The 72,089-nt window shown below is 36.2% G+C and overlaps 2 protein-coding genes across 2 annotated transcripts; both read left to right on the top strand.

Moving 5' to 3' along the window:
• Positions 1-2,703: 2,703 nt before the first annotated feature.
• On the top strand, positions 2,704-3,786 carry LOC142322589 (uncharacterized). Its single transcript, XM_075361664.1, has one exon. The coding sequence runs from the start codon at positions 2,704-2,706 to the stop codon at positions 3,784-3,786; it is 1,083 nt and encodes a 360-aa protein (XP_075217779.1).
• Positions 3,787-38,223: 34,437 nt separating this feature from the next.
• Positions 38,224-39,156, top strand: LOC142322590 (uncharacterized). The gene has a single exon (XM_075361666.1). The coding sequence runs from the start codon at positions 38,224-38,226 to the stop codon at positions 39,154-39,156; it is 933 nt and encodes a 310-aa protein (XP_075217781.1).
• Positions 39,157-72,089: the final 32,933 nt, after the last annotated feature.

Raw genomic sequence — 72,089 nt, forward strand, 5'->3', positions numbered from 1 at the left:
AAGATTTAGTTAGACTTGAAGTGCGTTGTAAAAAAACTCGTGCGTGTTGCCAGTACACAACTGGAGTGTACATTTGTACTGAAGTGAAACATACGGGGGTAAAAAGAAAGGGAAAAATAAAATCTGAAGGTTTAAAATGAGAATTAGAAGAAATTTTATAAACCTTTTATATTGAGGTTCGATTACCTGATGTGAAAGTGTTTCGACAAATAACACTGATAAGTAAGAAAAAAGGGTTTTAATGTTTATCTAAGTGTGATACCATTTCTTGAATTGCTTTCTTGCGTATATTACAGATCTGTAAATAGATTTATTTCTATCACCTTAGTTTTAAATAAATTACGCTTCAAAAAAAATTAAGGGAAAATATAGTTAAAATCTATAATTTAGAATTTTGATGACTATACCTGTGTTAGAATGATTTTCCTAATGCTTTTATTTTATAGTGTTACCACATACATGCATAATTTAATATCGGCGGACGGCAACGATAGCAGCTCAGATGTCAGCGGCAACACACTATACGTACGCGCTGGTACAAAGTCACTCGCGCTGCACAGTTCTCCCACCGTAGCGGCGCTGCGGCTCCACCACTCTCAGGCTCCAATAAAAGAACGTGCAACTTTTAATTCAACGTCGACCACCACCTGGAGAAAACCAAGAAGAAGAAAAAGGAAGAAGACAGAAGAAGTTCTGGCCGCCTCAACGTGAGTCCTCCCGGCAAATGCCAACATCTCCGCCGGAGTAGCAGGCCTGGCCGGCCCGCCGGAGATTCCGCTGGACGCGGACGCTACCTTCCCGGTCCAGCTCGCCGGGCTTCAATCACACCCTGATACCAAATCCAAGGTATGAGACGACGTGGCTCGCTGCCCGTTGAAGACACAGCCTCGAAAGAGGCTGGACTCTCGCGAAGGAACACTGGAAAGAAGGAAAACACCACAGAAGAAACCGAAGGTATGGACATCAGTGTAGCTAGTCAAGATAAGATAAAATGGAGAACCGTTGAGGGGAGAGCGGCTAAAAGAGCAAGAGCCGCTCATCAGAGGAGGAGGAGGCCCCTCTTACCTTAAAAGAAGTCACTTATAAGTTAGGGAATGCATTGGTTCAACTGAGAGATAAGGCGAGTGTAACAGCAATTAAAGCACACGAAAGAGAATTGACAGACATTTATAAGGAACTACTGAGACTCAACGAAGAGTCACCGGAGGTGACAAACCAGAGCGCACAGACCGAGGGCCACTATAAAAGTGAAATGTCCGACATACTTGACGTCGACTTATCAGATGAACAACTCATCGACTGATTACCAACTAGGTGGTCCACATGGGTGATGAACCGGCTGACTCAGGTAAGTGTTCTAAAACCTGGTGACGATAGTTGCCACTACGTGGACTTAATTGGTTTGAGGCCCAACAGTAAATACGCAGAGGCGAGACCGGGTGCAACGATTTTGCAAGATTCCAAATTTCTGTTCTGGATGACAACAAAATAACCACGGGAGGAACAAAATATACAGTCATTTACGATTCTGGTAGTGGAGACAAGGCTATGGCGACCCATGTAATAAAGGCAATCAGAAGGGTGGTTGGAAAATCAGAGTCCTCCGTTTTCGTAATACCCACCGGCCCGGTGGAATATTAATTAAGAAAATTGTAATATATTTAATGAGGAAGGGCAAAACCCTCCCTAGAATGGTGCTTCCTAACCTGGGTGATCAGGGGAGAGCAAGGTCTAGATCAGCATCGGCGAGCCGAGGAACGCCACCGGTTGTTGAGAGCAAAACGGTAGTCGTTAAAGCGCAAGGAAAGTCATACGCAGACCTCCAAAAGACCATGAAAGAAAAATTCAAAGCAGAAGAAGCCGGGGAGATACTGTCTATAAGGAAAGGCAGAGATCAACAATTAGAGGTTAGAATAAGCGGGTCACAAAAAGCAGGAGAGTTCTCTTCATTACTTAAGAACAGGGTAGAGGAACTCCAGTTAGACATCAGAACAAAAGGGGATCGTAAAACGGTGGTACATGTGAAAGACATGCTCTGTGATACCATGCAACAAGAGGTCAAAGAGGCAGTGGAAAAGGTACTTGGCGTAGAAGAGAGTTTTCAGGTAACATCTCTAAGAGAAGCATATGGGAATACCAAACATGCCACTGTCATTACCACCCATAGGGGAGCGACAAACTCATTGCATCTAGACTGAGAGTCGGATAGGTGAGCTGTAGAGCGTATATTAGAACGGAAATTGAGAAATGCTACCGCTGGTGGGGGACCGGGCATGGTAGGAGAGACTGCAGAGGATCGGATCGTTCAAGCAACAAAATGTCTGGACTGCAGAAGCACAGCACATAGAACTGGCTGTTTAGATTGCAATAGGAATCATGAGTAAGATACTCTTAATAAATAACAATATAAGTTTACTATTATGCGACCTGTCTACAGAGATTGCCACACGGGGCAACTACAACTTCCTGGTAGCCACTGAACCTAATGTAAATTTAGTGGCTAGAGGTCAATGGGTACCAGATAGAAACGGGGATGTGGCTATCAGGGGGATTGTAGGTAATATAGACTATAGCCTATACTACAGAGATGAGGGTATTGTGGTTATAGAGCTGCGTGACATAGTAATAATTGGGGTATATATCAGCCCAAACTGCGCTCTGGAGTTTTTTCAACACAGAATATTTATTCTACAACAAGTCGTGATGCGGTCCCGTAAGAGAGTAATAGTGGTAGGAGATTTCAATTGCAGAACCGCCCTGGCTGGGGCTGCTTCTTCTAACGTCAGAGGAAGAATCCTAGAAGATCTATTGGAGGTTACAGGTGCGATTTGTGTGAATGATGGAGCAGCCATATATAGCGCTAGGGGGCACGAATCGATTATCGACCTGGTAATAATAGATAGTAGAATACGTATCGACACAATTGATTTCTCAGTGCTTAATGAAGAGACTGGAAGTGACCACAAGGCTGTTTCGATTACCATTAGAGACCGTCCTTCAAGAGTAATGCAGATAAACATCAACCATAGGCTGACAGATTATCAGATTCACTGTGTGACTAGGGAAGTGGCAAATAAGATCATGAGTTGTGCGGGGATAGATCCGGAGATATTTCAAAATATAATTAAAGACGAAATAGCCAATATACCAAAGAATACCAACAGACATCATCCGGTTTATTGGTGGTCTAGTGATATCGAGGATCAAAGGAGAATAATGCAGAGAAAAAAGAGAATAGCCCAGCGACTACGAGCCCAAACGGGCATGGAAGAAGAAGGTTGCCTAGCCGTAGAAGAATACAGAAATGCCAGGAAGAAACTTAACTTCCTTATAAAACAATCCAAGAAAAGAAAATGGCAGGAGCTGTGTGATGATCTAGATGCTGACCCCAGGGGTAAGGCATTCAGGATCATAACCAAACGTTTGGGTAGACATGTGCCGACATTAAGTAACGAAATGTCAGCACAACAAGTAAGAGCCTTGTTCTCTAGAGAGGAGTCTGCTAATAGAGAAGTGATCAGATGTGAAGGTGGCAGATTCACACAACAGGAAGTCCTGGAGGCAATTAAAAAACTGAATCATAAAAAAAGCCCAGGACCGGACCGAATACCGGCTGCCGTTGTTAAAGGACTGGGAAAGATTATTCCCTGGGAAATGGTAGACATAGCCAGCTATGGTCTGCAAAACTGCACTTTTCCTGATTGCTGGAAAGCATCCAGACAGTATTCCTCCCCAAAGCAGGAACCAACAACGGACAAGAAGGTTACAGACCAATCAGTCTCATAAATAACATGGGCAAAGTCGCGGAAAGATTAATAGCAGCCAGGTTGAGAGAAGAACTCGAAGAGAGGGACTGCCTACACCCAGAGCAATATGACTTCAGGAAAGGACATTCAACGATAAATGCGATAAATAGAGTCATGAACTGGGCATTAACAAGTAGAAGAGGATCGAGGAGGACCAGGAAATTCCCCTTCATGGTAATATTAGACGTTAAAAACGCATTCGGATCCGTTCCATGGCCATCAATAATTGAAGCATTACAAGGAATGAACATTATCGATTACCTGATTAATCAAATCAATCAATACCTTCATCAAAGATATATTGAAGTGAAAACGCTAGAGGGGAAGTCTATATTCCAAATTTTTGGAGGTGTCCCTCAAGGGTCCGTACTTGGACCCATTCTATGGAACATCTTTTACGATGGGGTTTTCAGACTGAACTATCCGGAGGGGGTATACGTGGTAGGATATGCTGATGATTTAGCGGTTTTAGTTGAAGATAAGGAGGTCGTGAACATAGAGGAAAAAGCCAATCGGGCTTTAAGTCTAATAGATGAGTGGCTAGAAAGGAACTTGCTGCAGATATCCCCTACGAAATCTAGCTGTATAATTCTCTCTGGAAGAAGACGGATAAGGAATATCAACTTAGACATTAGAGGAGAACGAATTATAGAGGTCAATAATGCAAAATATCTTGGAGTTATACTGGACAAAAGCCTAAAATTCGGGAACCTAAAATATCGATATTGCATATCGATATGATACGTAAGAGGGTAACCCCCACTATCAAGGCTCTGAGGAGTCTCTTTCATAACCACGGCGCACCAAGGATGGAGATTAGGAGGCTGATAACTGCAGCCACTACGTCTACGATACTATATGCGGCCCCGGTATGGGGAGACGCTATGAACATCCAGAGGAGCAAAATGAAACTAAGAAGCGTTCATCGGCTTGCTTTGCTACGGGTTGCTGCAGGGTACAGGACTGTTTCATATGATGCACTGTGTATACTGACTGAGGTCCCCCCTATTGACCTACAAGTCAAAGGGCGTACATTAAGATTTACGGGACTGTCAAGAGATGAGGTTGCAGTTTTAATAGATCAGGAATGGCAGAATGCATGAGCTTGCTCAAACGTGGGGGATTGGACCAGAAGACTAATCCCTAACATAAGAGATTGGAAAGGTAAAAGAAGGGGCAACGTAGACTTCTATGTTACACAATTATTGACGGGTCATGGCTCCTTTGGTCAGTACTTATAGAAAATTGGAAAAAGGGTTACACCGCAGTGTGATTACTGCCAAGAGATAGACAACGCTGAACCTACTATCTTTGTTTGTGCCGGATTGGCATGCAACAGAAGTGAGATCTCTGCAAACAAGCTAACACCGGATATTTTAATCAACTGGCTGGTGTTCAGTGATGTAAACTGGAACTGGTTTAGAAGGTTCGCGGGTGAAGTTCTCCGATCTAAGGAAGAAGAACCTAGAAGACGGGGAATGTAGTAGGAATGGGAGGACAGTCCCTCCGTGGAGGGCCCGTATGCCAAGGTATGCGGGTTCCTGAGAAGGGAGGGAACTCCTTGGGAGAAGTTGGGTAAAAGAAAGACCGAGTCCCGGCCGGTGGTGTCGGCCCTGCGGGTGTCCTGGCACTCGGTGGGGTCGGTGCCGCCGGTTTGAGGCGTGGCATAAATACCGAGACCCGGTTCCCTGCTAAGGGGGTGGGCGGCGGCGTAGCCAGACCTTATCTCTGAGGCGGAGAATTTGAGGCAGGCAAACAAAGAAGTAAAGATCCGAGACCGGAGAGGCTAACCTGTCGTGCCGGGCGTACTACCTGTGGGCGGGGGACGCCTCCTTAGAGTAAATGGAGACTCTCCCCAACTGAGTTATACTTAATTGGATATCCTGTTGGGGGGAGAAGGGGATAAAAAAAAATAAAAATAAAAAGGAGCCGGCTCAGCGTGGGATCGTTCGAGGAGAACCAGCTTGGCCACGACGGCGAAAGACGACGGACGCCAACCCGACTCTGCAGGGCTCTATGGGTCACCACTGCCCCGCTGTAGTGGGGATCCAACTGCCGCTGAGGGGAAACCCGGTCTAACTTCAATGCACGAGCCGCAACTCCCCGACTACAGCCAAGTCGATTTCCCCGGAGACCAGCTTCCTTCTTTTTTTCCTGTTTAGCCTCCGGTAACTACCGTTTAGATAATTCTTCAGAGAATGAATGAGGATGATATGTATGAGTGTAAATGAAGTGTTAGTCTTGTACATTCTCAGTTCGACCATTCCTGAGATGTGTGGTTAATTGAAGCCCAACCACCAAAGAACACCGGTATCCACGATCTGGTATTCAAATCCGTGTAAAAATAACTGGCTTTACTAGGACTTGAACGCTGTAACTCTCGACTTCCAAATCAGCTGATATGGGAAGACGCGTTAACCACTATACCAACCCGGTGGGTTTTGGAGACCAGCTTCCGGACCCAACAAAGCTAACGCAAAAAACGGCCCTTTTCAAGACTACCACAAGGTTATAAATTACAACGAGCCGTCGAAACCAATTGACGACAAAAACCGCCCTTCTCAAGGCTACCACAAGGTTATAAAGAGCCACATGCCGCCACCAATAGGCGACAATAAATAGCCTCAGGTACATCCCAAATTAATGTCCAACAGTATTCGGCTAGAATGTTAGTGTTCCAGTTCCCTTTATAGCGGGTTTTCCATCACCAAAATGTTTTGGTGGAAATGTTCACCGTCACTTACTTCTCCGAGGTTGTTCCCGAGAAAAAAACAGATATGAGTGGAGGAAATGAATTTTCAAAGACATATTACATCCCATAGCTCTGTATGAAGTAAGAAGTTGACTAACAATACTGTGATAATTGTCGGATTTTTGTTTGCCGTAAAAATGTTTGCAGAGGTCTTTAAATGAAGCCCAAGCTGCACTTTCTACATTATTTAACATCGAGTTAAATGCATCATCTTTCACCAACTCTCTTATTTGAGGATCAACAAATATTCCATCTTTAACTTTTCTTTCACTTACATTTGGAAGCTTCTACCTGATCTAAAATAATCCGGGATTATCCTTTTTCATTTCTTTTACAAAGTTTTACTAGTTCTAGCTTGATATGGGGAGGGGGTAAAAATATTTTTTGGGTGCAATTAAGGGCTCATGAATAACATTTTTCCCATTTGTAGTAAGGTTGTCTCGTTTCTTCCACTCTTTGGTAACACAATGTTTATCCCTATCTCGGCTGTCCCATTCGCAAAGAAAACACATATATTTAGTATAGCCTAACTGCATGCCTAACAAAATAGCTAAAAATTTCAAATCACCACATTTGTTCCAGCTTTGCTTTTGATAATTTATGTTTACAACAAGGTCTTTCATCATATCCTATGTCTTTTTCTAATTAATACCATAATCGATTGGTATCGAAGGATAATTTTTACTGTTGTGCAGTAGTTCCACTTTTAAACTACATTAGACGAATCTATGAAAAGGCGCCAGTCCTCAGAATTATGAACGTGTCCTAAGTGCAATATAAGCTTATCAATATTTGTGCAATAAATCAAATTATTTTCATCAATAATTTACTGAGAAAGTTCTTTTTGTCGGCTTGGAAATCACGAAATTTTTGTATTTTTTTTAAGGAAATGCCGATTTTGCAGTTTTGATCCAAACAGTTCAGCTTGATTTTTGATCAATTTAAATCTCTAACCATGTCATTTAATTCACCTTTTGATATAGGATGTGGCTCATTGGAAGATAATTCAAAATCAAAATCATTGCTGATTTCTTCAGTACTGCCTGATTCTTCATTGCTGCTTTCGAAACATACATTCACAGGTGGCTTAGTACTGGAATAATTTCACTGTGAGGTACAGGCCTGTTTGCAGATTGCAATGAAGGATATTTTACAGCATACACCAAATGGCAAAGCCTTCCGTGTACCTTTCAGCTATCCTCTTAAATATGCAAAAAATTAGTGCATACTATATGAGGTGCGTACGTATTATCCTGATCAGCAACTTTACACTGAAAATACAAACGATATGCTTTTTTAATTAAAGGTGTAATGTTTTCTCTATTTACGGTTATTAACTCACCGCATACATAACAAAAGGCAATAACATCATTTACACAATTTCGAGGCATTATGACACTGCACTGTTAACAAACGTAACACAGCAATAAAACCGAACAAAATTAATTTATTCCTAATTCCAGTGCTTAATACAAACAACACAGCTGAGTTTTCAGCTACATGTTTTGATCTGTATAGACATGATTAATCTTGTCCATGAAGGCTCACTCTTCAAAATTAAATATGATATGTGACTATTATGTGATTTAATTTTTTGTCTAGTATTGTTTATTAATAGCTTACAAATTATGTTAACAAAGTTAAACAATAAAAAATGAACTTTCAAAATACAATACAGGAGATTAAAATGCTAACTATACGTTGAAAAATGAAAAAAATCGTTTAATTAAAATTTAAAAATTTTTCAAAAATGATGTGCGATAGAAAGATTCTGAGTTCATATTCGTTTTCAGCATCCAAAAGCAGATTAAAATCATGTATCACATATTAGGAAACAAAAATTATTGTTGTCCGTGTAATCGTCTGCAATAAACATTTTCATCTACATAAGAAAAGCACAATATTTTTTTGTACACTGCTTAATATAGATATTTTATACATTTTATTATGTATAAGGAGACATAATTAATATTAAAATAATATTAATAATGTCTCCTGAGAAAGTCGGTAAACTGCATTCCTTTCAACCTGATGGCTACATTAGAACTAGAACATTTCGGAAATAGAATAATGTAAAGGACAAAATACCAACTGCCAAAGCTACGTAAAATATACCGGTTTCCGTAGATTACTGAATTTAGGAACACCTGGTGCATTTTCAGTGCAGGTTGTCAGTATTTTTTAGTGGCTAATGACCCCAGTATTAGATATCACGTTAATTATAAAAATTGATAAATGTTAATAAAATCTTAGTATTATAAAAAATGTATCGATTACGATAAAAATATTTTTGTTTTATTTTCTTAAAACCGAAGTAGTAAATTTTGCTAGTTTTATATAAACTTAAATAGGAAGAAAATTGTATAATGATAATGTTTTTTTAATGTTGTCGGGTTAGTTATGCACCCATGTTTTTATTTTCTTCTTCTTCTTCTTCTTATTATTATTATTAATAATGTAATTTCTCTCACTAACTTATTTTTACACACACTCGTCCACATATACGACCTCTTCACACTTGTCCTTCACTCTCTCACACTCTCTCCCTCTCTCTTTCTCTAATCTCATTCCCGCTCTCTCTCTCTCTCCCTATGCCCAACTTAACGGGCTAGGAATTTTATATTGTTTAAGTAAATAATCGTGTCCTTTATTATTATTATCAAGCTTAAGTGATGGGGGTAAACCCTCCTATAAGAGTATAGCAATTTTCGGAGGTTATTAATTGTCTTTTGAGTGGAAATTAAAATGAGAGCGGTGATGCCCGTATAACTTTATACTACACCGCATATAATACTGCATTATATCATGATGTACATGAGTGTTTATGAAACAAATATTGTATGGGCTTTAATTTTTGTCCGTGTAAACTTATTTATTTATTTTTAATATAAAAGGTCAGCAGAAAAAAGAAAATGTTAAAATTTCTATTGAATGGGTACTCACTCAAAGTTAAAAATATAAATTGATAATTTTAATTCTTCATAAAATGCATGGTTTACATTGTCAATAATTAATAATAACAATAATATATTTTATTTCTATTTATTTAGATGGCTTTCTAATTACCCCTTACAACAATCCAAATCCCTGAAAAAAGGCCTAACTAACAGGGAAGCTGAACGATCTATTCTAATGATACCAGCCGCAGAACGGAAACGCAGAGGTTTGATGCACAACTCGACCTCCCCATCAGTCACAACCGGAATGTCGATAATAACGTCATCAAGAATACCAAAATCAATCTTTCAAACGTCCTATTCACAAGGTTTATAGACGATTGAAAATGCCTACCGAATTTTTCACATAATTCCGAACTGTCAACAGTAGTCCGATTACCAATTTTAAGCGGGCAAACTGCACCGGAATCTTTTAGTGTTGACTTCACGTAACGAAATAAGTTCTCTGGCTTCCTTCTGAGGTCATTCTCAGCCAACCCTTTTAAACTATCAGCCCTTTTAAAACTATCAGCTCTGAAGAGAGTTTTAGCCTTACTACGCATTTCAGATAATTTTTGATAGTAGATCATAATACCGGTTTTTTTAAATATTTTTTACGAAAATAAAAAATGCTTTTGTGTAAGACACTTGTTCAGGCTAAATGAAAACCAACTCGGAAAAGTTTTAGACCTTGGTCTACATAATGGTATATGCTTATGTATAGACGAGGAGAGAATGTCGTTAAAAATGGACAGTAGGGTCAACATTAGGTGAATGATAAGTATCCTTCCAGTCAATCCCATCTACAGACTGATATAAACCAAGATAGAATTTAAGAATTCAGAAGTACGATTACAGAACACTACTTTACTCACAAGAATATTAATAGAAAGCATACCATGTGGCATGTCAGGAAGAACGAGATGGTCAGCCTCTAAGTTAAAATCAACAGCACCATTAGAAAAAACAAGATTTAGAATGGATGAGCCACCGACAGGTAAATGAGAATTATACTAATGTAAATTTAGGTCAAAAATAAAATTAAATAATATGTTGGTCCTTTTCTTGGAATAAAAGTGAGCGCTATTACTAAATGTTCTGTTTTTCTACATAATATTTGGGACATTGAAGTCTCCAACAATGACCACATAATAAGCACTAATGTCAAATATACTAGCCAGGCTATCAAAATAATCAAACATAATCTCAGGCCGAGTATCAAGACAATAATAGTGATTACCAAGCACAAAATTTACCCCGCAACTCAACCGAATTTCAATTCAAATGCATTTGTCCAAACTTTCCAAAATAGGACATCTGCAGGAAGCGATAGAAGAGCCAACGGCAAGTACTGACCAACCACCATATGTTTTGCCCAAATTAAGGTATTCACGATCAGCCCAGTAAACATAAAAAAGTCTTGAAATTATTCAGAATTCAGAGAGGTGTGATTAAAAGGTAATTCAGTAACAATGATAATGTCATAAGGACTTGCAGCAGCAGACAAAAAAAAAAAAAACAGGAGCTTTAGTACATAGACCCCTAACACTCTGATATATTATGCTTAAATTATTTTCTTCCACATTACAAGGCTGACGAGAATTCAGCTCCATGAAGTTATTACAACCAAACATTAGCTTCTGTTCAGATTTCAACTGTCCATAAAAAGGCAGTACGAAAACACCAGAAGGCCAAATTTTAGAAGACGTTACTTTATAAAAGTGCACCACAGCAATCACAAGATGAAATGAACTATAACCATCTTATTTCGTTTACAAGTTGGTGCAGACAACGTCAATACGTACTGCATCCCTAACTAAGTCGACAATAATATCGGCAGAAGTTGAGGTTTGAAACCGAGTAACAAATCCAGCCTTAATTTTAGGCCTGGCAAGATTGGTTTTAGTGGTACCAGTACCTATAATAATCTTTTTCTTATTTTTAACTGAACCATTCACGCTCTTTTTAACTTTACTTTCAGGCCTTACGAGATTCACATTCTCAACTGAAATCGTATCGGAATTTTCAGCCATAACGGGAGGGACAATTTCAACCTCAACGGAATGAACAATTGTGTCATTCTTTATATTACCCTTCTTCACTGTCCGGTGCAATTCTGATTTGCCTGTCGGAATTTTGGTGACCCGGCTATACAAACTATTCGCTTCCGAAGACAAAAAACTGTCCATATTAATTTTATCAAATCCATCAAGTGTTTTTTTTTTCAGATTTAAAAAAAACAATTTTCCTATTCATGTCTGAGAAATGATAGATCAACAAACCTACCTTGTTGTTTAGGTGTTTAATCACATCAAATTATTTGATCATGAAAACTTCACAATGACGTTCAGAGACACATTCAGTATTCACCTCAACACATTGGACACCAAAAATTGAAAACAAAGAAGAGGAAATAGAAGGATCAGAAGCTGCAGATAAAGTGTAACCACCACCAATAGGTATGCTGTCATTAATACTAATTCGACCACCAATAAATTTGTTGTCATTCTAGGAATCCTACAGCGACTAACGCAAAAATATTTACTAACACCATTCAGCATGTAGATGTCAAAGTCATTAATGCCTACATGAACACAATCCGGATGAAATATCAGAGCACAGGCCCATTTGCAAGGTAGTCGTTTCAGTAAATATTTTATTATTAATAATCATATATATATTTTAGTAGTTGACGGGGTGCGCCTACTGATTTTTGTGATATATGACCAGTGGGCGGGGGGACATGCAAGCGAGTGGTGTATGGTACCATGCTTATTGCGCTCACGCTTTTAATTTGGCTATAGGAGCTAGTTAGAACACTGGTCACTAAACTGTTTTGAGGCTCAGTAGCCGTTTGTAGCACAAACATTCGGATTTATGCTTTAAGGCGACCGAATGGGGTGTGACGGGAGATATGCCAAGTAAACCAATCATTATCATTATTATTCTCATACGTTTCTCGCATGGCAAGAGACGTGGTGCCGCGAGACCAGGTGCCGATGGACCGCAAGGCTTTTCCTTTTGGTCAGACCGTGGACGTAGCGGCGGCATAGAGAGGAGGAGTATTACATTATCCATTTTTTAACGGGTTACGGATACTTCCGCTCTTACTTTCATGTCATAGGCAAAGCGCCGTCGCCCTACTGCCTCTATTGCCCCGGTGTACGGGACGACACCGAGAACACATTTTTCAAATGTGGTTGGTGGGCAGCAGATCGAGGGACACTAGAGGCGGATCTCGGTGCATTGAGCCCCCACAACGTGTTGCGATGATGCTCCGTAAGTTCAGCGACGGAGAGTTTAGCCCGATTCTCAGAGCAGTGCTCTGAGAATGTTGAGCAGCATTCTCAGAACCAAGAAGGGTTATCTGGATAGTCCTGAAGATTAGGTAGCAGGCTCCTCAGGTTGGTATAAGAGGACTCGGCCGGAAGTAATGTGTTAAACGGTTCCGGTCCGAGTCCTGGTAGAAAGGTTGGTGGTTTTAATCGGTATTCTCGAGATAGTGATTGGATAATACCATCAGTGGAAGCCTCCGATACACCATGAATAAATGCATTTCCACCTCCCTTCGCAAAAAAAAATATTACTGATTTTGTTGAACAGAGAATTTCAAAGACTTGCTGACTGAAATGAAGATGAAGGTTAGATGAAGCCCGCACTATCTTATTCAAGTTCCAGTGTGGAGTGTTAATTTGTTATTTAAGTTCAGTGTGGAGTTCAGGTTGAGTTTGGAGTGGGGTTGAACCCGAGCGGCTAGCCTTGCTACAGAAGGGATCAACTTTAATGCAACATCTTGAACAATTCAACGTGGCTAATGGTGCACGCTTAGCAACAGCCTCAGTTAGAAACAGCCAATTTGGTAGAAGCGAAGAGAAAATGTAGTAAAGAGACTAACAGAATTAGAATAGATGCTGACTGAATCAGTAAACATTTGAGGAAAACTTTATTTAACAACAATGAGCCCAGACCAATACATCTAGAGATAGTCAACAAGCCTCGAGATAGTGTCTAGATCACGAGATAGAATGGAAACTTCCAGAAAGTCAGCCCAGTGCTATTTGCTCGAGAGGTCACAAATTGTTCTGATAGTTCTGTTAAAGATATTCACAAGACTTCCAATGGTTTATACATCGAAACCTAAATGATAGTCAAAGCATAACGGTTGAAGCTTTAAAGAAAATCGGTGAGGTCCCTGTGTCTGTTCAAACACATAACTCATTGAAATAAGATGCTGTTTGCCGTGATCTTCTAAATGCACCGAAGAAATGTCAAAGGAGATATCAAGTCAAAGAGTGATTCAATGCCACTGGTTAAAAATGAGAAGAAATGATGAGGTTCTTCCTTCACCGTCGTATTTGTTGATCTTCAATAGACTTCATCTACCTAAAAAGGTACATGCTGACATACATAGTCTAGATGTACGCGAAATCATTCTGCAACCTATGCGATGTTTTAAGCGCCAACGTTTCAGACACATTGCGGTCAGATGTGAAAGGCAAGAAATCTGCGAGTGTGGAAAGGAAACTCATGGCGGCGATCCATGTAAAGGTCTTTCAGTTTGCAATAACTGCAAAGAGCATCACAACTGCCGTTCAAGAAACTGCCCGGAGTTCAAATTGGAAACAGCCCTTCAGGAAGTTAAAACGCTGGAAAAAAGTAAAAGACCCTAAAGCGTAGAAAATTGTTAGCAGTAGAAGACCTCGACAGACAACGACTTATGCATAAGCAGCTGCTGCCCTTTCGTCATCTAAAAATAATGTGGAGCAATTGCTTTCTAAGCTTGCACCATGTCTTTTTAATATGATAGAGAAAATCACTGCCTCTATGATTGAATATAGTAAGCGGAAGAAACCAATACAACCAATGAAGACTCATCAGATGGACAACGTTGATATTAGGATCGAATATTCTCAACGAAAAAAGATATAAAACCTGTGATGACGTAACCACCAATCGATGTTGTACGTAAGGATATGGAGACATCTGAAAAGCCAGAAATATTACTTTTTCGACCAGTCATAAGAAGAAAGTTGTGGCAAAGATGCAGAAAAAGCATGAGATTAGTGTGATGCAGGGGTAAGTAACAATAGAAAAAGACAGACACCATATATAGACACTATACAACCCGCACTTTTGGAACTTCCCAAAGCTCATAGGACATCTATGGAGAAGTCGTGTACTTCAGCGGCCCAAAATTACCATTAGAAATTGAATCGAGTTTGGTTTTAGTAACAGCCATGGTGACCGCTCCAATTAAGTTCTCATCACCTTACGTCAGACGCAGAGCATTCTGATATCCGATAGGGAGGAAGATGCCATGGCCGAAGTCTCAGACACATTGTCATCAACAGTAGAGGTCGTAAGGAGCATAAAAAAAAGATGTTAGGAAAGATGGTCGAAATGAAAGCTTAGGGGATAAACGAACGAGATATGTTTAAGAATGAAGTCATGATATTTCAGTATTTGTTTGAGGTTGTAATAAAGAATGAATTACCAGTCATTAGTTTCATTGGAAGCGAGAAAGAATTAAGTCTTATTTTAATTTTTTTTTTTTTTGAAGCGGAAAGGGGTTAATAACCAAAATAGTCGTTGCCCCAAAATCCTCAAAAAAAAGAAAATAATAATCATAATGGCCCGGACAAATCCAACCCCACGCCCGTGCAATAACCGTCCGGGGCGGGCAACGACATAGTACTTTGGTACTTCTACTTATGTCGGCCAACAAAGCAATGGTCTTGCTAAGGAGCTCCCTTGTGGAGAACGGGATTGGCGGTTTCGAGCTGTCTAAGCTAGTTGAGGTTGTGCTTCTTGCTTTCACAGTTTGCAGCGGGGGTAGAAGGATGGGAGTGCGGACCGGGAATGCGCATCCCCTTTCTTGCTTGTGGGGCCGGGACTAGGGTGGACTGCTGTGAGGTTGATCAGCCGAAGTCTTGCGCCGCCCGGTGTGTCAGTCACTTTGACCTTTGGCAGGGATTGTCCCATGCGTAAGGATACCGGAGTCCTTACTTCTACATGCGAGCCCTGGGACGCCGTTATCGTGGGTTAGGCAGTACCTGACCTCCCCGGCCCGAGTTAAATTTATAGGAGGAGGCTGACTGGTGAAGCCCAGATAGGATCAATGATCCAGGGTACGCCCAACCGTCTCTCCACCCGCAACTTGTGATAAATGACTGACGTAAATATAAATTTATGAACTGCTTAACATCCACAACTTCTGTGGCAGAGTGTGCACGTAAAAGCACTCAACCAGGAGAGCCTTTGTATTCACAGGCGAAGAGAGGAAACAGTGTCACGTTTAGTGATAAGGAAGACGTTATAGATTTGAAAAGGAAGAAGGAAACTTGTAAATTTTGATCGAAGAATAGTGGTTCAGTACCAAAATATTTAGTTATAACGGAGAAAGTTGTGGATTTTTCGTAAACTTTCTTGATAGGTCGTGGCATAACGGAAGCTGGAGGACCGGTAAAAGAGACGCAAAAACTGCAGTGGAACGTTTTTTGGAAACTTTTAACGACGTTCAATCATTGCGTTTATTAAAAGACAAGAAAATCGGAGTCATGGACATTGAGGTAGCTTCCCATAGTACTTTGAATACCTCATAGGACGTTATCGTATGCAGAGATTTGTTAAACAGCACAGAAGAGGAGATTGTAGATGAACTTTAGGAACAAGGTGTTGTTGCATTCCGTCGTTTAAACACGCGACGCAAGGGAGAAGTTCTATCCTCTGCGTCACACGTGTTAACTTTCAGCAAACCGAAGTGTCCGGAGAAGATAAAACTGGGTTTCACAGGTTGGTTGTGCGTCCTTTTATCCAAACACGTTTGCGTTGCTTTGGTTTTCTGCAAGGTATAGAAATTATGCTATTTATAAACAGGAAGAACTGTCCAAGAGATCGAGAATTACAGAACGTCAGCTACTTTGACGCAAGCATTGTACTTTGCAGAACGCCAAAGATCGCGTCATATGCAGAAGTTGCGGCCGCTCCTGCAGCTTTTTTTAAATCACAAGATATTCAATTAGAATTGGCACCAGCTTTTGCTAAGATGGTCAAACATATCATCCAGGATAAAATAAAAAGTCTACAAGAGGAAATAGTCCAAAGCACACGCAGAAGAAAACAGAAGTTTCTGTGGAAAATAAATCTGTAAAGCCTAAGTTTGAGCTTACAACTAGAACACATGTTAAGCCAAAAGAACCAGTAATTGAAAGACTGAGCCAATTACATCTAAAGTAAAAATGCAGGAACAAAAATCCTTATTGAGGGATCCGCAAAACTAGATATAATATTGGAAATGTAACATTTAAAACAACCAGCAATGGAGCCTCCGAAAGTACGGAGGTCTTTAGGCGAGAGGGTGAAAACTTCGGCCGCCCCTCATATTCTAGCGGTGAATGCATCCTACCTCGACTGCGGTGTACTTATGATCGCGCCAGCGGAGCCGGTGTCATCCGATGCCGGCAACAGGAGATCCTCCTAGACTTACGACGAGGATCTGAAGACTCCATTTCCGAGGCCTCAGATACCTTGGAATTCGACATGGAGACCTTCCGGAAGATAGAAAAGAGAAATAACAAAGGATGACCGAAAGGGAAACCAAGGCGATATAATCTAAGAAGATACAAGCAACATTGATGTTTGTATGAAGAATTTCTCTTAATAAAGGTTGTGTTTTTTATATCTTTTGAAAATCTTTTATTATAAGTGATCTGTGTGATGTTAAGTGGCAAAGGCCCTTTACACCCTTGTCATTATGTGACAAGGGTTATTTTTAATATTTTGTATGGTGATTTGAATAGACTCAGAATCTTTCACACCCGAATAACAAATTCATATTTGCTAGCCGGGTAAGAAAGACCGATTTACAGTGTATGTGAAAAACCGCTTAATGTTAAGCATCTACTGGAAGTTTGTATAATGTATGAAAATCTCTGAATGATATACTGATTAAGAAGTAATATCGCTGCTGATTTAGAAAATAGCTAAAAAGAAAAATAATTGCTTACCTAACAGCCAGCAGATTACTAACGCGTTTGTAGTAAGCCTTCGGCGATAGTCGGTATGTGTTTTATTTTTCTGAGAATACCCTGTGTTAAGGCCTTTACACCTCAACACAGGGGTCTTAAAATTGCACGGTTATTTTTGAGAGTGCATTTCTGTTAATGTGTGTTGTATGTTCACGTTTAAACTTTTTTAATTTATATAAATATCAGGACCCTTCACACTCTGTGCGTGATATATGTGTGTTTTATTTAATATTTCATGTTTGCGTTTATTTTGCGTTTTATTAAAACGTAAGGGTCTTATACATCCTTACATCTGACTATCATATAGGACATTTTATCTTTTTTAAAAAATTTTTCGAGGTATTTTTCGACCTTAGACGTCGATGTCCATATAACTCAATTATTAAAAAAAATGATAAATACTTTATGTTATTTGTTATATTTATTTTTATTTTTACATAAAATCTTTTAGTTTGAATAGAAAATTTTCCGTAAAACTTTTAGTAGTATTATATTTTTATTTTCGTTTGAAACAAAAGTTTCGTGAAAATTTTATGACCTTTTTTTGAAAATTTTATCGAATTTGATTAGAAATATAATACTACAATAGATATTCAGCTCTGCAAATGTCGTTCTCAATAAGTTCATCACAGGGACTGGCTGTTTAATAAACATCATTACTATAAGAAAGACTATCTGTAACTAGTGTTCTGAGGGGTTTTACATGTATTACAGCGATAAAAGAGATTAGGATATATATGAAAAGTAACTTATTAATGCATCCTTCCAGTAGGAATCGATGCGTTGTACGCATAATGTTGCTGATATTTAATCGCAGTGGATGGACTGCAGAAAAAGTATTTTTAACGGATAAATGTTAAAGAAGATGAAATTTAATCGTACAGATTTCCTAAAACAGTGGTCCTGTTGTCGTTTTACTCAAAAGCTGTATTTTACTTATACACGCTGTACCGGTACTGGAACGAATGTCGAGTAATTCAGTTATTTAAACAATCTGTCAGGCAAGAATAAATGCTTGCCGTTTTATATTTTTACACAGCTTATTACATACATATATGTGAGTGCGTGGTCTTCTCAAGGAAAAAGCTACTCAAAAAATATTTATTTTACGGTGAAATCTTTTTTTTGAAAATTAAGAATAAGCAAAATTATTAATATTCCTTACACACATTAGTAAAACATGATACAACCAACATATTGCTAAATCACATAATGATCGTATACATAATATTTTGAAGAAACACATAATTAATAATATATATTTTAAGTAACTAGGTGGCAAGTTTTGATTTATTTAGATTATTATTTAAAAACGGTCGTTACAGAGTTGTGTTGTCAAATTAGTGCTCACGATTTTTTCTTTGCATGAATTTCTTTGCTTACAGCGGGATAAAAAATAACATTACAATACATTTAAATAAGATTATTTGTTTGTGTACAAAATAATTATTTTTTATAGTTTGTAAACAACTAAGTTTCATCTAATTAAAAATGTATGTAATGCATAAATTTACAATTTTTTAGTATACAAAAGAAGATTGCTAAAAGTAATACATTATTTGAGTTTATAAATCTAAACTTACGGAGAAAATTAACATAAACTTAATAGCCAGCTACTTGTAGAGTCTGAATTACAGTCACTGTAGCTACATATGTTATATATAACAAAAATATAGAGTTGAGTCAGTGTATACACATACAGTATTTTATTCCTCTCAAGCTTATGGAGAATCCATGCCAAAATATCAGTTAGCTTGCATGAACGGGCAAATGGCAGCTACAATAAGTAATATTGCTCCATTTAAATTTTTTTAATGCATTTTCCGCGTTTATTACTCTGCTTTTAAAGTACATTATGTAGCAATACATTTAATAATACATTTTATTACAGGTTTTATATTATTCTAAATCTAAATAAAGCCATTTTAACTTAATTTTAGAATTAATTTATGAACTAAATATTTCATAAGGAATTTTGTTTTCTTTTCCGCGATGAGTATTTGTTTTTCTCAAACGATTAATTAATTGAAAACTTCCCGGAAATCTGAAGACTTTTTATTGAGATTATGATGATGTATTTCAATAGATTTGCCAATTTTGCTAGAAAGTTTCTTTTTATACAACTACCCAAAAAGGAGTGTAATGCATTAAGGGTGAATGTATGTATGTTTGTTCCACCGTAGCAGCTCAACGGCCGAACCGAATTAGATGTATGACATAGCGTTGCAATCCTTACGTTATTGGGAGTGTCATAGGTTATATTAATACGTATATATTTTATATATATGTATATATATATATTTTTTTTTCAATTATATATATATATTGGAAACAATTTTTATAATTTTTTTTCTCAGCCAATCCGTACAAATATATATATATATATATCTACAGTAGTGGAGATAACATTAATGAATTGAATTTATGTTGTGTTTTTAATTTTGTAATTGTTTTTATTATTATATATGGCATTTAATGCCTTTTAAATGAAAGATTCATGTAAAATAAAATTATAAAATATAAACTAATTAAAAATAAGATTGTATAAAGGAAACAATATACTTAATAAAATTATTAGAATAAATAAATACGTGATTTTTAATCATAGCAGTTATTGAATGGATATTCAATGGGATATGATATATGCTTCTACTGTTTTGTAGTAATTTTTTTATTAATGAATGACTGTGTATGTGTAAGAATATGTGAGTGCCCGCACATGTACGTGTAAAAATTTACAAGTGTGCTGTGTTATAAAAATCGGCACTCCGAGTTTGCCTCCTAAGCCGAGTCAGAAATAAGGGAAAAAAGAATACAACGATTTTTATAACTCCTTAGCTTTCAGAGTGCTTCCAGATACGTTGCGGCTGTAAAAATTTGATTTTCATTGTTAGAGCTGTGTCGTTGGATGGTTTTAGTGCCCCTGATATGAGCCAGCCGCATCTTACACCATTACTTATCTCGTGGAAGCTTTCTTGTAACACCTAAAAATAAAAAAAATACCCTACCTACCCCCCTCTATCATAAAAAAAGTTAATAATATTAAATAATTTTATATTTGTATATAAACAAATTAAAACTTTTTTAGGAACAACATAAAGTATTCGCAAAGTTAGTTTACATGTTTCGATGCTGGAATTTAACACCGGTTATAAATAACATGAAATTATGTTGATTGACCAAAATATTTAATAGTCGTACTTAATAATATTATCTAAAAAATATACACTCGATCGTTAACAGGTAGTAGAGAAAAAATTCTAATATTTAATTAAAGAATACTCATTCCTTAAAAAAATTTCAAGTTTAGAATCTATAAACTGTTAAAAATTGAGACAGCTGAACTAAATTAATAAGAATTGATAACACACAGTCAGCAGAAAAACAGTAATGATCTCTGAAGTAATATAATTATAATATAAAATGTATAATGTATTCGTACATTTATATAAATCTCAATATCTAATAATGTTTATTCTATTCATCTTGCATTTTAAAAAGTTCAATTCATTACGATGTGGTCAAATTTATAATCTACGCAACTTGGTACAAAATAGCACACTTTATCTGCAATAACTATTAAATATAGAACTCTAGATTTTTTTTTTTTAAACAAAATTCAACCGTTGGTACATGTATATTTCTATTATAAAAAGAAAAATAGAGACTTTTTACAAAAAAACGTCTTATGAAATTTTTCCAGTTTATTATAAAAAATCCAAAAAGCTTAATATATTGAGTAGACATTAAAACAAAAATGTGTATAAATTTGACAAGAAACAGCGGATTGAAATTTCTTTCAATGTACATAAAAGGTAAGCCTATTTACTTTTAAAGTTATAACCAAAAAATCTAGGATTAAAGCAACTTGCAGACTTAAACATTGAAATTTGTGCATAAAAATATGCTACGAGATAAAAAATTGTCATAAAAAAGAGGAGATTTTTGGAGGGATTAGAAATAAGGAATTTACAGTATAAATAAAATGTTGGATGGTTCAATCAATATTTGAAATTAATGCACTAATTAGAAATGAAACAAAATCTGGATATATATATATATATATATATATATATATATATATATATGACTTTTACCATCCTTTGGTTGTTTATATAATCCTAAATTACTTGAGAGTCATATAAAATGGTAGTTGCTCATCTCTTCTTAGGGAATATTTTGACTATTAACAGCCTAATTAGATATTTATTTAAAATGTTATCCGATTTCGTTCAATAAAATTTATGACATTTAATTTTTAATATGATTATTGTCGAACTAGCTTATTCTCAGAAAGCAAAATATCCTTGTTTGTACATTCCTGATTCCCAATTCTTTGATTTATATTTTGGTTTTCATAAGATCGTATTGCAGAAAGATTTTTGTTTCTTAGTAGTTTCTTAATACATTTTCTGGTTGAAATGTAATAAAAAGATTGAATTTTCTTATTTATTATGAAATACAAATTTTACAAAATTTAACTTAAAAAAAAAATTGAATGTTAAATCTAAATTCGTTAAAACCAATAAACTTATTAATTAAATACGCGCGCGCGCGCATTCATGTTTGCATATAGAGTTGTTTAAAATGAGTCTTGAATCTTATAATTTTTTTTTTCTTTTTTAATTATTAATCATATTAGAGAACCTCATACTATTGATGAATTATTGAATTTTATATTTAACTGCACATACATGTAAAGGCGATGTCAACATATATAAATAAAAAATAAAGAGAATGTACAAGAAATGACAAAAAAATACACAAAAACAAAGTTTATAAATTTTTAAACGAATGATTCAGTTATTAAGATGAAATTTTTGGAACGGTATATTGTATTCGTAGTAAAGCCTAGTGCAGAGTAAAAGCTGCATGCCGTAGAATTAGAATCGAGAGATGTAGCGATGCGATGGAAGAGCGAATATAGCCGGTATAGGGGCGGGTTCTATACTTCGATATTGTCTCCAGCAGACCCAACGCGCGATTTGGGACCCATTGTTTCCTACCCTGCACATTACTGTTTTATCGTTTCATATACCGGTGTACTATGTTACTGACACCGGCCAAGGCAACACCCTAGTCCTGAAACAGTCGTCATCCATGCCATACGCCTAGTTCACTTTATTTCTTCTCTTTTTTATAAACTTTTCCCTTACTTTCATCCAAAGTCTTAAACTTCATGTGGATTATTCCTTATTTTATGGCAGATTTTTGTTGCCTATATAAAAATAATGAATAATAATAATAACAAAAATAAAAATTCCATTTCCCATCCTACAATAGTGGAATGATTTATATTTAATCTCATATACAGCTTCTTTTGTGTGTTTAAGTGTGTGTGCGCATGTGTGTGTGTGTGTGTTTTAAAGAGCATTAACCTTCCTTTATATTTCCTTTTATATAAATGAACCGGATATTCCAATAACATTAATCAATCACTTAAATGGATCGTAATAATGCAGCCATCATTATAGGCTAGTTCTAATCTTATAGCTTATAAGCAACTCGAAAAAGTACAAAAAGAAATTAATAATAAATTACAAAAGATAAAATAAAATCTTAATAGTACGATATTCTTTGTCCAAAAATTGCGGTTCCGAATTGTGAAAATTATTTAATATATTTTTAACTTAAAAAACAAATCACGGGTTTAAAAACGTAAAAAAATGTAATAAAAACACCATGTCGTACGTTCCATCTACTTAACGACTGTTGTATAATAACAATATTTATTATTTAGAAAAAGATCTACAGACAAATTTTTATTTAATATTTTTTTATGTATAATGGCTACTTAGATTTCGTGTTATGTTTTAGCATGGTAATCTATAATATTTTTTTTTTTTTTACGGATTTGGATGCTAGATCGTGGATACCCATGTTCTTTGGTGGTTGGGTTTCAATTAACCACACACATATCAGGAAATGGTCGAGCTGAGACTGTAGAAGACTACACTTCATTTACACTCATACATATCATCCTATGAAGTAATACCTGACGGTACTTCCTGAACCTAACAGAAAAAGAAAAAAAAACATTTATAATATTTACGAATTTATAATCTCAGAAGCCGTAAAGTTGAATAAAGTAAAACGATGGAAACTTTCTAAAGGGAAAAGAATAAAAAAATTAAACCTAAAAGATACTAATTTTACCTTTTATAGTTTATCACAGTTAAACATTCTAAAATTACTCGCTTGCAGCTGGCGCGGTGAAGAGACGAGAAGAGGCTTTCATGGAACAGCTTGTGATTAATCAGCGAATTAGTTAGGTTGCACTAGATATTATTTGAAAGAGCAAATTGACGGAGATAAAATATTTTCCCAATTCGCTTATACCCACCGTTCTTTGATGCGCGGCAGGAGGAAGAGAAGTGACAATACCTATTTACCCACCGTCAAGAGTTTTTCTCACAACAGATCTTCAAATTGGTTCTCTTTACGTTGTTCCAATCAGTAACTATCACATTTAACTGCATATAATTTTCCTTAGCATAAGTTTCATTGACGCAAAGAGAGCTCACTTCTCTCTTCTCGCTTTAGTAGGCGAAAAACTTTAACGTAAAACTACTTTCTGACTAATAAATGACACCGTCCATCGTAGATATTTTTACATCTAAACATATTTTGCAGAAAGGAAAAAAATAGCGGATGATTATAAATTAAATTAAATTATATCTAATTAAAATACCTGCCTTTTATTTTTATATGACATAAACCCAATTAGGAGAGTAAACTAAAGAAATAAGTGTTAAAATAAGTATATATTAGAACATAAATAAAACGTTTATCCATGTAAACTGAATACAAAAGAGGTAAATCATCTTAGCTACAACTGCTGTCCTTAAAAAAAAATAATTCACAAAACTTTGCTTACTGCGATCAGATTAATTACATTTGTATCTTCAGAAGTAAAGCTATTCCCTATTCCGGACGATTTATACTTACATTATTTTTCTCTGTTTATTTTGGTATAAATTTAATTTTAACTGTCTTGTAATAATTTACTTCAAACCCAAGTGAAATTTGGATTCGTATGAGAATTTCCTTGTAGATAAATTATCGAATCAAAATGGTATATGATTTCCACAAACGCGAAAGTTTTCGCGTTTGTGGAATTTAATGTGTATTGTGGAATGTAATTTAATTTTTCGATATGTTGTTAGAATCGGCCAACAGAGAGATCGTCTTGCTCAGGAGCTCCCTATCGAGTACGGGACTGACGGTCCCGAGCTGTCCAAGCTGGTTGCGATTGTGCTTCTCGGTTTCGCTGGTTCGTGATGGGCGGGTGGGGGGTGGGAGGCATGACCGTGATCTGTTTGCCGACACTGGGCGGAATGCTGACGGAGAGTGCCCATCCCTCTACTCGGTTGTGGAAATTTTCCGGTGCAAATTTTAACTGACGTTAAAAAGAAAATATATCCCATCTCCAAAAGCTGGCTGTTTTATAAGGCAGATTGGACGAGCTTCAGAGCTAGGACGATACTCCCTGAAACAAATTGAGTTATCGAAGCCGATGTCGACGCTATAACTAATGCCATACTTGACGTGGCATCAAGATATATTCTCAAAAAATCTGGGTAACTCAAGAAACGACCCGTTTCGTGGAGGAACGATGAAATAAGTGAAACTATTAAAAGAAAGAAAAAAGCGTATAACACCTTTAAGAAATGACAAGGACTAAAAAATCTAATTGCCATAAAAAATACAGGGCGTATGCAGAAAGACTAATGATAGACTCTAAAATCGACCCTGGCAGTAATACGTGTCATCCAATAACAGAAATTCGTCTGGGTTAAATGTTTGGAAGAAGGTGAAAGCGATTTGGGGGCGTGAAAGCATTGCTCCCATATATGCCTTCAGTATGAAGATGACGTTAAAGATACTCCAAACGAAATTGCCGAGCAGCTAGCGAATCATTTCGATGAAGACAGCAACACGGTTAATTACGACAAATATTTTAGAATACATAAAACAGAACTTAAGAGTATATTAAATTACACGATTGAAATAAATCATTCATATATTGTACCTTTTAAAATAGAAGAACTTGTGAAAGCGTTGGAAAAAGGCGGCAACCCAGCTGTTGTTCCCGATGAAATTCATTACATGATCAGGCGGCTGAATACCACTGCAAAACGTAGATTGTTAGAACTATATAATCAGATATGGAGAGATGGAATGTACCCGCAGCAGTGTAAAAAAGCACGTATTGTTCCAGTGCCAAAGAAAGATACAAATTTGACGGATCCCAATAGTTACCATCTTATTTCTTTGACGTGAACTTTGGGAAAAATATTTGAAAAAAAAAGATAAATAATTGACTCGTATGGATTTTTGAAAAAGAGAATCTTTTATCCTCACATAAAGCAGGTTTCCGTCAATACCAATCAATACTGATAAAATTATTAATTTAGAGAATATCATTTAAACAGTTTCATCACAAGGAAACATTGTATCGGAGTCGTCTTTGACCTGCAGAAGGGATTCGATATGATCTGATGACATGGAATAATGCTTCAAATACAAGAATTGGGCATTCGAGGCAATCTGCCAGATTTATTCAGCAACTATATGAACTACCATACTTTCGAAGTACGCGTCAACAACGAATATTCATCAGAAAAAAGAATTGGAAAATGGCGTATCACAAGGCTCGCCGTTGAGCTGTACCTTGTTCATGATCGCCATTAATACTGATATATATAACTGATTTATTAATTCCAACAGAAATCAGCAAAAGTTTTTATGTCGATGATCTGGCAATTATATAAGCCAGAAAGACGACATCTATGGTGAAGTACAAATTGCAACGAGTGATTAACGCTCTTAAAGAAGTTGCGAGGAATAATGGATTAAAATTTTCATCAGAAAAAAACGTTTTGTGTACACTTCTGTAGGAAAATAGTTCCCCACCAAAGTCATGACCATCGACGATAAGCCAATAGCATATATGGATAATGTGAGATATTTAGGTCTGTTACTGGATAAATCCCTTACATGGGGATTACATATACAGGACTTGAGTGATAAATGCAAAAAAAGCCCTAAACATTATCAATTGGGGGTCAGGTAAAGAAATAATATTGAGGCTGTGTAACGCATTGGTTCAATCGAAGCTCGTCCACGGATATATTGTATATTCATCCGCCAGAAAGTCGTATTTAAGAATGGTAGACATAATACATAACAGAGGAATAAGATATACGACAGGCATATAACGTACAACATCGGTGACTAGTCTAATGTCGGAAGCCGGAGTAATGCCACTACAATATAGAAGAGAGATCTTATTGCTAAGATATGCAATAAATATATGGGCCTTTCCTACCCAAATAAAAAAAAAATTGTTAACGATTATCCTTTGGTTGCATTATATGAACATCGTGCTACCTATTCCAGACCAGTCGGAATAGGGTATCACGAATTGACAAGAAAATATGAAATTGCTTTACCAGACCAATTAGCAGTTTCTACAAGAGAAATACCGCCTTGGGTTTAACCAGCGGAAAACACAAGACTGGATGTCTCTCGGGAAGAAATAAAAAAGAAGCCGGCAGTAATCATCCCGCATGAATTTTTATCAATCCTCAGTAGTTACGAAGAATATATTAACATTTATACTGATGGTTCTAAAACCGAAATTGCTGCTAGATGCTCCATATATGTAAATGGAGAAGCTCAATTTTGAAAACTGCCAGATATGGCAAGTATACGGCAAACACTTCACTACGCGGAAAACTACTGCGAAGAGAGAGTGCTAACATGTTCCGACCCTCTAAGTGCACTTACTGCAATTCGGAAAACGAACACTTAACCCATCGGAGTCCGATGGGTTAAGTCCTACGGCTAATTTTATAGGATGGTAGTGAACTGACACGGCATCCTGGGTTGAATAATGTGCTGCCTAACGGCTATTCCCGTTGCTTTGGAAGTGCTTAAATAAAACAAGGGAGACAAAAAAGGAAATGTTGGTATTGTGAAGCCATTTTTTTAATTAAAACTTTTGTGTTTTATTTATCTTTTAATTTTAACATCGGGGACCTTTACTCCCTTTAATAGTTTACAATGATTGTGTTTAAATGTTCTGTCTTGTATATTTTGAAGTTTTTAAATAAAATATAATGGCCTTTTATACCCTTAAATATGACGAACGTGACGGTGATTTAAACCCTATTTTAAACAATGTGACGAGGGCTAATGACCGTAGAAGTCGATACCCATATAAAAAAATAATATAAATAACAAATATAAAGATAAATTTATCCCCACGTCCGTCTAACAAAATCTACGCACACGTCCGGGGTGGGAAACGACATGGTACTTCGACATCTGCACTTATTTCGGCCAACAGGGAAATGGTCTTGCTCAAGAGCTCCTTATGGAGTAAGTGACTGGCGGTTCCGAGATGTCCGCACTGATTAGGGTTGTGCTTCTCGCTTTTGCTGTTTACAGCGGGGGTGGGATGCATGACCGTGATCTGTATGCCGACGCTGAGCGGAGTGCGGATGTGGAGTGCCCATCCCTCTTTCACTGTTGTGAAGCCAGGTAGAGGGTGAGCTTGCTCTGCCGAAGTCTAGCGCCGTTCAGCGTCACTTAGTCACTTCGGCCGTTGGCATGGATTGTTCCATGGGTAAAGGTATCGATGCTACGTGCGAGCACTGGGATGTCGGTATCGTGGGTTTTGCAGTACCTGACTTCCCGGCCCGGGTTAAATTTGTAGGTGGCGGCTTACTGGCGAAACTCAGAAAGTTTCGGAATGATCCGGAACACGCCCAACCGTCTCTCCACCCGCACTCTGTGACATCAAAACTGGCGAATTATAGGATTATGGACTACTTATGGCCGCGTCTTATGCAGAGGTTGCTGCTGTTCCTACCGTCTCTTTCACAGCAATGGACATGGTAACGAAATTGGCGCCAACTTTAGCAAGATTAATGAAACAAATCATCTATAAAAAATTCAACTACAATTAGGAACAGTAGCCCAAAGTCGTCGAAGAAAGCAGACGTAACATTACAAAAGTGTCTTACTCCACCAAAGAATAAGCCTTCAACCAGCTCAAAGGTGAAGGTAATTGAAACAAAAATGCAGAAGGAACTTGCAGCTAAAGTTCAGACTGAAAAAATTTCAACTTCGGGAGCTGCGAAACCAGAAATTTTCATTTTAGAAAATGAAGATTTAGGTAAAACTACAATGGAGCCTCCAAAACCACGGAGGCTTTAACTGAGAGCTGAGTTACTCGCCCGCCCCACACGATCTTGCAATGAGTACATCCACTCTCGACAGTGATGTACTTCTTACTGCGCAAATACAGCTGATGTTATCTACTGCCGGCAGCAGGAGATCCTCCATAATTTCTACTGGAGGTCTGAACGATCGATCTCAGATGTTTCAGATACCGCAGAATTAGACATCGCGGCCTTCAAAACAGTGGAGGAAAGGAAGAAAAAAGGATGACCTAAAGGGAAAACAAGACGATAGAATTGAAGACGAGAAAGATGGTATGTCTTAATCAAGAATTATAATTAAATTTATTAAATTAGAGATAAATTTTTTGAGGTTTTAAATATAAATGTTTTGTATGATGTTATAGGCAAGGGTCCTTATACCCCTGTCATATCTTGTTTAATAGACTTTTTAACGTGCGTTTTAATTTTTATCACAGGCTAGTTTTTGTTTTGAGAATTTTGAACAAATTTCATAAGAAATGGCTAGAAAGATTTTAAAATAAAAAGGATCTTTACACGCTTGTTAAGAGTTGTTTTCGCAGTTTCAATAACCACTGACAATTCTTTTTTAGATGCTCTTTTGACAAGACTACTCCTTGACTATGTCACCTGTGTTCTGTTTTTTTCAATTTTTGGAGGAAAAGCTATCCTTTTTCAATTTTTTTTATGTGGAAGAGGCTAATGGCCACAGCAGTTGATGCTCCTAAAATGTCAAAAAAAAAATAAAAATAATAATTATTATTATTATTTATTATTATTATCGCCATCAGTAAATTATTAATTGTAATACGAGAAGAAAAAAATCATTTTTTTCAACAATTAAAAATAAATTGTTTTAAACAAACACAATGCGAAATATGAAACAGGAAAAGTTTATTAAACTGATGGAAAGGAGGGTTAAAAATTCTTTTATACTTGTACATCTGCAATAAGATGAGTAACTGAATGTTGGTTCTTGGATAGGGATAGATGGGGGTATTCAGTGACTGGAAAGGGGGTTGAAGGGACAGACTGAAAAGTAAGCCTACAGCATTGCCGTTCTGACGTTTCATTGTACGATTGGCGTCGAAGACACCTCGGGCGCTTTTCATTTCGTTCCAATACCGTTCAACTAAAGGATGAAGGGAGGTGATGGGAGAAGAGGGAATCTGTAGTCCGCATTTACTCCCGATTGGAAGTTTTGCACTCATCCAAAATGGGCATTGATTTTCGCTCTTTCACTCCAACCAACGCAGGCTGATTACAAAGTAGAAACGCAATTACAACGGGTGTTCTTCTCGCTACAAAAGATATATTTAGAATAAGCTTCCACAAAACATTTTCAAATAAAACATTTTGTCGTGTATTCTACTAATAAGATATTAAATCTAGCACTGTTTTATTTATCTAATATTTAATTAAATTGTACGAAGTTAAAAATTACACTTACGTTTAATTAAACTTATTTTAAGACTCGCAGAAATAATACTCCTCTATTGAAATAAAACTGACGGACAAACGTCGCATCCGTCGGCAGTTTGAATGCGATTATTTTTAAAACTGTCGATCTGAGTTCAAATAATTTTATAAAGCAAAATTCAGCGCAGTTTACAAAAAATAGTTTTGTTTATCTTCCTCGTCTCAAACAATTTTTTACATACATTATGTCTTATACAGGCTACCTGTTCTAGGTATTATATGTGCAAAATAAAAATTATGCTAATAAAATTTTAAATAAAACTTTGAAATATAATTTAAAATTTAGATTAAGTACTTTAGAGCAAAGACGAGTTTTATTTACACATAATCTTCTCGCTCAGTACTGCATTTAAAGAATTTACACGGGTAAATATAAATACTATAACATTTTTCAAGGATTTAGGCTTAAATAGTTTTTTGAATTATTTTAATATTAAAATTGATTTGTCTTCCTTAACTTTTGGAGAAACAGATCGGTCGTTCACCAGACGGAAGTGTATTTCATATTGACTCCTTTTTTTTATTTCATATTCTAGCAATGTAATATAAAAAATAGAAGATTAGAAACATTTTTCTTATTCGATTTTTATATATAGTCTTTGAAATTTAATTACTTTGTTTTACAATAATTATTTGGTATTCATAATTATCATTCGGTATTCTTTTCTTATAATCTAAATTTTATATTCATTCAAACCTGTACTTGAAAGACTTAATTTACTAATATTTTTCTAAGCTAGAATTATGCAGCCGGTACATACTGAAACAAAGACTTACTGTTTATGATTTGTCCATTATAAATCTGATGATATTTTTTTTGTATTGTTATGGCAAAAGATTTCCAGACAAGATTGCAATGCTTAAATAATTGCTTATTATCCATTTATTGTTTCCAAATCTTCCGCCGAAAGATCAAGACCGATATTAGTCCAGTTCTTTGGAAAAATAATTTACAAGTAAGAAAATTATGACCATTAAGGTTAGAGAACCTACTGGAAGTAAAATAAATGTCAGAATTAGATCTATAAAGAATTTACCAGAAAAGAAACATGTAACCTGTTTATGCATTTGATTTAAAAAAATAAGTAGAATGATAAAATAGCGACTAGTTAAAGAGCGAATAATTTTTTTATCTTTTAAAAACAATGTTTTTATTAAAAGAAATGCTTATTAAAAGTAGCATATAACTAAATGTTTGACGACTAAAAGTTGCAACAAAAACTACTTATTTTGTACTCGTCCAAATTCAGTACTCTCTTTTCTGGTAATTCAATAATTTTATGTTTATATCTTTGCTCGTATAAGTTATGTGATATTATTTGTTGGCAGTTCAATTTTTTCTGTAATTTTATAATGCTCATATAAACCTTTGTTAAATTTTTAGGAACTTTAACTAATAAAACTACTTTATGTTCTATCGTAGACCGGTTGCTTATGAACAGAAGAGTTTTCACACCTATTAAAACCCCATATCAAACAAGTAAGACCGCAATACATTTTATAAAATCACCTGCAATCATTACTAAAATGTTTTTTCGGAAAAACCGGTTAGATCGAGCCACAATATTATAAAAAACACATAAACACACTTCAACTCTACATATCGTCAGAATAAGTGAGGTGTGTAATAACAACAAACTCTACAAAAAAATTGAAGATTTACAGTCGGAATGGGAAAAAATAAAATTCAACATATTGTACCTTTATCGATACTAATTGAAATCCGTTACTTTTACAAGATCTGCCACAATCATTTATTGTACCTGAGCCATTTCAATTTTTTTTTGTATGAAAAAAGTATTAAATTTATGAATTCATTTTTATTCACGTGATCTCAGACTGTTACATTTTCAGATTAAATACTAATCGTAGGTTAAAGAATTATTAGCTTTACCGATCGGAACTAGCGAAAACTTACGCAACGTGATCGCAGTTCTACGCAAGCTTGCCGCGGTTTTTTAGATCAGACCGCGGTACCTCAGGTATGCGTCCACCATTCTGAGGAGGTATTGAAGCATGTAAATAGAATGCTCCAGGACCCGAAGCATATCGCTCCACAGTCCAGAGTTGTTCACGTTTTTCACGTCCAACGTAACGAGAAGAACAGCACCAAAAATGACTGTAGTCCTCTGCTCGTCGCACTGCCTCATCAACCTCTTGGATGCATCTAGGGTCGACCAACCCTACCGAAAACCGTACTGGTTGGGTGACAGGCCAGTTTGATTCTTCGCTTCAACCAGCCTTTTTTTTAAGAACTTCTCCAGTACCTTCCCAGCTGGGTCAAAAATACACAATGGGCGGTAGGAGGACGCCAATTCTGGGTCTCCTTTGCCCTTGGGGATTAACAAAAGCGGCACGGTCTTCATCTGGCGCTGAAGGCCCCAGCTTTCAGACATTCATTGTACATGTCTAGAAGAAGACAGGGTCTGCAGCGTCTCACCAGCTTGAGAATCTCGCCCGTTATGCCGTCGGGACCAGGTCTTTTCTGGCCTCAGTGGCCGTAGGACTCCCTCTAGCTCTTCCATCAAGAAGAGCGGGAAGTAGCGTTTCCGGTGCTTCAGCCCCCTCTGAGGTATGTAGGCGTCGCATACAGAAGTGATCAGCCGCAAGGTCACAGCAATCAGTGACCTTGCAACGTGACCTTCAAACGCTGCCAAAGGTAAGCTATTCTGAAGCGAAGAAAATTGCCAGCAATAGAACACCACGACCGACCGACAACGACTTATGCAAATGCGGCTGCTGCCCCTTCGTCATCTAAAGTTAACGTGGAGCAGTAGCTTACAACGCTTGCACTAAGTCTCGCTAGTATGATAGAAAGAATCATTGACACTAAGATTGAAACCAGTCAGCGAACGGAACCATTAAAACCTGTGAAGACTCATTCTCAGATGGACATCGTTGACCAAGGGTAGGATCTTCTCAACAAAAAGTACCAACAAATCCCGCAATGATAAAACCACCAATTGATTTTCTACATAAGAATAAAAGAATAAAGAGACATCTAAAAAGCCAAGCACATCACTCCTTCGACCAGTGATAAGGCAAAGGAGGGTGTGGCAAGAGTCCAGAAACTGATTGAAATAAGTACAATGGTGGTGCAAGTAATAGTAGAGAAAGCACCAGATATAGACGCTATAGAGCCCGCACCTATGGAATCTTCAAAAGCCCAGAGAACACCTTAGGAGAAGAGGAATAATTAAGCCGCCCAAGTAAGCCTTTGGAGATACAGTCGAGTACTCAGCCGCCAAAAATATATCATTGGAGATCGCATCAAGTGTAGATTCACTAAAAACTATGTTAACCGCTCCTATGTCATTACCTGCTGTCAGCCGCAGAACATCACTGGTATCTGAAAGGGAGGAAGATGCCATGTCCGAGGTTTCAGTCCCTATGTCTTCAGAAGTTGAGGCCGTAAGGAGAATGGAAAAAAGATGCAAGAAAGGATGGTCGAAAGTAAAGCCTAGGAAGTAAAGAAATGTAATATGTTTAAGAATCAAAGTGATTAATAGATATTTTTCAGTGTTTGTCTGCAATCAAGAAGAAATTGTAATTTTCTTCTTGATTTATTTTTCAAAATCAGTGTTTAACAATAACTTTACTATTATTTTCCTTTATTTTTTTAATATTTTTTTTTTTGTAGTGGAAGGGACTAATGACCAAAGTAGTCAAAAATTAAAAAAAAAAAAAAATATAAACCCATTAATTCGTGGTCTGTGCCAGTTCTCACTTATTAATTTGGGGTTGTTAATTGGTCCCAGACAGATCTCGAAAGCCTGAATATCTTGGTACGCACAACACTAACAAAATACAGAATGCATCACCCTAAATCCGCAGTGAAGGTTTGCATATCTCTCGAAAAGAATGTGGTAGAGGCCTCCTAGACCTGAAGTCACTTTGTAACAGACAGGTTGCACCAGTGAAGAGATATTTTCTCTCCAGGTCTGAAACATCATCATTGCTCGAAGCATTAGTTACATCTGGTGAAGACTACTCCTCTCTAAGACTGAATGATGATCATTTCTATCCCAATATCATTACAACCAGTGATAGGATCCAAATATGGAAATCTAAGACACCCCACGGTAGATTTCCCCATTCACTCGAAAACGCAAAAAAGAACGCGTCTACGCGTTGGCTAAGGGTTGGGTCTCTATTTGGAGAAACTGAGAGGTTTATCCTTGGCATACAGACCAGTTCATTGGAACAAACAATTACTAAAAGTATATAGAAAATCAGGACATCAGTGATTAGTGCAGAATAAGCCACGGATCATCAGAAACAATTGATCATTTTATAACTGGATTCTCCAATTTGGCTAACACAAATTATCTGCATCGCCACATTCTTACAGTAAACATTGTTCATCAGTCATTAGCATTAAAATCAGGACTTGTAGATGATAGGGAGCATTGTCCTTATTATGGATATAAGGACAGACCTACATTGGAAAATGAGCATTATACACTGTATTATGATCTCCTCATACATACCGACAAATTTGTTGCTGCAAATAAGCTCGACATTGTTCTACACAACAGTAGAGAAAAAACTGCTCTTATTGATGTCGCTGACCCATCTCATCACAATATTAATAAGGCTGAAAGAAAAAATATCCACGTACAACCCTGTGGCAATAAAATATAAAGAAATTTACAGACGGAACTCAATAGAAGTCATTCCCGTTGTGATAACAGCAAATAACTTAATTAACAAAAATTTTAAGAAAATATACAAAATGTTGGCCTAGATATTAAAATCATAATTCCAAAAGTCCAGAAATCAGTAATTCTGGAGACGTACAAGATTGTACGAACACAGTATTGTGGTGCATGTCAAATGCACCACAATACTGAATGAGGTATGCCCAAATGGTTCCCCATACTGAAATTCCGGATGTGAAATATCTTCGAGACATTTTAATAATAACAATAATAATAAAAAAAAAATAATAATAATATGGATAACAAAAAATATAATCGTACTTCGATACTTTAACTTAGGTCGGCCAACGGGAAATAGTTTTTGCTCAAAAGCTCCCTGTGGAGTACGGGATTGGCGGTCACTAGCTATCCGAGCTTGCTGAGGTTGTACTTCTCGGTTTCGCTCTTTGCAGCAGAGGCAGGGAGCGTGACCGTGATCTGTTTTGCCAACGTTGGCGGAGTGTGGATGGGGAGTGCTCATCCCTATTCTAGGTTGTCGAGCCGGTTGAGGGTGTGCTGCTTTGAGCTTACTCTGTCGAAGTCTTGCGTCATCTAGGGTGTGTCGGTCACTTCGGTTCTTGGCACGGATTGTCCTGTGGGTAAGGGTATCGGAGCTCTTACTGCGAGCCCTGGGATGTCGGTATCGTGGTCAGACAGTACCTGACTCCCCGGCCTGAGTTAAAATTGTAGAAGGCAGCTGACTGGGGGAACTCAGGCAGGATTAACGATCCAGGCACGCCTAAACGTCCCTCTGCCCGCACCTTACGATATATTGACTGGCAAAAACGTCTCTTATAGAACAATGTACTTTCACATAATCTGTAGCAGAGAGTTCACACAAAACCCCTCATCTCGGAAAACCTTTAGCTTCAGACCAGAAGCAAAGGAAGAGTTTCGATGTTAGTGATAAAGAAAAGTCAGATCGAACTAAGTTTCAACCGAAGAGTCAGTCAGTTATAACGAAACATTTGGTTGTACGAAGAAATGAAGATTTCAAAAAAGTCAGTCCTTTCGTGATTTCGCGTGGAATCACGGAAGCCGCAGAAGGACTAATCGAGGAGGTTAGAAAGAGAGCTGTTGGTCTGTTCGTCGAAACTGTCAATGCTTTACAATATTCGCGGCATCTTAAACCTAAGCAGATCGGCGTAATGAAAATTTTATTTTAACTGAAAAAAAACACGCCTGGCAAAAACACGTCTCCTCGATAACAGGACAGACAACTTCGGCAAAGGTATGGATCAAAGTTAAATCGGTATCCGGTGGATCAACCTCCCACTAGGTTACCTGTACTAAAGATCGAGAAAAACTCCTTGACTCGCTTTATGACATAGCCGAGAAATTTGCGAGTCACTATGAAGCTGTCAGTGCAACGGAAAATTGTGATGATGATTTTAAGAAACATAAAGCTGTAACGGAAAATGATATATTGTTTGATACCCAGACTAATTTGTATTGTGTGAAGAATTCACTGAGAAAGAATTCAATCATGCTCTGAGTAAAACAGCGATCACTGACGCTGGTCCAGACAACATTCGATATGAAATGATCAAAATGCTTGATGTCATTGCAAGGAAAAAATAATAGAATTCTTTTATCAATTTTGATTTCTGGTACATATCCACGTTCATGGAAAAAATCGATTATAGCTCCTATTTTAAAGAAAGGGAAAAATCCCTTGGATGCGCGAAGCTATCGAACTATCACGCTTACATGCGCTGTAGGAAAAACTTTTGAAAGCAAGATAAAGTTTTGACTCATGTGGATCCTTGAAAAAGAAGAATGGATTTCATCGTATCAACCAGGGTATCGTAAATTTCACTCCACAGACCAGATGATTAATGCTGAAAATTTCATATTGAATAGCTTTATAAATAAAAAGTATTGTGTTGCCGTCTTTTTCGATTCAGAGAAAGTCTTTGATATGACTTGGAGATAGGGAATTTTAAAACAGCTACAAGATTGGGGAATAGAAGGAAGACTCCCAACCATTATTAGGAGTTTTTTAGAGGAAAGACACTTTTATGTTAGAAATGGTGACGAATTCCCATCACCCAGAAAGTTAAAAAATGATGTACCATAATGATCGCCGCTACGCTAGCAGTAATACCACTATGACTAAATATAAGCTTTAGACGGCTATTAACAAACTTATCGAAGTAACATATATTAACGAATTCTGGTTCTCAACTGAGAAGACGTGTTGTAGGCACTTTTCTAGGAACAGATCGGCAAATAGAAGTCCAGTTATGATAATGGGCGACAGTATTATTGGATACAATACAAAGTAGGCGACATTCGTATAGATGTACAATCAATTCTTGGAGACTGTGACAACATTAAGAAAAGTAAATACAAAATCTACTATGATGGTAATGCTACTGAGAAGAGCACAATGGGAGCTATATTGAGGGCTTTAAGGAAGATTATTCCTCAGGCTGGTAATTTAGTTTTTGTCGTCCCCAATAATAATATTGGAAACTATATGAAGAAATTAATATCTTATTTCTGGAGAGACGAGGAAGTAGCGGTTAAAATGCTTACGATCCCAGTTGAAGGTAAAGCTATACAAGGCAAGTCTGGACAAGCCCATATTAAAAAGTCGACACCACCGGCAGTTGATAGTATTACTGTGGTTATCAAAGCAGCTGGAAAATCCTATTCTGATTTACTTAAAACGATGAAGTTTGCAGTAAGTAGCGAAGATGCAAAAGAGGTCATCTCCTTACGTAAGGGCAGGAATGAAGAACTCCACGTGAGAATTCAGGGAGCGCAGAAAGCTGCTGAGTTTACAAGTAACCTACGAGATAAGGCGATCTGCATGTTGACCTGCGTACAAGAGCGGGAAGGCGCACAATAGTTCACATCAGGGATGTAGAATATGACACCACTGAGACAGAAATTTTTGCTGCAATTACTACAAGAGTAGGTACTGATGAGGACATCAAGATATCGTCAATTAGAAAAGGGTACGGCGAGACCCAAAATGTTACAGTTATCACCTCGTATAGGGCTGCCTGTAAGCTGGTGGAACAAAAGTTGAGGATTGGCTGGGTAAATTGTCGGGAATATATTAGGGAATCAGAGGAAAAGTGCTTCAGATGCTGGAATACTGGACATCGTAAACATGAGTGCAAGGGCCCTGACAGAATGGATCTCTGCTTCAATTGTGGAGGCAGAGACCACAAGATTGCTGAATGCCGGGAGTATAGTAGCTGCCTGGATTGTGGGAACCAAGAACACCGCACCGGCGGCTGGGGGTGCTCAAAACATTTAAATACTTAGGGTGATAATGGTTAACGCAAACAGAAGCACCATGTCTCGTGATTTGGTTAGTGAACTGGTCATAGAGCAGAGGGCTGATTTACTGATAATCACGGAGCCGAACAAGTACCTTGTTGCTAGATCAGGCTGGATGGTGAATACAAATGGTGACGTGGCAATTATGGATGTAAGAGGCAGGATAGCATGGAGATTGACGTCCAGATCTGGAGGCATGTTGGCGGTGGAGTCGGATTCAACACTAGCGATTGGTGCCTATGTGTCTCCAAACTGTGACATACATGAATTTACTAGAAAACTAGACATAATACAAGGAGTAGTAAATAACGCTAGGAAGAAAGTCATTATTCTAGGTGATTTCAATAGTAAAGCGATTGCAGCAGAGAGCGCATACACCAATCGCAGAGGTGAGATCCTTACGGATATGATGGGGGCAATTAGCTGTCATTGTGTAAATGATGGCACCACTACATATGAGGCGAGAGGACACTCGTCAGTCTTGGACTTAACAATCATAGACGATAGATGGAGTAGGGAACACTGGGACTGGCGAGTATTACCACATGATGTGGCGAGTGACCATCATGCCACTATGATTACCATAAAAGGCTCAGACTATGTGACTAGAGAGAAAATGCCCTATAGTAGTTTTACAAAGGAACAGATCGAGATCATAATCGATAGAACGGCCGAAAGGATTATCAACATAGAGAATCTGACACCAGTTGCCCTGCCTAACGTTATAAGACAAGAAATGGGCAGAGTAGCTCACAGAAGAGCCAATAGACACTCAGTGTATTGGTGGAATATGGAGATTGAAACACTGAGAGGGCTCCTACAATCGCGCAGAAGAAGGAAGCAGAGACTCAGAATGCGAGGCGGACAGGAGTACGAGGAGGCATCTCTGGCTTATAAAGAGACCAAACGGGCCTTAAACAAAGGTATTCGTATGTCTAAGAATAAATAATGGCACAGACTCTGCGAGGAGTTAGACGGAGACCCCTGGGGACAGGCATACAAAATAATCACTAAGCGATTTGGAAGGCGTCTGCCCGTATTAAATAATGATCAGGTAGAACAACAAATTAATGAGCTATTCCCCGGTAGAGTAGAAACTGCAGGAAATGTTATAGATTGCGAACCCAGACGCTTCCCGTTCTCTGAACTACATTTGGCTGTAGCACAACTGGGTAATAGGAAGAGCCCGGGTCCTGACGGAATTCCAGCGGCACTCCTTAAAGGGCTGATAAAGAGAATTCCTTATGAAATGCTTGATGTTGCCAGCCATGGATTAGAAAACAAGACATTTACAGAAATCTGGAAGGAATCTAGGGTGGTGTTTATCCCAAAAGGCACAAATGAGAATGGAGAACCTTTATACAGACCATTGAGTCTTTTAAATACCATGGCGAAGGTAGTGGAGAAGATGCTCGCTGGCCGAATCTTTAAGGAACTTGAGGAAGGAATAGGCATTAGTGGAAATCAGTTTGGATTCATGAAGGGTCGTTCGACGATACAGGCGGCGACAAAGGTGATCGACTGGGCTCTAAGGATACTAGGAGCGGCACATGGAGAACGAGGCGTATTCCGCTATTCATAGCTTTAGATGTAAAAAATGCATTCGGTTCTATTAAGTGGGAATCAATAAATAGGGCATTAGTGGAAAAAGATATCAGTCCTTATTTAAGAAGGCAGATAGGGGAATACCTCTCAAATAGAGAATGCTTGGTGGAGACGCAGAGTGAGTGCCTACGTTTCAATATTTATGGCGGTGTGCCACAGGGGTCTGTACTGGGACCCTTACTCTGGATACTGGCCTTCGATGGGATATTAAGACTAGACTATCAGGATGGGGTTCAAGTAATTGCCTATGCCGATGACCTGGCGATACTCATCAAGGGTAAAACAACTGTCGATTTACAAGAGAGTGCTAACAACACGTTACGGACGATAGATAATTGGTTGAAAGAGAGGGGACTCCAGCTGGCAGTAGAAAAATGTAAATATATTATGTTCACAGGGAAGAGGATTTTAGACCGTCCGGCCATCCAAATTGGAAACCAACAAATAACAGAGGTCGAAAAGATTAAATACCTGGGTGTGACTTATGAGAGGAATTGCCGGTTCACCCAGCATATAATAGACATATGTGCCAAAAGTGAACAGATGACTAAGAATTTCAATATAATAATGTCTTCGCAGAGAGCTCCAAGACCCACTAAGCGAAGGGCGATAGCGTCCACAGTGACATCCATGATGTTATATGCAGTACCAGTGTGGTGGCACTCAGTCAGGGTTAAAAGAAATTTGAACAGACTGGTTAGTACTCATAGGAGGCTGTTGCTGGGGGTTGTTTCAGCTTACAGGACGGTCTCCTATGAGGCGTTGTGCGTGTTGTCTGGGGTGCCACCAATAGACTTAATGGCCCTAAATAGAGTCGAGTGGGCGCAAGGCGTCGAAGCAAATGAAGCAAAAGATAGACTTAGACATAGATGGCAAAATAGATGGCAGGAGGATGGACCAGCCAGACGCACGTAGGAGCTGATTCCAGATCTTGCACTATGGTTAGACAGGGAACATGGTGAGTTAAAATATCATATCACGCAGTTTTTGAGTACCTCCATCGTGTTAGAAGAAGGCCAGGTCCATAATGTATGTACTGTGAGAGAATTGTCAGTGCAGAACACACATTTTTCTGCTGCGGGAGGTGGGCAATTAAAAGGAGGAACTGTGGCATAATAGGTATGAGCCCAGCAGAGGTCCTAGAGCACATGGTGAGGAGCGAAATAAACTGGAAGAAGGTTACGGAATTTATAGTAGCAGTATTAACAGAGAAGGATATAGATGAAAGGCGACTAGGTTACTAGTGTAGAATAGGGTAGGGTGGACAGCCTCAGTGGTGAGAAACGGCACGCTGAGGTGTGTAGTTCTCAATGATCCACTGAGGACTCCAAGGGTTTAGATAGGTTCCGATGAAGAAGAAGAGTAAGAAAAGACCCGGTGCCACGTTACGACTATTCGATGTATGTCATGGTTTCCAAATGGGCAAACAGAAAATCACTCAAAAGAGCTGACACCGGCGAGCAGACCTGCCATGCCGGACGTTCAGCCGGTAGGCGGAGAGGCTCGTTAGAGTTTACCAGACACTCCCCTGGGTGGCGCAATACCAACCAGTCGGACCGGCCCAGGGGAGTAGAGTGAAAAAAAAAAAAAAAAAAAAAAAATATTATTGGATACAAAGAAACAGTTTGTTTTTAGGTCTCACTTTGGACAGATATGTTTCATGGAGAGCGCATATAACAGAGCTAGTTACTAAGTGTCAGAAAGCCCTAAATGTCATCAAGTGTCTGTCAAATTTGAATTGGAGTTCTGATAAAGAAGTATTTTTAAGACTTTAAAATGCATTTGTCCAGTCTAGAATAGATTACGGATCAATAGCGTATGGCTCCGCCAAAAAGTCTCATTTACGAAACTCGACGTGATCTACAACAAAGAAATCAGGCTTGCTACAGGAGCTACCCGTACAGTCCGATTGACACAGATCCCCAGGGATCTGTGTCAACTTCAGCTTCCAATTCTTTCCATGCTTTCTTTTTGTGTTTCTTTTGGGGTTTTAAACCCATGACAATTCAGTCGTTTAGATGTTCCTTATTGACAGAACAACTATGCCGCTTGCGTTTTTATCGGGAGGGATTAGCATGTTTTTTTCTTTTGTTGTGGAAGGGGCTAATGACCACAGCAGTCGATGCCCCCAAAGCTTCAAACAAAAAAAAAAAATAATAATTTTGTTTATTAATTGGTTTTCGTAGATTGTATAATACTGAGTCCCACTATGGCGTAAATCTTATGAATAGGTTCCCGTATTTTTGAATGCAAGTTGGTAACACGATACTAAACAAAAAATACAATGAAAAGTATACTTACATCCTTAGATAACAGTTAACATTTTATCAAATACTAAATTACGGTGGCGTCAGAAAATAAGACAAAGTAAAGAGAGATTAATTATAGTAAATAGAGTTTAATTTAAAAAATTAAATAAATTTCAGTAAAAAATGATAAGTGTAAATGAAGGTAATGTTTAATAAATGTATACGTCTAAATTAGTCTGTTCTTGCATATTGCAGATTACGTATTATAATTTACAAAAAGAGTAAAAAATTTAAAAAAATATATCAAAAATGTTATAATAAAAAAGGAAAATAGTGATTATAAAATACAAAATACAATAATATTACATAATAGTACTAGAATATTAAGAATAACATTCCCACAGTAGGTAATACATTTTATAATAAAAGGAAAATAACTATTAAAACATTTCCGCTAATAAATAATTAAAAACATTCTGAATAATTTTTTTATCTATTTCTAAAATATGTGTTTATTAAAAAAATGGTTGGAATCTGCGTTCTGAAAGTCTTCTTACTATATAAATAAAAATATTTTGCTATTTTATAGATTCTCTTGTGTTGCAAATAAATAAATATATTATAATAATAGGAATAATAATAATAATTTGTAATCTTATTTAGCGAACTAGTAATTGCATATACGAATCCATTAAATTTTCTAATTTTTTCAAACGAATGATCATTTTTAACAAGTTCTTATACTTAATGTCTATTATTAAACTTTCTACGAATATAAATATTAATTAACATGTTTAATTAGCCTAAATAATACGGTTGAAATATAAAAATGTCACTCGAAATAGCTGCTACATCGTAGCTGTACAATTAGGCTTTCGTTTAAAAGATCGGTTAGTAATTACAGATATAAAGTTAGATATTGTTAATTAAGAACAGAAATGTTTATTAAACATGTAGATGTTTGAAAATGTATCATAAACTAGCCTTGTTTAACTATTCTGTTTTCAATAACAAAAAAAGACCGTGGAAAAGGTGACGCACGTGTAAGGAACAAGTATCAAACAAATTAAAATTAAACAGAAGTTTTTGCTGTTATTTGGATCTAAAATATGTTTAATAATTTTTCAATTACGGGTAAAAAACTTTAAAAAACGAGCAAACTTGTGTCACATAGATGTTTCATTACAAAAATTAATAAATTCCACGAACATTTTTATATACAGTACTGCCTTCGGCGGAAAAGTATATAATTTTATATACCCGAGAGTTTTGGAGTACTTTTTTTGAGTTAATTCCAAATTGAGACCGATCTTCGTCGATGAAGAATTAAAACTAGTATTCAGATGACAATTCATTTACGTTTGATATGTTTGCAGGCGAACAAAAGCAAGAAACGAATGGAATAATTTGAAGCAGACCCTAGAGGCTGTAGTAGTAGGGCGCACTTCTGGAAGTTCATTAAAACATGTTATCAAGTGATGGTAATATATTATATCATGTGAGAAATGGGAATCCAGAAAAGGATAATATTTATGAAGGCCTAAAGGCAGTGAGCCCGTTCCTCTTGCTCGTTTCGCGTCGTCATTTGCTAATGCAAGACACAGCGGCATTCTTTTTCGCCGTTTCTAGGTAGATACATATTTTAAAAAGAGGGTACAGAACAGATAAGCTGCTACCGCTCTTCTCCGTAATACATAAAGCCCCGGAGCAATTTTAATTCCAGGCAGATCACTCATATACTTGATACAGGCTAATATGAAGAAGATATTAGCGCTCAGAATGAAAAACTCTCTCGTTGTGGGGGGGAGGTAAGGGGAATATTCAGCCACAGACAGACCACGTAGTAGGAATGGAGGGGAAAAGAATGACAGGAGTTGGGAGTATTTGCCCCCTCGACTCGTGTCCCTTTCACAATTACTACGACATATAAAAGAAAGAACTATTACAGGGAAAATGAAAAATGATTATTAAACAAAAATATATCCAAAATCTAATTCATCGTTATATAAAAAATAACCAAAAATACATTACATAAATTAACACATTATAAATATTACTGTAACATTCTATCAAGAATTTTTTGAATTTTTCAGTTTTTTTAAAAATAAATTTCGACTTAATTAATTTATGACAATTTAGTAAAACATTTTATACTGCGTTTACAGAATATAAACGTAAATAGGAACATAAAAATCGATAAAATCGTATTTCTAAACTAATCACAAGGTACTATAGACCAAAAATTCTAGGCCATAAAATATTTACGTCTTGTAAATGTTTTTATCAAGAATAGTCTATATAATTTATTTTAATGGTTATATAATTTACACTTATTGTCATTCATAAACTTACCGAGTTTAGTTAAATGTATATATGCTTGCTTGCATGCATGCGTGTGCATGTGTGTCCGCGCGCACGCATGCAATCTGCAATTCTGTCACATAATCGATACATAAGCATATATATTGGTGTACTCACAAAATGTATGCCTATCATCCAATTTAAACAGAAATGTGAAATTAATTATACAAATAAATTTGTATAATAAATATTACCCATTTGACGGTAATATTTATTACCCATTTCAAGAAAAAAAAATTAAGTAATTAAAACAAATATATCACGCGCAATAAAATAATAAGTACAGCTGCTTTAATTAATTATTGTTTATTGGCTACAGATTATATGATACGATATAATTACGAGAATCAGGATGAAATAACTTTTAACTCAGATTTTCAGGCATTCCCTGTAGTTCCCTGTAGACTGTGTTCCAATCTCAGTTAGTTTTGACATCCTTAACACCCTAAAATAGTTTGGCGTAAGACTGTAGTAACTTAAATACAATAAAAGAATATTTTAAAGCTTCTGAGAAATGTATCTACCAAAACTCATAATTGTAACTAAAGGAGTTTTATTAAAATACACACACACACACACACACACACACACACACACACACACACACACACACACATATATATATATATATATATATATTTATATTGAACTAATCACATTTGCCGTCAAATTTGAGGCTTAATCGTTTAATCGTTCAGAATTCAGAATAGTTTCATAGTAACGGTAACGGTCTAACGTAGTCTCATTTTTTCGTCGATAACTTGATAAACATGTACAAATTATATTATGAAAAAATTAGCTTTTTTTAAGTAAAACTAATGAAAATAGTTTTTTTGATAAATCTTTCATTTTCATCGACCTTTATGTACATGTGAAACGCGAGCACAAAAATAAATTTTAAAAGTGCTCTATTCAATTACCTTGTAATTAATCATTTTTGTGTTCTCTGATTTGGGCGTTTTTTGACCGATGGTTTTTCAATTACTGAACGTTATTTCAGAATAGCGATTTTAGTCCAGAACGGTTACTTTCGAAATCGTAATAAAAGTATTTTCTTTTTACAAGCCGGATAAGAAAACGAGTGAAACGACTGAAGTAATTAGTAAAAATTATTTCTACGATGCGGTCGCTAGCCAATTTGAAAAAAATAATTTTTAAAAGGTTAAATGTTACAGAGAGAAAGAATTACTTTAACGATCGTACAATATATCATCGACCACAATCCATAAATCAAGGCACAAGCTAAACATTTTCTTGCGAGATACACCTTCAGTACTCGAATGAAATATTTAATCACGTTTTTATCTGTAAATATGAATTGTCCACGACGTGATAAAAGTAGTTTTCAGTTACTTCTAATTTTTACTTAATCGGCTTATAAAGCAAATTTACTAATTTTTATCGATGAAAAATTGCTATTAAATGCGAGTAAGTCTAAAAAAACTGTTGATAAAGGTCACTATTATTGTTTTCCGTGTTTTTTAAAAAAAACGTTTAGTAATGAGATGATATCTTACAGATTTACATACAGGTGATGAGAGAATAAAACAAGACTACTCATTATAATTATGAAACGAATAATAATCATAAAATTCGCTAAAGATATAATACGACTAGTAAAATTTCAGTTTTAGTTGATTCATCGTAAAATAAAAAAATACATAAAAGTAAATAATTTTCCTTTGTATTTTATGTATAAAATCACTTCCTTTTTTTTTAATTACAAGTTAAGTAATTTCACTCCAGATTTTACAATCTATCCCAAAGATAACCATGATTTCTTGATTTTATCCAAATATTTTTTCATGCATATTTTTCCCACAATCAGTTCGTATAAAAAAGTCTTCATTTTGATTTTATATGGTTGTTTTATTCATTAATCAAGCGGCTGTAACGGTGATGTAACGACTCCGAGAGCGCTGATCTTATTTTACACGCTTAATCTGATGATTCCGAAAATTCAGCCGACTTTGTTTTCACAACACCGGTCCAGGTCTCCGTTACTAGGCACATACGATCTTAAAATATCCGGTTGTCTATCCAGCTATTTTCTTGCGCACGTACGTCATTAAAAGTTTTTATTTTTAGATAGAGGTGTCCTCTAAATATGAGATGAGAGGGGTAACATTTTTCTACTTGCCGAAATTGTCAACATAAAAGAATATCTCCGCATTTTATACCCTGTTGTAAGAATTTTAACAGAATATAATAAAATTCCTATTCGTGTAATAAGCACATCTAAGGTTAGTTTGGGAAAATTTATGCGCGATAACAACTGCAAACAGAGTAGATTTCAACGAGAGTTCGAGAGGGTTTTGTTTAAAACTAGAAAAAAATTATTTAAATATGAATAGGCGTATTTATTTGTTTGCACGGGCGAGCGCGTGTGTGGGCATAGAGTGTTCATATTATTTACGTTAAAATTAGTATACCAATAAAAACACATTATTATCAATTTAAATATTTACAACCGAATATTGGCGAATTTATTAGCAGCAATCACCTGATTTTTCTTCAGATAAGCTAAATCGATAATAAATAATAAATAAGACGTAGATTTAATCGGAGCCTATCAAGCTTTTCCTTAATTATAGTAAATACATTTTCTTCAATTAACCGACTGCTGTTGCGTGCGATATATTTCCGAAGATACAACTATATACTTATATTTTTATTTTTTGGCGGGAAGGGGAAGGTTTTTGTCTTTTTTTGAGTCAGATGGGTGTTTTATTATAATGGCTAGAGTTTTGTAATTTTTTGCGAAAGTGACAGTCCAATCTGTTCATTGAATTCTTTTTTTTCTATAGCTATAACTGCCTCCTCATAGATACATACGTATATGTGTACATTAAAATTTTTTAACTTATTGTTAACATAAGGAAGTTTATCATATAGTTTTTCCTAAATAAATATAAACTTCTGCGAGGGGGGGGGGAAATCGTATCCAATCGGAACTCTGATCATAATGTTTGTTGGGATTTATTTCTAACGATCGGTAGTAAAAGTTTAAGTATAAAAGTACAATTACGTTTAAGAATAAAATATTTTCATTATTTCCTACTTTTAACTATCGTATTCTACGTTATTCGATGTTCGACGCCCAACCTTTTTCTCGGTCGCACTCCAGCTAAAGGGTTCTTTACATTTTATTACCTAAATGAACAACAGATTTTGCAAAAGTTCAATTATCGTAATACGTAGAAATTTTATTAAAATTTACTCGTATTTGCTACATCTACAGTAGAACGTTTAACTAAACTAACACATACTTCATGTAAACTGGAGGTAGGAAAAACCGTTAAATTTACTTAAACGCTAAATTTTTACCGTTATGTAGGTATGTAGCCAATCAGGCTCTTAAATCATGTGTCGATTTTGGTAGAAATATAAGAATCGTTTAATTGTTGAGAAATGTACGTAGAAGTTTTTAAATTTATTCGCTGCAGACAAATATTATGTTAACCTTTTTATTTATATATAATAATTATTGAAGATGCTATTGGCAGTATAAGATATTATTGATAAAATGACGATAGCTAAAATGGAGTAATAGTGAGTGAGCAACTATCGCACATATTAGAGGGAGGTTTAAGATTCTAAATGAACGATTAATAACACAATATTTCTGTCACCGTACAAAATATTAGTTTCCCACCTTTACGTCATTTATATATTATAATATATTAATGATATTTCGATAATTATAGTGATTACAATATAAAATAGTATTTGAGTATCATATTTTTAATTATATGTTTTCCTCTACGATGATTTTTATTAATAATGATATGAACGTACATTCATATCTTTTTTATTTAATATTAAATGAATTAAACATCGATATGAAAAAATTAATTTTTGTATGAAATAAAAATTTTTTTCTTTTATTAATTAGAACATTGGAGTTGAAAAACGTCCGTTATTTAAGAATAAATATGATATTGTATCTTCATACGTATGTCTTTCAGGGGAATGATTATTAGAGACACACGATAGCTGTATGTACCGCATCTAATTCTCCTTTTGCTGTACGCTTTTGTAAGTGTATCTTTCCAGTTTTAATTGGTTCGAGTAGCAAATAATAATCCGAAATAAATCCAAAAACGAATAATGAACTGTTGAATAATTAAACAGTGCTGAATTAAAATCAAATAATTTCCTCACACGGTTGTAGAAATGAACGGGGCGAGCGGGAATACAGTACAGATCTCTCGCTCTTTATCGTTCTATCTCTATTTCTCTTTCCACTCCTTTTTCTTTCTTTCCATCCTTATTTCTTCCTTCTCTTTCGTTTAACATATTTTTTTTCTTTTTCCATTCCCTTTCGCTTTTCCCTGTTCTATCCCTACTCGCTATCGTCATTTCTTTCTATTTTCATTTCTTCTCGTTTTCCACCCGATATCCAACAGCACTCGGCGTTCTCTTATGTCCTCTGCTCCAAATAAATAAAAAAAAAAGATCAATACATCGCCTCAAGCAGTCGATATTTTTTCTTGCTCTCTGACAACGTTTGAAATACTTGTTTTTATATAATTGTTTTATTTTTAATATTTCTATTAAAATTTAAATTAATTAACTTTAATTTTATATGTGTGTGTGTGTGTGTGTATATATATATATATATTTATATGTATTTATATATATATATTTTTTAATTAAAAATTTGAAAAGAAGAAAATAATGTCCAAGTCATATTCGAACTTTAGTACATTCATTTTTAACAAAAGTATCTTTTTGATTAATTAATAATTTTATTACCCGATATTAATTATTTGTGGAAATTCAATTACTTATACGAACATTTGATTAATTTATTATAAATATGGTAAAAAAATGACAATACTACAGAAGTTACGGTTGTTAATACGTTAATTTCTGTACGAATATCGAAGCGATAATACCGTGCATTATCGGTAAACGGATAACCTTTTATTTAATTAAGTGGTTATAATTCATAGGGGATACAAGTAAACGGTTTGTAATACGGTTAGGTTTATCCGTTGGTTTACGATTCTACGAACGAGCAAAAATATATTTTTTAAATGTTTAAGTCAACAGGTCAAAGGTAAATAATTTCTGGATAAAAAGTAAATTATATCTAGTATATATTTATACCAGTCATTAATGAAAAAGGAAAAATTTATCGGTAATCTGCTGTTCTCATCAGAGATATTATGGCCTCGATTTTTTAAAGGTTGTAAGGATGATCGGTTATCGCTGCAAGAATATAACTTAAAGTAATCCTTTTTTACGGTATGGTTTATTAACAACTGTCAGAATTCCTCCTCGGGTAGATCAATCTTTCTCACTTTCATTTCTTTCCTTATTTTCGGAATTCGGTTGTTAGGATTAGCACGAGGACCTTACCATATCCGTCCCGAGAATGCGGAAACTTTAAGAAATTGTCATCTGATGAAGGGGTGAGTAGCCAGCCGCTTGTATACTTGTTCAGGGTCAATTTTCTTGTACGGTTGCGTTTCTGCTCTGCAGTAAAGGTTGACGGGCGAATCACTTTTTCGTTTAAGTCATATCTCTCATCGCTTCCAAAATGCAATCATGATATAAATATTTCTGCAGTTGTTTTCTTATTTAATTTATTAATTAGGTTGCACTTGCAATCCCCGAAATGGAAAACCTATTATCGTTAAAATTACAGTTATTTAAATACTTCGTTTTAATTTTAAGCTCCATCCACATGTAAGATATATCAGATTTTCCACATACTTTCAGGAAAAAATCGCCATAAACCATAAAATAAACGTACATATCATTAATTTAATAAATATTACGCATAATAATTTCTAGAATCGTAAAAATAGAAAAAAGCTTTTACATTTTTAATCGGAAAAGTTGTTTAACCGTTTAGAAATTAAACCGCAGTTAGAAATTGCCGCAACAAAAGCTTAACCGATTAGAAAAAACACAAATATAAATTTTAAATCGGTAGGAAATTATGTTAGGGCATCAAAATAAGGCAAATTTTTCGTCGTTGAGCAGCATATTCTCTTGGGCGAGTTCATCTGAATAGATAGATCTATTTTAGATCGATTTTATTTAATATAGCCGTGATATTATTGAGGTATTTATGCGTTCTCAACAATTTATTATGCGTGTCGAGATCTGATTTTATGTTTACTATCGCGTACCAGAAAAAATAAAATAATCTCAAACCGACCTCGGAATTAGACGATCTCTTCAGTAGAAGAAAAGATATTGAAATATAACAAGTATTTTCTATCAATCCGTGCGATTCTCTACTGCTGCTGATTAGGTAGGGTTATTTATCTTTCTATCGTTCGAAATGTAATTATATTTTCTGTGTATATTTTATTTATATTTTGCGCAGTTTTGAAGATAATAGGATAATTTTGTTTTACCCATCATCGATAGCAATGTACTCTTTCTATCGAGCTACCGGTTGACTTGCTGTAGCTTTTGAAAAAATTTAATTATTTTAAATCTTTTATATGTACGATATAAACAGCTGAAATCACCTGTGCGATATGAAACTGAGATTCGGATTATATTATTTATTGGATAAATTTTAATAAATTATTTCCTATTCTACAACATGTGATCGTCCGTAATTTCTGAATAAAGATACGGTGGTAAATAATAAACTATATAAGCGATTTAAAGCTATTTTAAATCAACTGATCTGTAATCAGTCCATTATTTAAAAAAATGCATTAATATTTTTTGATATATTGAATCTTCTGTAATAATCAGAAAAAATGATTCGAGGATGTAAGGTTTTACGTCTTATTTATAAGTAATTTTTTCATGATATACTGTTTGTAATGTTTAAAAATAAAAAAAATAATAAACCCGAGTGAATCGATCAAAATAAAAATTAATGATTAAACGAAGAATTTAAGCGTTCTGTTGCCGTTAAACTATCAAACCGATCCGCAATCGACCGCGTAACCCGGCCGGGTGGTAGTACACCACATTTTCCATCAGGAAATTGAGATCTTCTGATGGAGCTTATTAGGGTGAACAAAAATGTTCGAGTGAATGGTTTAGGAGGGGGAAGGAGGAAAGGGAGGCCACAGCCGATGCGTATCCGAACAGATTGGAAATAATTTCATTTTCATACCCTTTTCGCATCTGTGAACAGCTTCCTTTTTTGCAATAAAATTTGGGGTTGAATCTCATTCGATCATCACCTGTTGATTCAGAATATCTATACTCTCGATCTGTCAAATCATTTTTATATATTTATTCTGTTATTATATTCCTAATATAAATACACAAAGAAATCTATACTAAAAGCCCAATTTCAGCTAATTTTGAAAACGAGTTTTTATAGGTGTTTTAATAACAAAAAAGACGAAAGTGAAATTTTAGCGTTATGGAAATTCAATGTAGGTAAACTAGAAAATCATGTAGAAAACATATAACGTAAGACTAGGGCTCATTAGACATTAGACTAGGGGTCTACAGAACGGCATTCATTTTCGTATATTAGGAAATCATCAATCTCAGGGAATAAACACGATTTAGCTTTGTATTAAACATAAAAATTAAAATTTGTTTAGAGAATCTCTAACATTCGACTGCTAAAACGTTTTCAATGAAAAGTAAAAGATTTGTATGTTAATCTAAGAGAGAATTAAATTGGAAAATAGATTACGCTCAACAACCTTTTATAGAAATTAACTTAAAATCTAAAAGTAAATGGTAATTTCAACCGTTAAACTATAATCATCAGCGGATTCCGAATAAAAATTTGTATTTTTTGAAGAGAAACAGAATTCATTATGTTCTTTGAGAACTATAATAATTTCCCTCCGTACAGGATAAAGGAAAAAATATTTTAATTATCAAAACTTTAACGTTACCATCGTTACGGCAAGGAAACTACCTCATGTCCTCGAATCCGCTCAAGAAAAACTAAAATTGTTGAAAGAGTAGAGATTTTTAAATTAATCTTTAAACAAACAACAATTACAATTTTTCAGGCAAGCTAAAAGAAAGATTGCGGTTAGATTAAAGAAGCGCTTAACTTCTAATAAACATACATCTGTAGAGAAATAGTTGCTCGTAATCACTTGAAAACCGACCACAAAATTATTTTAGCAACGATACAGAAAGTGGAATCGAGTGGTTAGGAAACTTACTTCATCATTGCGGAAATTTCATTACTAAACAACGTTTGGGGACCGATATCCGGTAATAGTCTGTCTGAATTTTAAATAAATTTATTAAAAATATTATTGCGAATATGTTCAGTGAAAGAATACTAAATTCGTCCCCTTTCTTAAATTTTGTTCATCGGAGGGGATGTATAGCTCTTTGAATAGTTTAATGTTTACGCTAACTTTAATCTTCTTGAGATTTAATCCATCAAACTTATGTAAGAGGCGTGTATAAGGCGTGTGGGTTTCACCAAGGACGTGGTGGCCGTTGATCCCTTCTTCCCGCAAAGGCTGATCGGCAGGTCGCCGCCGAGGCCACGGACTCCTGCTAAGGATCCCGTGGTTTGCGCGGGGAGGTACCCTTACTACCTTGTGATCAGGTGGCATTGCACGCAAAACCTGTGGTAGCCTCTGCTTGGAGTAGTGCAGGAAGAAGGTAGCTGAAACTGCACGAGGAGAGCACGGTGGCCAAGTCGGAAGTGCGAGATTTCGTGATGGGACCGGGTTTCGTGATAGGCGTGTATAATCTGACTTGATGTTTTCAGCGGATACGATTTTTTGAGTTAAATTTAAGGTTTCTATTTGCATTACCTAAAATGATAACAATTTTATTTGTGCATTTGTTATTTACTTTTATTCTAAAACACTGTTAGAAATACTCTTTTATAATATTTCGTTTATTTATCAATTATTTAGATATTTTTTATTTATTTTTATATTTTATTAATTTTCTTAGATATAAATTCTCCAGTGTCTACTGATGATAATTTTTAACGAAACCACCATCTAATTTTATATGAAATGTTCGTCCTTTTTATATATATGTTTTTTTATCGTTTAACACGGACTTTTATTTCCGTATTGAAACAGAATTATTCTAAACGCTCACATTTTCGCCAGATTTGGCTTAGAACTCGATTGAAATATTCGTGAAATAATGCGGTGGAAAAAAAACCGATCGATCGGATGAGTCTTTCTGCCTGATTGTGTGAACGATTGGACAAACGGATGCGTAACATTACTATTATGTATTTTGTCTTTAGTGCAAAAAAATCACATAACGGAATCTTGGATGACATGATACAGGGGTAAGTTTTATCGAATAAAACTGTATCAACAGAATAGTAATGATATTTTAAACATGCTATAATACATGGCGTTAGAGCCGGTTCCTCCGAGGAAGAAGAGACTATCCCTACATTGTGGGATCTCACTTATAGGCTGGGCCATGCCCTTATAACATTTAGACAAAATCTGGGTAAGATAAATGGTGACTCATCAAAAGGTCCAGTAGAGGGAGCTGACGGAGATATATAAATTTTATCAACATCTTAATGACGCAATGACTGACGTGGATACTAAATCCCAGGGGACACAGACCGAACACTCCAGGGCAGAAGAATTGTCGGACATTCTTGAATCCAAACTGACCGACGAACAATTAATCGATAGATTGCCTGGTCGCTGGTCCAAATGGGCCATGAATAGAGTGACTTCCGTTGACCCCCGTTGATGAATCTGATAGCTCTGACAGATGTAATTTTGTAGACTTGAACTAGCAAATGAGACCTAGTGCTACTAGAGGCAAATATGCTAACGCTAAACCGGGGGCAACCAGCATAGACAATACCACCATTCTAGACGAAGATAGTGTTTCTACTAATTGGACTAGATACACGGTCCTTTACGACTCATCAGCAGGAGACCGCGCTACAGCCGCCACTCTCATTAGGGCGTTGAAAAGTGTCATGGTGAAAACCAGGGCTCCGGTCTTCGTGCTTCCACCGGGACCCGTGGGTATAACGATAAGGAAACTGATCATATATCTGACCAGAAAAGAGAAGGAGCTCCCGAAGATGGTCCTGCCCAGATTGGGGGACTCGGTTTGGGCTCGCTCAAGATCGGCTTCAACCAGAAGGGGCGCACCACCCGTAACTGATAGCAAGACTATCGTTATTAAGGCTGAGGGAAAGACTTATATCGACCTGTTAAAAAGAATGAACAAAGTCACCCAGGAAGAGGCAGGCGAGGTCCTTTCCCTCCGGAAAGGCCGAAATAAAGAATTAGAGGTAAGGATAAAAGGGGGGCAGAAGGCAGGAGAACTCACCACTCTTCTGAGAGATCGGGCAGCAGAACTTCAGGTGGACTTACGTTCTAGGGGTGACAGAAGGACTGTGATCCATATTAAGGACCTCGACGTAGACACAACCGAAAAGGAGGTGAGAGAAGCGGTTTCCAGAGATATCGGCGCGGGGGAGACATTCCAGGTCACCTCCCCCAGGAAAGCATATTGTGACACTAAAATGCTGCCACCGTCCTCACGACACATAGAGGCGCCACAAAGCTGGTGGCATCAAGACTACGAGTTGGCTGGGTCCATTGTAGGACCTATATTTGTGTAGAAGGAGAGCGCTGCTACCGTTGTTGGGGCACCGGACATGGTAACAGAGACTGTAAGGGCCCGGACAGAACCAATCTCTGTTGTAACTGCGGTGGCGCTGGACACCGTATCCGGGAATGCAGAGAGACATCCAGATGTCTTGATTGCCGTAGCCTAAACCACCGCACCGGGGGCACTGAATGCGGAATGAAGCGCGATGCCTGGAGTCTTACTAATCAATAACCATCGAAGCCTCCTATATCATGACTTGGTGTAGGAGACAGCTAATACTGGAGAGTACAACTTTGTTGTTGCCACTGAGCCTAACGTTTACTCCGCGTCTGGGTCTCGATGGGTGCCAGATACCGCTGGGGATGCGGCTATCAAGAAAATCACTGGAAACTATATAACTTATATAACTATAACTATATATTGTTTGGGGTCTATATAAGCCCGAATGTTACGGTCCCGAAGTACGAAGCCAGACTGCTTGGACTGCAGAGGATGGTCATGAACGCCCAAAAGAGGACAATTTTGTTGTGGGTAACTTTAATTGTCGTACCGTAGCGGCTGGTTCCTCGAACAAGAGAGGACTAGCGCTAGATGAACTACTAGGAACTACTGGGCTTGTGTGCTTCAATGATGGGTCACCCACTTTTTACGCCCGCGGACATTCCTCTATACTTGATCTGGTATTGATCGACGGTAGATTTCCATCAGATATGGTGAGCATGCAGGTTTTGCAGGTCGAGACTGCAAGGGATCATTTGGCTGTTTCTGTTGAAATCCTTGATACTGAGACTCATATTAGAAATCAACATCTATGCTTTAGACTTTCGGAACGTCAGGTAGAGACCATTGTTCGCAAAGTTGCTGCCAAAATAACGGATGGCAGACCGGTCACGCCAGATACATTACAACAGATCATGATTACTGATCTGGCCAGGCTCCCCGAAAGAGCTACCAGACATCACCCTGTCTGTTGGTGGTCTTCCGATATTGCGGATCAACGCAGGGTTCTGCAATCCATGAAGAGGCGCATGGAGAGACTTAGAACGAGAACATACGGAGCTGATCGAGACTTGAACACAGCGATTACACAATACCGTGCACCAAGAAAACAGTTAAACTTCATGATTAAGCATGCAAAAAGCCAGAAGTGATGCTGACCCCTAGGATCAGGGGTACCAGGTAGTTATGAAGAGACTAGTAAACCGGTTGGCCGTCCTTAATAAGATAGAAGCTACACGACACATGGAAGCGCTTTTCTCGCGGGTTGATACGGGCATCACGGAGCTAATACCTGGTGAACGCGGCAGGTTCACCCAGGATGAAGTGGCGACTGTGGATAAAAGGCTAAAAAATAAAAAAAGTCTAGGACCCGATGGTGTGCCAGCAGCAGTCATAAAGGGTCTGATGTCCGTCATCCCGTGGGAGATGACAGATATTGCGAGTTATGGGGTCCAGCATTGCTTTTTTCCTGCTTGTTGGAAAGCGTCAAGAACTGTTTTCTTGCCCAAACAACAGTCAGTTCCAGGGGCTCTTGAATATCGCCCCAAAAGTCTCATTAATAATATGGGAAAAGTCGTGGAGAGGCTCATCGCTAATAGACTAATTGAGAAGCTGGAAAACAACAACCTCCTTCATGAGAATCAGTTTGGCTTTAGGCGGGGGCGGTCAACTATTAACACCATCAACAAAATCGTCTCATGGGCTGCTGCGGTGAGGACTGGGACTTGGAGAACCAGGCGTATCCCACTAATGATACTCCTGGATATAAGGAACGCTTTCGGTTCAGTACCTAGGCCAGCTATATTGAGGGCACTTCAAAGAATAAATATAAGCGAGTACATAGTGACGCAAGTAGCCAGCTATCTATCCGAGAGACGGACTGAAATTAATACGGTGGATGGTGTGGTAAGTCATCAGATCTTCGGTGGAGTCCCGCAGGGATCCGTACTCGGACCCCTACTTTGGAATATCTTCTATAATGAAATTTTCCGCCTTCAATTCCTGCCGGGGGTGAATGTCGTAGGATACGCGGACGACATCTCGCTGCTAGTGGAGGCCAGTACCTTAGATGAAGGAAAATATTACCTTAGAATTAGTGAATGAATGGCTCGTCAACAACAGTTTGGAGGTCTCTCCTTCCAAATGCAAGGGTATCCTGTTCACTGGTAGGAGGATACTCAGAAGATTAAATCTGCGCCTGAGAGGAGAGGCAATTGTCGAGGTGGAAAGTGCTAAATATCTAGGGGTGTTACTGGATAAACACCTCAAATACTCCAGTCATGTGGCCATGATCTGCGACAGAGTTGAAACAACAATCCGTGACATGCGAGGTCCCTTTGCGGGACAAGGAATTCCATGTGCATCGAAGAGGCGACTTATCACCGAGTGATAACGTAGTCTCTATTGTACGCCGCTCCGGTATGGGCCGATGCGGTTAATGTCCAGCGCAACAGAAGAAAATTAACTAGCACTCATAGGAAGTCGCTTCTGGGCGTAGTTTCGGGGTACCGAACCTTATCGTATGATGCACTGTGCGTGCTTTCTCCGGTGCCCCCGATAGAATTGCAGATTAAAGGACGAAAACTAAGGGCGTCCTGTGTAGCCAAAGATGAGGCCAATTCTATTATAAGAAAACAATGGAAGGTGGCATGGGCGGGTTCAGCAGTGGCCGCATGGACCAGAAGAATTATCCCGGACCTGGATGCTTGGCTAGATCGCTGTCATGGCGAATTAGATTACCACACAACGCAACTCATGTCGGGACATGGTGCGTTTAAACAATACCTGCATAGGTTTGGCAGGAGAGAGTCACCAATCTGTTGTTACTGCGATGCGGTAGCCGATCCCGAACATACTATTTTTGTGTGCAGACGATGGGAGGAGCATCGTATAAATGCAGGACTGATGCATACCCGACCGGAGCAGCTCTCGGAGTGGCTCTTGGCTATGTCCGGAAACTGGAATAATTTTTCAATATTTGCAAGAGCAGTTCTCAGAATAAAAGAAGATGAGGCAAGACGACTGGGATACTGAGGGTTGTAGTTTATAGTAGGGCTGGGTGGACTCACATGCTCTGGTGTGTGGGTTCCCGTGATGAAGCGGGGACTCCTGGGGTCCGTTAGGTGTGAATGAATGAACCCACACCGCCGCCCGGCCGGCGGTGTGGGTTCCTGGATATGCTTTGGCGGCTTCAGCTCTTGCGCCGTCGGTTTGAGGCTGGCAAAAGGAAAGACCAGGACCCGGTCTCCGGGGGGGTGGGGGGGGGGGGGTCTGGGAACAGCGTAGCCGGGCCTGGTTCTTCCGTTGGAGATTAGAGGCAGGCAATTAAAAGATCCGGAAAGGACACGTCCCCCTGTCGAGTATACTTAATTGGATGTCCGGCTCGGGGATGTAGGGGAACAAAAATGGTATAATAGAAACAAACATTTTAATCGGTCAACGTAATTTTTTTTCAAAAGTTATTTTTAGAACTAAGTAGATAATTTGAATAAGCTTTTTATCTACCGTGACTGAAATTTATTACGATACTAATATGTTATTTAGGAAAATAAAATTTAAACGGTTAAATTTGTTGAAGTCAGTGTAATTTAATTAGGAAGAGACGGATGGCTCTTTTACGTAGATTAGGTAGTCAAATTTTTATCGAAAGTTTAAAATAACTCTTATTTCGGTTAATCTGAGTCAGAATGACGGGATCGCTGTAAAATTATCCATTTTTAGGATTCGTTAATATTTATTTATTAAAATATTTTCGTAAAATTTATAAATAATTTATCTTCAATTATAATGTTTTTTCTGTATGGAAAACGTTTTAGTGACAGTATATTTGTACGTTAATATTTAATTAGGAAAAACAGTTTGTCTTGTTTTACATTATAATACACGCATATCGTCTTGTTTTAGCTGTCTAGAGCACGTGTAAACTACTGTAGAAAACCGGTCGGTGGGTGGAAAGCGTGCGGTAAGTAAGCGAGGGTGGTCGTACGGGCACGGGCGTTGTCGGATGTTTAAGGAGGGGGTGAAGTCGGTCGGGTAACGGGTTATACGTGTGTGTGAGAGACTGTGAAGATGACAATTGGCTTATGCCGGCTTGATCTCTTGTATTTGTCAGGGACAGTACATGTCCTAACTGATATTCTACCCTTCACTCGGTAACTTCATTCGGACTAACGTCTATATAAGCCCTCTGTAATTGTATAACGGCTAAGATATCAAGCAGAAAATTCCTATCCGACCGACCGTATATATACATAGCCCTCTCTTCCCGAGTTGTAATTATTTCGTCTAACGCAATTTTCAACTGTATTTTAAGGCTTATTTCCTTCCTTTTTCTCTGCTGATGCTCGACTGATCTCTCAATTATTCTCTCTTTTGTACCGCATAGCTTGTGTCACCGCGCTGAAGGACGGTGGTACAACCCTTCTTTCCTACAGGTCTTTATACGGGGAAGAATTTTTACCGAGCTGACTCTTGGTATTCCTTTGTTATTAAGTGTCACAAAACCGAATTAACTCTTTTAAGAATTCTAAGTAACGGAACTAACCGTTCACTAATTTATATTACGTTCAAACACGTGCCCAAAACTAACGCGCACGCTTTTAAACTTTTCCATGCATACACTAATTTTTATGTTTAATAGAAAGCTAAATCGTGTTTATTACCTGAGATTGATGATTTCTTAATATACGAAAATGAATGTGGTTCTGCAGAGCCCTAATCTAATTTATATTTCATCTTATGTAAGTGATATCGTAAGTTATACTTGCTATATGTTAACTTGTTCAAAATAATTTCTGAATATATGATATTTTGTATATATAGTACCAGATAGCCTGGGTAACATTTTTTTTAATAAAATTTGAACATTTTAAAGAAATACTACATTTTTTCAATCCAAAAATTAAAGATGTGCGCCTCTTTTACCGGTTACTAGATATGCAAAAATAGTGTGTGTGTGTGTGTGTGTTCATATTGAAACTAATGTTTCTTCGATTTGAAATTATTAACTTCAATTTCTCATAAAGATCATTGTTAATGTGAAGGAGAATACAATACACATTTATAGAAATAAAACCGCTATAAAAGTGCAACAAAATAATAAATAGTTCAGCATGCAGTTATCATATTTGACTGGTTTTTATTTTATTCCGGAAAGTTAATTTACGTCCTATTAATTTTTTATAATTAGGGTTGAAAATCCTTTAATGAAATTCGAGAATTCAATCTGAAGGGCACTGGTATATGGAAAATATATAAATTTATCATTACGGCGTCAATATTTAAAAAAAATAATGCTATTTATGCCATATATTTTTACGTTATATATTCAGATATAAATATTATTATTTTCATTATTAGAAAATTACGCTTCCTTATCTATTTTCCAAGTTTTCCACGCTTTCTAAGTTTTCTGAGAACACTTAATTTAATATCTTGTCCAAGAGAATTATTTTTGGAAAACGTACACGTAGGTATAAGTTGCGACAACTACGAATAATTTAGTAATATACTCGTATATCAAAGGTTAAAGCTTTTATTTTAAAGTGTTGTACTCTAAAATGGTTACGGATCGTCTAACGATAGTTAAGAAACAAAAAAAGAAATCGTTTTGAATTAGCGAATTGCTTTTACGACAAAAATTGATTTTCAAAAGGTTTTTACTGTCAAGTTTTTCAAATTAAAAACTTCTTGCTATACTGATACAAGTAAAAACAACACCGATTTTTATTTCAAAATTTTAGGGCTGGCAAAAACCTTTACGATGATAAAAGTAGTCTAAATTACCTTCGGCTCTGGTAGTTAGAAAATATAAATAACTATCGACTTCCATAAAATTGTCATAAAACTTCATTTTTCATAGAATGCTTTGAAATAACAAAGAGCTTTCAATCACGGTCATTTATCTCAATATTGGATTCGTTTTAACGTGAAAGTTTTGATTTCCAATCGATCAGGAAGAGCCGACGTTCAAGTATCGCTTTAGGTTTACAGCACAACAGTAATAAGTCATAAAAGTATAATAATAAAATGAATAAATGTTAAAAATATAATTAGTCGAATTTAACCAATTTCTTTTGAAAATTCTGTATAGATTAAAAATTTCAATAAAAATAAACAAATAATTACAAATAAGTGATACATTTTCTTGTTTAAAATAATTCCTATACCGATATTAATAGTTGGAAAAATAATTATTATCTTATAAGTATCTAACTAATATTCTTTCAGTAAACTAATGTTACGTCAGCTTATAAAATCCTTTTAATAAACGGTTTGACTCGTCGGACGAATAATATTTCTAAGTTTCATAGTCGTTCGTTTGAGGAATTTGGAGCGGTTAACTTATTAAATCCGAGTGTTTATAAATCTTATTTGTCTTCTGAAGATTAATCGCACACAAAAAGAATACTAATAAAAATTTAATTATTTGATTAGTAAATACCAGAATAATAATTTCTGTTTCCTTTTTTCTTTATCGGTAGAAAATGAAAACCGTACGTAAAATTTACGTCCCGGAATCAATCGTCCCGGTATTGTACGGTTTCCGGTTAGTATCTGTCTCCCAGATGCTACTCGCAATCAAATTTATAAAAACAATTTGTCTCTAGAAATACTTTACTAAAGTGCATCTCCAGGAACAAAATCAAAAATAAAACTGTTTCCGTTAGAGTCGTAGAGGCTAAAATGTTTGGTTACGAGTATTTCATATACCGGAGTAAAATATCGATTTATTTATATACGAAGTTTTCTATTAAAAATTCTAAAACATTCCATTACATTTAGATTTTATCTGCTGAAAATTTTCCTTTAAATGTAAACTTGACGATTTAAAAATAATTATAAACGATTATAAACAATTCGTTTCGGTAAGGAAAATGATTTATCCGTTCAGAATTAAAAAAGCCCTAAAAAAATTTGTTTTCTATTTTATGTTATTTCTGTTTAATCAGAAAACAAGAAAATAACTCAAAAACCGTTTTCAAAATGATTAAGACCTAAAACTGGATGGTCATTTCAATTAATAAACAATCATTTCTAGAAACTGCAGAGCCGGTATTTGAAAAAGCATAAATAAATGATTAAAGATATAAAAATATATGTCAAAAAATAAACGATACTTTCAAAACACTGTTATACTAGTATTTTTCGAATAAGTAAAAAATATAATCAAAAGTGTCTTTATTTTGTTCGGGACCAATCTGAACACGAGGTTTCTGTAGTTTAAATGTTTTTACGCTTTTTATTATTTCAATTTTTATTTACTTCTTAGCATATAGTTTTCCTCGTGTTTGCTCGTGAAAATCGCCTGCCGATCGAAACGGGTGTCTAATTAAAAATTTTACATAAAATTTTTGTGAACGGTATTTGAATGTTTTTTGATTTGTAATTTATTTTAATAACCGGTTAGCACAGTATTTTGTGTTTATCTCTTGTTTCTTAAAATGTTTAATAAAATAGTAAGTAAATCACAACAATTTATATGAAGGGAAGTTTATATGAAGAAACACAGATCGAGAAGAATATATTGACAAAATTTCAATTTTATTACACCCATCCTTTGTCTTTCCATCTAAAAGAGGATTTGATAAAACACGAAGGGAATGATTCTCCGAAAGAAAAAAGAGTACCGTGTCCAGAACACGTAGAATAATTTGACTAGATGCCCGAAACGCGACCATTTAGTATTAAAACATTTAATTTTGAAGATCACTAAAGTCAAGGTACTATTGTAACCGATTAAACAGTCGGTTAAATGCATAAATTATTTCAACGATCACGGAATGCAAAGTTCCGTTCTAAAAATTAAGCTGACATCGAAGTCGCATGGTAATTCACGTAACTTCCTCTTAACATTCGTTAAAATTCATTGACGACAGTGTTCACTAAGCACAACTGCTGTGAAAACTTTGATCGTAATAATCTATCATCGATTTATAAACTTATTAAATATCCTAAACAAGAGCTGTAATACAATATATTGCCGAACAATATGTATTTTACTGTAAAATCAGATTTTAGAGGAGATTAAGATCTGTGTTTAAAATAAAGTTACATGAGTTTACGCAAGAATAAGTGAAATTCCAAACTTTTCCAAACTGAATGAGCAGGGAAAGTAAATGCTTGCTAACAAATCGTGAACGGATCTTATATAAGATCATGCAGGGTACGTGCATTTTAATTAACGAACATTCATATTGTTAATCGATAGGAAATTGCACTTACGGTGCTGTAAGGGAGAACGTAACCTTTTTTTTTCTGCTCAGGATTCACTTTTGTTTTAGTAAAAGGTACTTAATAATCTGTGTTCTTAATCGTTGGAGAGAAACGCCTAAAAATATTTCATTAACGATTGAGGAGGCACAATATGCTTCGATAGAATTTAATGATTAAAAATGTTATAATAATAATCATAAAAACAATAATAACAATAATAATGCCCTGAGGTAGGTAATCCCCACGTCTGGAACACAACATCTACGTTCCACGTCCAGGGCGGTAACAGCTGTACTTATGTACAATAGATATAGCTGGCTAACGGGGCTCCGAGTAAATTCCTCGGGTATGCTTTTCTTTTGATCGATTTCCACCTTCAGGTTCTCACATGGTTTGGATTTTCGGCTACCTGCAGGATATGGAATAATAAACGATTTTGGAAATGGACTAATACCGCTTTTAGAGCTGGCGATGTGGCGGCCAGGGTCAATGTTATTGCAGGTGTAACGGAGACCCTTCCGTTGTCCACATGCCCCCTGCGATGGCAAGCATGTAGCAATGGTGCCCATGTATGTCGGTGCATGGGAGCTCTGAAAGCTTCTGTGAGTAGGAGCCTGGAGTCAGTGCAGAGATTGCGCATCCGCTCTCTGCCAGGACATATGCCGGTTCCACCGGAGTACCGGATCGGACCTCCAAGGTTAGTAGCCCTGGAGTGGGGGTGTACCCCGGCGGCTAGCCTTGCTACAGAAGGGATAAACGTTCGTGAATATTGAACAAACAAACGTGGCAGAGGGTGCACGTAAACACCCTCGTCTAGAAACCTCCGATTCGCCACAAGCGAAGAGGAAAAAGAGCAAGGAGTCGGACAAAATTAAGAGAGATACTGACAAAATCAGCAAGGAATTGAGAAAGTCTTTGTTTGGTAACATTGCTCTCAAACCAAGATTTTTAATTATTACCAAAGGGGAATGGCAACTTTCAAAAAGTTAGTCCATTCTTGATCGCAAGAGAGATAACTAATTGTGCTGGTGGTCCTGTTAAGGAAATTCATAAAAACTTTAACGGATTACACATTGAAACTATCAACGACATTCAAAGTCAAAAAGTCCAGGCATTGAAGAAGATCGGTGAATTTGCGGTATCAGTGCAACCGCATAGCACCCTTAATACATCCAGAGGAGTTGTTGTTTGCCGTGATCTTCTAACCTGTACAGAGGAGGAAATAGTACAGGAAATGTCGAGTCAAGGAGTGATTCAGTGTCACAGACTAACAATGTGAAGAAATGGCGAAGTTCTTCCTTCGGCCTCCCATGTATTAACATTTAACAGGCCTACCCTTCCTGAAAAAGTGCGTGCTGGTATACATCGGCTTGATGTACGTGCGTTTATTCCGCAGCCTATGCGATGTTTCAAGTGTTAACGTTTCGGGCACACTGCAGCTAGATGTGAAGCGCAGGAAATCTGCATATGTAAAATGAAGATACATGAGGGTGAACCGTGTAAAGACCCTCCAATCTGTATTAATTGTAAAGGGCACCATAACTGCCGATCCAGGAATTGCCCAGTTTATAAATCTGAAACGGCCATTCAGGAAGTTAAAACGCTTCAGAAAGTTAGTTATCCTGAAGCGAAGAAAATTGTTAGTCAACGAACACCTCGACAATCGACCACTTATGCTGAAGCAGCTGCTGCCCCTTCTTCATCCAAAATTAATGTGGAGCAGTTGCTTAATACAATGGCACCAAGCATTGCAACAATGATAGAAAAAATCATTGATGCTAAGATAGAGTCGACTCATCGCACAGAACCATCTAAACATGAGAAGGCTCAATACCGCATTGACATCGTTGATAAAAAAAATGTACCAGCGCAGCATAAAAAAACTAGCTAAACCTGCGATCATAACACCATCACCTGAAGTAGTAAATAAAAATCTTGTTATGTCTAGAAAAGAGGAAAAGATCACTCCGTCGTGTAGTTACAAAACTAAGGAAATAATGACAAGAAAATCCGTGTCTACCGAAATGGAGGTGCAAGTCGTTATTGAGAAAGCACCAGAGGTAGACAAACTGTAACAATAGGGCCTCCAAAAGCTCAAAGAACAGCTTCAGCGAGAGCATATATTTCATCTGGACCCAGCACTGCTGTAGAGATAGAATCAAGCTCATAAGCCGCGGAAAGTGCATAGCTTGCTAGTCTAGATTCAATTGCAACGATGTTAACAGCACCAATGAAGTTTTCATCACCTGATGTAAGCCGGCGAACGTCATTGGAATCAGAAAGAGAAGACGATGCCCTGTCCGAGGCCTCAGACACACTGTCATCGGAAGTTGAGGCCGTTCGCAGAATGGAAAAACGGTGCAAGAAAGGATGGCCGAAAGGAAAGCCTAGGAAGTAATTTGTTAGATCAGAAGTTACAGGAAAATGTAAAATTTTGAACACTTTTGGATACATGAAAATGTGAATTATTGAATCCTTTTTTTTGTTTTTTTTTTTGAAGTGGGCTAATGACCAAAGTAGTCGATGCCCCTAAAAACATAAAAAAAAAAAAAATAATAATAATAATGAATATTTTATTGAATAAGTTGAAGCAGAAAACTGAAGGAGTAATAATAACAGAGTTTTCCAAATTCACGGGGGTTAAAAAAAATTTACTGTTAAAAAATAATTTTAAATATATAATACAGATTTTTATTTACTGAAGAAGTCTAAAAATAATAAATGTAATAAATAAATATAACAAAAAATCTCTTAAGATCAAGCGCGTAGTATTTTTTTTTTTTTTGGAGAGCAAAAAACGGTTTCGCGTTATCATCGCCCGACGTAAACTGATTTAGTATGATTAGCGCATAGTTTTTTTGGATTTTATATGAAAAATGGGTTGAATAAAACGGTACCGAAAAAGAAAACTAAAAGGAAAAAAGCGATAAAAATAATTTAAAACCATTACTATGAAATATATATATATATATATATATACCGGTCGACCGATATATAAAGTAGTGTTGACAAATGTAAAAGTATTTCGATATCAGGAATAAGGAATGGAGTATGGTAATCCCGACTTTTTGCCACTGTGGGAAGGGGATGTGATAATCTTACGTTTTGAGAAAGCTAATGTACAGAGAGAAATGTTTTATGAGGGTCTCTGGCGATTGGAATTACGTAATTATGACCGATTCAGAAAACTTTCTTGGAAATTCCTCAGTTACTTCTGATAACGTCATACAAACATAGATGTTTGATCTTGCTTCCCCGTAACATTGGTACTTTCTTCCATAAATAAATTTAAGTGTGTATAAAATTAACAATTTTTTTTCTTAAGGTTAGTTCCAGAAAAAAATCACGTTTTCTGTGAATTTTAACTTACTACTAATCAGTAACTCGATTTGAATCTTACTATAGTACATTTTAATAATAAAAATACTAGTAAAGAAAAGTTATTCATTCATGGTAAATTGAAAAAAAATTACAGGCCTATTTTCAAAGTTGAAAAATTTAATTTTTAAACTCGTGTACATTTTTTAAATAATGAAGAGATACTACAAATAATATATTTTTTTAAATTTTAGTAATGTAGCAAAGTTTTACCGCTAGTTGATAAAATCTGACTCCATGTAACACCCCTTACGTACCTGTCAGAAAGTAAATAAACCGAATTAATCTATTTAAAAGATAGGCACTTCATAAATCGGTGTAAATTCGTTGTTGAAATTTACGATATTATTAAGATGTATTGATTTATCGGCTCATCGACCCAATTATTTGACTTTTTACCTTTATTACGTTCTATACTTTATTAATCGTAACTATGCTTACGGCTAAGCCGTAAGATATTCTAATAACAACATGTACTTTGTACAGTATTTATTACTCGATTCTTAGCAGATGAACGGTTTAATAATTGAATCGCATAAAAACTAGTTGACTTTAGAAACTAATCAGAATTACTCCTATATATTCATTATATGAATACTTTACAAGCCGGTATATTAGTTTAATTTTCCGCGTTCAAAAAATGTACAGAAGTATAACTAAATATGACAGACCAGTGACATGTTAAGCATGCGATAACTGTGATTTGAATTAATTAGCTGAGAAAATTTAAAGTTGATAATATAAATTAATAGACTTACAACTTGGTATCGATCGTAAAACTCCTATGTAAAAAACTAGGCTGGGATATTGAAATGTTTGTAAGTTTATTTCTAGGAGAAGGGGGATTAAAGATATGAAATTTAATTTTTAAATAATTATTTTGTAAACCCTTAGGCTATATGCGAATGAGTTATAGAACAGATTGTCAGGGAATGTATCTTTTCGAGTGTCGTCGGCAACGAACTTATTGAAACTAAGATATTCGGTGTATTCTTGCATAATTCCGGATAATTATAGTCGATGTGAGATGAATAATAACTGTTGTGCGGTGCTCAGTGAAGCTTTCCACGAGGCGGATAAAAACGGTCGGTCGTTCATAGTTCACTCTTAACCTCTCCGTGCGGTATAACTTGTCGCGCTATCTCTCATACCGAAAACGAAATCCTTCTCCGACCATACACACTCTTTCAAGAAGATATATTTTTCACGGTTCAAAAAATTTTGTGAAGCAAGCGGAGCAGGTGGGAATTATTCAAATTTACCTCCGTTCTTCCCTTTAAGTAACCGCGTTAATAAGGAAGTCGGGGCGGAATGGGTTTGAGCAATTCATCACGACATCATTGCCGATGTTTCGTGTGCAGGCTGATACGAGAACAAAAGCTAAGAAATTATTGTTATTATTATTATTATTATTATTACTATTATCGTTGTTATTATTCTACGTTCACATACCAACAAACTTGAATTTTATTTTAATGTAGAAACACATAAGCGCATGCGCGCGAGCGTATATGTAAACTAGTATAATATATTAAACACTGTTTGCATTAATTCCAAACTAAAATATAATTAAAACAAAAGATCCAAAACGAGACTAAAAATAGCGGAAAGATCACATTACTGTAACAATTACAGTGCGCGCACATAAACGCGCGCAAGCATGTATATATTTATATATTATGTACAATCCACTGAATATTTTTATATTAATCAGGTAATCGTCCTGAAAGAATAAAGGTCAAGCTAAAATGTTTTACTGAATTTTTATTAATTAATTAAAAACTTTAATTCAAATTTATTTATAATTACAATAAGGAATTTTAATGGACGAATTCAGAAGTAACGCCTTTGAAACTAAGAATCTCAAAAGATAAAATTTTCTTAAAAGTTGTCCAGAAAATACATAAAAAAAGAAGAAAAAGGTGTTCGGGTAATCTGGAACCACCTTTTAGTGTTCACGCAATCATTAATTTAGAAAGTTTTTTGACCGATTTTATTAACTTTTTTTATGGATTATTCTAGTAAGAAGTCGATTTCGCACCTGTATAAAGACGATGCGATGCACTTGTATTAAACGTATATTTTGCTTAAAATTTTAAAACTACTTTTAGGAAATAAAATTTGACGTTAAATATACTGTAGTGGTTTAGATAAAATATTTTTTTTTTTAATCTCTAGACCGTGAATTGGTTTGATGTAATTTTACGTTTCTTTCTAATATTAGAATAGAAAGTTGGATTTACGGCAGTCTCTTAGCGTGATATGCCTATTGTATGGTACTTACTGACCTATGTTTTATATCTTGTAATTATTGTCTATCTTTACCGTTGTTACACGCAACACTTTTCTTAGAACCGAGTATTAAGATGAGTCTTAATACACTGCCCACCAGCCACGAACTTCTTTATGTAAAATTCTGACATAAACTTGTGTCTTCTTCAGTCAATTCAACAGAAGCCTCTTCATTTTTACTCTATCGATCGACTTAATTTTCAATATTCTTCTCAAAGCATCGTATTTCAAATTTATTTGTTTTATTTTCTGGTTTCCCTATCGTTGTTTCACCACCATAAAGCGCCGTATTCTAACAAATAAATTTAACTATTAAAATTCATTGTATAAAATTAAAATGATAATGATAAGTTTAACTCGGACATTTTGCTTAATAATTACTGTACCGATTAATAGCGTTTGTAAGTTTTACATTCGGCTTAGGTTGATTTATTGGCGAAGACTTTTTGAAAAATATAGGTTTAAATATCTTTATATTTAAATTTTTCTTCCTAGTAATCGACAATGTCCTGAAGGGAGCAACTGTACAAAACTATTTATTCTAGCATCGGTATCTGAAAGACTTCCCGTAAAACAAACCTTGGGGAGTGTGTAGTTAAGTCCACGCATAAACCTTTCCCGACTGGAACACTGGATGGTTTGGTCGGAACAAACTCTACATTTTTATCAGTTCGGAAATATAATTATAAAGAATTTTAACTTCGTACGAAATAATATTTTAATGCTGAGAATGTATATAAAGAATGAAAAGTAAAAAGAAAAAGATATAGCCTACCTGTTCTTATTCAGTCTTATATATGTGTGTACTTTCCTAAAAAAAAGAAAGAAAATATCAGATAAAAAATAACTCAACCTTATGTATATATATATATATATATATATATATATATATATATATATATATATATATATGTTGCTTATACAGAGAGATAGCTCTGTATGCATTAATAAAAAAATTTAATTTAAATAATATATTGGATAAAATATTTATCTGAAGAGTAGAGAACGGAAAGGAATCGTTTGGATATAAGATAGCATTAGAATAGCTAAAGTACATAAGAACGATCAACATTGTGAGTAAATACGCCCTAAACCTTCCCTTTTCCTTTTAGAGGGGAGGAAATTTCAGCGATTAATTAAACGCAATAATTCTTTATAAGACCGAAATTCAACCAAAAAGAGTAAAAGAGAGTTAAAAACCGAGTAAACAGGGTGAGATGAGAAATATTTCATTATTTTACTCTTGATTCGTCGGACTTTCCATTCCACCATTCGAACGAATGAATGAAGAAACATTCGAGGCCATTGGAAGGATTACGCCCTCTAGGAGATTCTTCTTCACTCGCTTCAGTCTAACAAATTGAAACAGATCATTCTTTTATTTTTCCACGCAATTAAACAGATCTCTTACTTTAATCCAGAGGAAAACTTTTTTAAACAACGAGAAAAATTTCTTTAAATTTTTCCCTTGTTTTTATTACATTCACCCTATGCGTTTTGAATTATTTTGCGTAATAATGAGAAGGTTTAAAGAGAAAGCTCTTTTCAATTGAAATCATGGTGAGACTTCCATCGTTTGAAAACAATCGGAAGAGAGGTGCTAAATTGATTGATAATGAAAACATGAAACGTACCGTGAAAGGAATGAAGGAAGAGATGAGATTTTTACATCCCTTAATTCTACATCGTTAAAGGGTGGTGGTCGGCTTGTTGGTTTTTTATATCGAAACTTAAGACGCGGAGGGTAAAAAGAATTTCTAAGTCTGAATATTCAAATTAATAGGGGAGAGATGGTGTTTTTACGAATTGAGCATTTAAATTAGCTCCCTACGTTCTGTTTTGGTTCGCTTCGATTACTGTTTTTGAGCTGAAATACACTAACAAGATAATGAATTTTCAGCTTCAGTAGTATATGCACCCCTCTAGCTAAACATTGTAGAAGGAGTGAGGGTGAGCTTTGCCACTAGACCGCATAATTAAAACATAATCGACCCCATTTCCTTTTTCTGCTGTATTTCAATAATCGACTCTTCAAATAATTCATCTACCTGAAAGATATATTTAGATGCTCACAAATTTGATGTTTTGCCGATTATCATGCGATATTATTTATTTTAATTAAATATTGTTTTTACTCTCTAATTAAAAAACAATACACTATATAACAGCAATAAGAAAAAAAATTATATAAAATTATATATTTTAAGTAGTTGAATTGTTTGCAATGATCCTAGGATCTACAATGTATAGCAGATTATTTTGCAAAAATCATATCGAGGAGATCTCTGTTAGACATTCAATCCTGGTATTTCTGTTACACAAGCTACAGCATATTGATGTTTACGTTAATTCAGGATATTTTTGCCTCTTTTGCAGTAAGTCTGTATAGGAGTTTCGGTTTTGAAGCTAGGCACTCGGAAAGTAAGTTATTTTTATATTACAGAAGAAGGCAGTTTATTATCACAAAAGCTGCACTTTATGCCGCTAACGAACAATTGAAAATTCTTACTTCACACTAGGTAGTCTATTTTTACGTTCGCGGTAAACAGAACTATACGATTCGATATTAATTTAAAATCCGTAGTGATATCTAATCTTACGGTACACAACGGAAACAAGTGTTAGATAATTGAGCGTACCGGGTGAATAAAACGTTTACGAAAATCTTATCTGGCTGTACAAAAGATTCTTAAATTATTCTACAAAAGTACTGCAAGGAAAATTACAATTAAAAGATTTATAATCTGCTTCACGGTCGTTGGGAGAAACTTATAAGAAAATCGATTAATTTTTAACAAAGTATCAAGCGATCGCTTTTGAATTTCTATAAAAATTTAAAAATTTTTTTCTGTCACTTTTGTAGTCATTAACTAAAAATAGTTTTCCCTGTGTGTTTTGCTACGTGCTAATAATTACTATTATTAAAATGAGTTTGCGACGAATAATCTACTCGAATTTGAATTATTTTATTATAACGAGGGTATAAGCTATTAATCATAATTTTTTTCGTAAATATAAGATTTACTTTAAGGGTATTTATCAGTACGGAAAGGAACCGTTTACAGCCCGGTTTAACTAAAATTAAGTGTAAAAAAGCAGTTTTCTCCGATCCGTTACGATACTGGGAATGAATCTTCATGACGGCGTAGCGTGACAGCAACCGACTGAACTAATAATAATTCTGTTATATGGACTCTGCAATTTTTTGTTATTACTGAATAAATTTTTTTACAATCTGTAAAATTATTTA

This window comes from Lycorma delicatula, chromosome 4, assembly GCF_047948215.1.
Source record: "Lycorma delicatula isolate Av1 chromosome 4, ASM4794821v1, whole genome shotgun sequence".
Classification (NCBI taxonomy): Eukaryota; Metazoa; Arthropoda; class Insecta; order Hemiptera; family Fulgoridae; genus Lycorma; species Lycorma delicatula.

What these genes read in the sequence shown, in the direction of transcription:
- LOC142322589 (XM_075361664.1), top strand. Translation starts at nt 2,704, where the DNA reads ATGCGGTCCCGTAAGAGAGTAATAGTGGTAGGAGATTTCAATTGCAGA.
- LOC142322590 (XM_075361666.1), top strand. Translation starts at nt 38,224, where the DNA reads ATGTCTCGTGATTTGGTTAGTGAACTGGTCATAGAGCAGAGGGCTGAT.